General features: G+C 41.7%; 1 protein-coding gene across 1 annotated transcript; it reads left to right on the top strand.

The window, feature by feature from the left end:
- The first annotated feature begins 5,497 nt into the window (after positions 1-5,497).
- On the top strand, positions 5,498-56,151 carry LOC140128249 (venom factor-like). Its single transcript, XM_072149808.1, has 41 exons — positions 5,498-5,648; positions 11,168-11,354; positions 14,347-14,509; positions 16,383-16,453; positions 16,867-16,961; positions 17,064-17,146; positions 17,957-18,044; positions 18,184-18,286; positions 18,804-18,924; positions 20,028-20,143; positions 23,557-23,703; positions 24,398-24,604; positions 25,757-25,960; positions 27,124-27,285; positions 27,376-27,505; positions 27,670-27,744; positions 30,451-30,651; positions 33,468-33,579; positions 34,096-34,181; positions 36,338-36,477; positions 36,807-37,013; positions 37,391-37,451; positions 37,579-37,665; positions 37,789-37,992; positions 38,234-38,309; positions 41,086-41,245; positions 41,413-41,514; positions 43,566-43,716; positions 43,931-44,094; positions 44,961-45,119; positions 45,602-45,661; positions 46,036-46,126; positions 46,521-46,572; positions 47,428-47,515; positions 48,468-48,557; positions 48,749-48,854; positions 50,197-50,286; positions 50,389-50,472; positions 52,342-52,425; positions 53,950-54,085; positions 55,927-56,151. Exons 1-41 carry the CDS (start codon positions 5,584-5,586, stop codon positions 56,066-56,068), a joined length of 4,950 nt encoding a protein of 1,649 aa, XP_072005909.1. The 5' UTR covers positions 5,498-5,583; the 3' UTR covers positions 56,069-56,151.
- Positions 56,152-63,501: the final 7,350 nt, after the last annotated feature.

The raw sequence follows: 63,501 nt of genomic DNA on the forward strand, positions 1-63,501 counted from the left end.
CACACACTATGACACCCTAAATATAAATTAATATATACTACGCCCACTAAATACAACAATATAAATAATATTTAATGAACCCCCTCTAGAAATATATTAAACATCACGTCCCTCCTAAATGTTATAATTTAATGGGCTTAATTAGGTAATTACTTGGAAATTATAATAAATTATTTTCTTCATACACATATATTGGTTTATTTATTATTTCCTCATTTACAAGGAACCCAAGACCAGTTATGGGGAGTGCAAGGTCGCAACCAAGGTCCTTTACTATGGAAGAGGGGTGGCAGGGCTATGTGTGTTGGTAACAAAATCGCCTTGGCTCCACTGTAAGCCAATGACCCTGCATTTTTTTTTTTTTTTTCGAAAGCTCATTCCCATTGAGTTTTACTGTGTATCCTGTGCACACTCAACCTCTGGACATGTTCTGTGTTGTCTTTGAAACAAAGCAGGTTTTTCCTCCACATTAGCATCTTAAAGGGTGATAATGCAATTTATCCCCAATCCACAGCTGGGATGTGTGCTCCTGAGTGTTCTCCCTTCTCGCCGGAAGCCTCACTTACATAGCCGCGTTACAGTGACGGTCTCCTCGCTTCAGCCAACTGCAATTTAAAGAGCCAGCGGCACTGCTGATTGGCACTGGCCATCTGACAACCTATAAATGCTCAACCTCTTCCTGTGACCCCTGCCGGATCTTTGTGTTTCTATGCCTAAGAGAAAGCTGTATTCCAAGCCCTGTGCGATTATCTTGATTTCCCATTGTGACCTCGATTCCGTTCCTGACTCTGATCCCGTGCTGCCTATCCTGACTTATTGCTACATCCCCAACTCTGATCCTGTGCTGCCCGTCTTGACCTCCTGCCTGTCCCTGACCACGAGTTTGCCTGCCAATTCTGTACTATGCCTTGGCTGCCACCTCGGACAAAGTCGTGCCTGTGGATCGAGTTGGTGTTACCACACAGCAACAAGTCCAACCTGCTTTGGGGTGGGCTCTGGTGAAAACCGGGTATTACTTAGACTACGATCCCAGGTGTTGGCTTATGTAATCGTCCATGGTGGTACAGAGGATCCACTACCTCTGATCCTGACACTGGGACACCCAATCGCCAGTTTTTCATTTTGCATTTTTTCCCTCTTTTTTTCCCATTCCCTGTGGATACCAGAATCTCAATCCAAATCAATCTGAACCTTATTCCATCTCCTTCGTAAATGTCTCCTTTGGGATATGTTATCGTAGTACAATCCAATGTAAAATTGTAAACTTTTAAACAAAATTCATAATAAAGTTGGATTGAGAAAAGAAAACTTGTTTGCTGGTTTGGGATGCTTTGGAGTGTTTAACCCTTTAACAAGCCCTTGTCTTGGAACAGGCGCAGGCTATGGCTAGTGTGTAGGCCTACTCCATCACTGAGTATGCCAATCTTCATGTCCCACCATGCCCACTTGGCATGGAGATGACATAAGGGGGGAAATAAATGGAGAATGTAGCAAGAATCCTGTTTAGACTTTAACTCCACAATGTAGCCCCAAATCCTCACTGCAGGAGAGACACCGGACCGATGAAGACAAGGAAGATTCCAGCAGACCGTCAGTCTTCTAAAAGTTCAACTTTTCAAACTTTTAGAAGACTGCGGCTCTGCTGGAATCTTAACTGTCTTCTAAGGCTGGGAAATTCCAAACATTCCTGGAATACCTGGCACTATTTCAGGGGTTGTATGCAATTTTCTACCATACAAGCCTAGATAAATCATTCCAGAAGTACATGCACACTCGGCATCTGTAGCTGAACCTGTGACGGGGTTGATCTACAATATATTTCACTGCTTTTTCTCAAAAAGTTCATAAAATGAGATTATGTGGGAGCTTGCTTTTATGTGGAAGGATCTTTATTTTTTAACTGTTATCTAGAAAATGTGCAACGTAAATTTACAAATGTGCAACTAAAAATTCCTTTTTTTTAAAGACAAGGGGGGATATTTATCATAGGCTGGCGCTCGTGCGCCAGCGTATGATAGCCCCGCCGCTGCAAATTCGCAGCCCGATTCATGATGAGGCTTCTGCCTCTTCAAGTATCGGGCTGCCAGCTGCGCAGCATCTTTCTTAGAAAAAAACGCAACCGACGACTTTTCACGTATGAAAAGTCGCCGGCAGCAGCGAGTGCGCAGGCGCGGGGACAGTAATGCCCCGCGCCGGCCCACTCCAGTCCGGCCGCGCCCCCCGCTCGGCCGGCCGTGCCCCCCCTTCACGCCCCTTCACGCCCCACTGGCGTGAAGGTGGCGGATAGTGAAAAATAATCGCAAAAGCTAGCAATAAGCTAGCATTTGCAGTTATTTCAGGGCCTCTGCGCCACTGGGGGTGCGCAGAGGTCCTGATAAATATGCCCCAAGGTGACCAAAATACAACAGATTGCGGTATTGATCCTTTTTGTTTGGGTGTTCACCATGGGGAATAAGTAATAAGGTTTAAAGGAAACCTACCACTTGTAGTGGCAGGTTTCCGATGGAAATACCGGGCACCAGCTCAGGGTGAGCTGGTGCCGGAGCTTATTTTAGTTAGTGTTTTAAACCGCGGTATTGCGGTTTAAAACACTTTTTAAACGTTATAGCCGGCGCAGGCAGGTACGCGCTCGGCGCTTACCGTGCGTGCGGCTCTCATTCACTTCCTATGTAGCCGCGTACACGGTAAGCGCCGAGCGCGTACCTGCCTGCGCCGGCTATAAAGTTTAAAAAGTGTTTTAAACCGCGATACCGCGGTTTAAAACACTAACTAAAATAAGCTCCGGCACCAGCTCACCCTGAGCTGGTGCTCGGTATTGCCATCGGAAACCTGCCACTACAAGTGGTAGGTTTCCTTTAAGTTTGAATTGTTCCACACACAGCGATGCTGTACAGTACATGTAGCTGTGATTGCCAGAGGGTATGGCGCCACCTTCCTGTGCAGTGGGTAAGGGTAGGTACGTTCAGTGAACTCGTAGAAGAGGTAAATGGCCTGATGAAAAAAACAGCATGAAGGAAATAATAAGCTCCAGTGAATTTCATTGGAATAAAAACTTTCTATTTCCGTAAATATCTTATCAGGTGTATATAAGCGTGGCCGCTGTGTGTTTACCTCTGCTCTCCCTTATCTCTACGAGTAAACATTAGGCAACACATGCCTGATAGATTATGGCCTCTAATCCTCCCCTGGAACTGTTCCCGAAAGTAAAGACTATTTACCATATAAACAGGTCACTGACCTTATACACTGTGTATGGAATAGCTGACCATAGACGAGACAAGACCACAGGACTAGAGATAAGCGGACCCAATGATCAAGGGTGTCCATTGGTAGCATTTACAGTATAGGCATCAAGCATGTGCGTGTGGCCATTATTTTGAGGATCGCTGCTCCCTGTGACGTCATCAGGCAGCAACGATCCGTGGACAAATGGTGGTGGCATTTAAAGAGGTCACCCATATAACAGTTATAGTTACTTAAAGGAAACCTACCACTTGTAGTGGCAGGTATAAGGGGGAACTACCGAGCACCAGCTCAGGGTGAGCTGGTGCCGGAGCTTAGTTTTGTTAGTGTTTTAAACCGCAGTATCTCGGTTTAAAACACTTTTTAAACTTTATAGGCGGCGCAGGGAGGTACGCGCTCGGCGCACCATGTGCGCGACCGTGCCCGCGGCTACATAGGAAGTGAAGGAGAGCCGCGGGCACAGTCGCGCGCATGGTGCGCCGAGCGCGTACCTCCCTGCGCCGCCTATAAAGTTTAAAAAGTGTTTTAAACCGCGATACTGCGGTTTAAAACACTAACAAAACTAAGCTCCGGCACCAGCTCACCCTTCAAGTGGTAGGTTTCCTTTAAGTAGTAAAATAGTATACTTACCTACTTACCTCTGTCTTCTTCTCTCCAGTTCTGTGGTTCTGTCTGCTCCTCTTTCTGTCTGGCCGCATGACCCGTCATAGTGTTGGCCAGAAGAGGAGAAGACAGAGCCTCAGGGAGGGCCAGGAGGAAGAAGCCGTAGGTGAGTAGACAGTTTTTATTTTCAAGGGGGCTCATATTTCACTAATGGAGGAGTGGGAAATCGCTGCTGTAGACATAACATTTATGGGGGGGGGGGGTGGCATTATCCCTGCTGTGGACATTTCTGTAAAGGTGGCCTCTGATGTGGACATTTTATTAATTGGGGGGCTCTGCTGTGGACTTTGTATTGATGAGATGCAGCTGCATTTCCCCCCTAGGACTTAGACTCTAGTCAACAGATTTTACAATTTATGTGAGTATTTACTGTATGAAAATTCTTCTTTTTAACAGTGTCAAGGGTGCGAGAGTTCAGTTGCAGAGCACAGAGGCCGGGCCAGGGGCAGGATCCACATCTCCTGCACTGTCTGGGAGATCTGATCTGGACGGTAGTCGGGGTGGAGGGTTTCATGCAGTTAGGGAATGTGATTGGCTTTCCAAAATAGATGGGTTATAAGAGCACAGTGGAAGTTCACTATTAAATTACTTTTATGAACGGCACAATATTGAGGATATAGTGGGTATAGAGTGGTAGTTAAGGTCCTAACATTAGGGTTGGTTTGGATGCTGGGGGGCCCTAGTCATGTGAACAGCCCGGAGCCCATGGGACACTTAATCAACCTCTGGTAGTATTGCTGGTGGCATCACATCCTCCCTCACAAAGTTTAGTTACCCAGCGATTTCAAGATTCGGTTTCGGATTCAGTTAAAAACCTGGTCTCCAAACCAAATTTTTTTCCAAATTTCAATTGGTTTGCTCATCAATGCTAATAGTTGTTCACTTCTCTAGCCATCGGCTTTTCACTCCTCACTTGTGTAACTTGCTTCTAGTCACCATGTCTTTCCTCCAGCTCTAGAAACTGTCTTTCTGATCAGATTTTTGAGTTCAGCTGTGCGATATTGCTACCAACTGGTGTTTCTTAGACTCTATCAGTTGATAACTTAGAAGGAAGACAGCTGGTGGTAGTGTCCATGTCAAATCATGCAACAGAACAGCCCAGAAGATGGAGATTGAGACACAAGCGGTGACAAGGAGGTGGGCTGGAGTTATGTTGACCCTAGTCATGATGGCAGCTAGTCTTCAGCTACTTCAGGGGAACAGGACAACTGTTGTAAATAAGGGGACATTGATGATGAAGCCAACTCCTTAGGCAAGATTGGTTGTCCACAAAGCTATAAATTTCTATAATTCCAATGTGCACATTGTCACCCACTTCTGTTCTGGGTTATAGGGGTAGCTATGGATATTCAAGCAGCTTTGGAGCAGTAAGAAAGCCTCCACCCCGGCTGTGTAGCTTACTGTCAATGGGAGCCATGGTTGTATTTACACTTATATGAAATAACTCGGTGAGGTGCTTTTGTTTTCTTATATCTTATATGATCTCCCCTTTCACGCTGAATTATGCAATCACCTTTTCATTGGGACTGTGTATTTTGGAGCCAGTTTCGATCTTTGCAATAGAGATTAGTAACCACCAGCCAGTTGTCTGTATACTTCAACCATGACAATCATTCTGTTACTGGCTTTATATTACTCTTCGCTGTCTACAAGGAAGCACATTCTCAGGGCACAACCATGGCGTCCGGAGCCCTGGGTCTCATTCTTCTATATGGACTCATTGGATCATACGCACAGCCACCGTGAGTAATACCCGCAGCGTTTAGATATACATATATAACTATGGGCCAGATGTATCACTTTTTTGCGCCTAAGTAGTAGATGCGCCTAAATTCTGGCGCACTGTTGCGCCAGAATTATCACAAGCTACAACCATCTGTGATAAGGTCATTTCCTGCCTCCTATTAATCACTTTACATTAACACAGTTTAGGCGCAATGTTAGATTCGGGCAGTTACATGTGATCCTGCTACAAGCTCCTCTCTGCTTCTCCCCCACATCCCGGCATGAAGATAACACTCACAGCAGCACCCAGGTGTGTGACAACCTGCGCCCAGAGATCTCCTAAGCAGATGCTGCCCAGTATCCTCCTCAGACACCAGTGTGGTCATCCTGGTACACGGGGACACTTTTCTGTTGTATCTGCAAAATTCTGCAAACTTCTCTTCCATCCTGCTCTGAGCTGTGGATTCAGCAGAATGTTCAGTAAATAGAAGCTTGTGATCTGTATATAGAGGCTGCAGGTCCCGTCTGTATTATCTGTACTAGTGTCTGCAGTGTATGTAATGTCTGTACTAGTGTCTGTAGTGTCTGTATTATCTTTCCAAGTGTCTGTATTATCTGTATTAATGTCTGTAGTGTCTGTATTATCTGCAGTATCTGTACAAGTGTCTTCTGAGCTCTGCTGCTGGGGATGAGCTGCTCTGCACGGGGGCTCAGTTTTGCTTCTCAGTTGACACCAACTTCTGGGCTGGAGTGTTTTTGTGTCTGTTTTTGTGCCTAAATGAATAAGTTGCAAGTGATGAATATCATGGTGCAGCAAAACATCTGGATTGCTAGGATAAATGAGGGAAACATGGTTATTTTTGCTGCGAGGCTAGTTTGGCGTTTAGTCACAAAAATGGCGCAAAAACGGTGCACCAGTGTGAAAAGGCGCAAAAACAACAGAAAAACTAGTGATACATCTATCCCTATATGTTCCAGACAATCTATCTATCTATCTATCTATCTATCTATCTATCTATCTATCTATCTCATATCCATTTCATATCTATCTATCGCATATCTATCTATCTCCTATCTATCTAGAAAACGTGTAGAATAAAACAATATACATAAAGCCTGCTCTCACATTTACCTGAATATTACCAGGAGCTCCATGAATTAATTATTTACAGTGTCTCTAGAATTCATTATAATATATGTATCACTCGTTTTTTTCTGTTGTTTTTGCGCCTTTTCATACTGGCACACTGCTTTTGCGCCATTTTTGCGATTAAACGCCAAACTAGCCGCTCAGCAAAAATAACCAGGTTTCCCTCATCTATCTTTCCAATCCAGATGTTTTGTTGGGGGTGCAAGAACACTCCAGCCCGAAGGTGGCGCAAACTGAGAAGTAACACTGAGCCCCTTTGCAGAGCAGCTCATCCCCAGCAGAAGAGCTCAGCAAGACACTACAGACACTAGTACAGATAATACAGACATTACATACACTGCAGACACTAGTACAGACACTAGTACAGATAATACAGACATTATGTACACTGCAGACACTAGTACAGATAATACAGACATTACATACACTGCAGACACTAGTACAGACACTAGTACAGATAATACAGACATTACATACACTGCAGACACTAGTACACATAATACAGACATTACATACACTGCAGACACTAGTACAGATAATACAGACATTACATACACTGCAGACACTAGTACAGATAATACAGACATTATGTACACTGCAGACACTAGTACAGATAATACAGACATTACATACACTGCAGACACTAGTACAGATAATACAGACATTATGTACACTGCAGACACTAGTACAGATAATACAGACATAACATACACTGCAGACACTAGTACAGACACTAGTACAGATAATACAGACATTACATACACTGCAGACACTAGTACAGACATTACAGACACTAGTACAGATAATACAGACATTACATACACTGCAGACACTAGTACAGATAATACAGACATTACATACTCTGCAGACACTAGTACAGACATTACATACACTGCAGACACTAGTACAGATAATACAGACATTACATACTCTGCAGACACTAGTACAGACATTACATACACTGCAGACACTAGTACAGATAATACACACACTACATACACTACAGACACTAGTACAGATGCTACATACACTGCAGACGCTAGTACAGATAATACAGACATTACATACACTGCAGACACTAGTACAGATAATACAGACACTACATACACTGCAGACACTAGTACAGATAATACAGACATTACATACACTGCAGACACTAGTACAGATAATACAGACACTACATACTCTGCAGACACTAGAACAGATAATACAGACATTACAAACATTGCAGACACTAGTACAGATAATACAGACATTAGATACACTACAGACACTAGTACAGATAATACAGGCATTAGATACACTACAGACAGTAGTACAGATAATACAGACATAACATACACTGCAGACACTAGTACAGATAATACAGACATTAGATACACTACAGACACTAGTACAGACACTACAGACACTAGTACAGATAATACAGACATTACATACTCTGCAGACACTAGTACAGATAATACAGACATAACATACACTGCAGACACTAATACAGATAATACAGACATTAGATACACTACAGACACTAGTACAGATAATACAAACACTACATACATACAGAGCTGAGTATTTCTGGTAACTAAGAAGTGTTATCTGCCACTTACACTGTGACACAGACTTAATGCACTGATATATAGAGAGGGATCTTCTCAGAGGTTATTATTGTAATTATTGAGACTATTATTATTATTATTATTATAATTTTTAATATTTTTATTATTATGGAGATGATTATTAATAATAGTAAAAATAATAATAATCATCTCAATAATAATAATAATAATAATAATAATAATAATAATAATAATAATAATAATCATCTCCATAATAATAATAATAGTCTCAATAATTACAATAATCTCTGAGAAGATCCCTCCCTATATACCGAGGCATTAAATCTGTGTCACAGTGTAACAGTAGTCATAGTTCTTAGTTACCAAAATTCTACACCTAGATAATCACAGAGGTTATAGCTCAGTTGGTTGGGGCACTGTGTCATTATTATACATGGACACTGCAGGTTCTGGGTTCTAATCCCAATGAGGATAATATATATATATATATATATATTTTTTTAATTGAGATCATTTTTATTATTATAATATGGCTAAAATTTGGGGCGTGGCCAGGGAGTGATTGGGGGTGTGGCTTAGGGGGATCGATTTTGTCCCTCTTTCCCTTTCACAAATGTTGGGAGGTATGGTACAGATAATACAGACACTACATACACTAGTACAGATACTATAGACATTAGATACACTACAGACACTAGTACAGATAATACAGACACTACATAAACTGCAGACACTAGTACAGATAATACAGACACTACATACACTGCGGACACTAGTACAGATAATACAGACATTACATATACTGCAGACACTAGTACAGATAATACAGACATGAGATACTCTGCAGACAGGAGCTGCAGACTCTATTTACTGTTCATCACCTTCTATTTACAAAACAATCTGCAGAATCCTCAGCTCAGAGCAAGAGAGGAGAGAACTTTGCAGAATGTTGCAGTACGTACAGATAAGTGTCCCATGTGTAGCAGGATGATCACACTGGTGTCTGAGAAGGATACTGATTGAATTACAGGGGTGCAGCAGGAGACCAGCACTGGGGGATCCCCTCCAGGAGAAGCCCCTGCTGAGGAGGTCACTGGGTGCAGGGTGTCACACACCTGGGTGCTGTGAGTGTTATCTTCATTCTGGGCTGTGGGAGAAGCAGAGAGGAGCTTGTAGCAGGATCACATGTAACTGCCTGAATCTAACATTGCGCCGAAACTGCGCCAAAATTGTGCCTAAACTGTGTTAAAGTAAAGTGAGGCAGGAAATTAACTCATCACAGATGGTTGTAGCTTGTGATAATTCAGGCACAACAGTGCGCCAGAATTTAGGCGCAACTACTACACTTAGGCGCACAAAAGTGATAAATGTGGCCCAATGTATGGAACTGATTATAATCAGGGTTGTAAGGTGAGGCAGGATACGAAGCGCTCTGCAAGATGCCCGGATTCATAAACTATTCTCAGTATTCGGAGCTGTTCTCCAGGATAGTGAAGGTGTTCGGCTCTTTGTCCGTGTTGTTGAGCTGCAGCTTCTCTGAATTTCCAAAGTCTTTTTGGATAGATGACTTTTCCAAACAGAATAGAGAAGAAACTGGTGGAGAAATAGACGCGCTGCTCGTGAGGCATTTGGTTGAGATCACAATTAGACGTTTATTGGGTAAAAAGATTGGACGACCTTTCCCTTCATCAAGAAAATATACAACATAATTCCAGAGATGATAAAGATCTCTATTTCTTTAAATACATAACCCAATGGAAGATTGATGACCCCCCCCCCACCCCCTAAGTGTATATTGTGTATAGGAGGGTCTGAAATTGTAGTAACTGGGTGCAATGCTAGTAAAATGCCACTGGCTGCTAATAGTGTATTGGGTAAGTGAACTTTTTGAAGTTAGAAATGGTAAAGTTGTAAGTGTCTATATAAAAGTAGTTAGAACTGACCCAGGAACAATGACATAAGGTACATTCCTGTGATCATAGGGGATAATGTACAGGCAGTCTCTGGGTTACGTACCAGATAAATTCTGCAGGTTTGTTCATAAGTTGAATTTGTATGTAAGTCGGAACTGTATAATTTTTTGGTCTTTTTTGGATTTTTAAACTTTTGGATTGTTATAAGAACCAGGATTAACAATAAATTTTAATTGCAGACACCTTTAATAACTGTTACAGCTGATCATTGTAGCCTGGGACTAAAAGACAGTAAATTACCAACATCCAGAGGTCTGTTTGTAACTAGGGGTCATCTGTAAGTCGGGTGTTCTTAAATAGGGGATCACCGGTATGAGGTAACGTATCAACTAAGATAACTACCGTATATACTCGAGTATAAGCGGACCCAAGTATAAGCCGAGACCTCTAATTTTACCACAAAACCCTGGGAAAACCTATTGACTCGAGTATAAGCCGAGGGTGGGAAATGCATTAGTCACAGCCTCCCCAGTATGTAGCCTGCCGTACCCTGCACCATAGTATATAGCCAGCACCTGCCCCTCAGTATATAGCCTGCCAGCCCATATCCCCCAGTATATAGCCAGCCCCCTGTCCCAGGATATAGCCAGCCCCCTGCCCCAGTATATAGCCAGCATCGGGGGAAGCCAGAAAGGTGAGTTTTGATATATCTTTTTTAACTCAAGTATAAGCCGTTTTGGTGCTGAAAAACTAGGCTTATACTCGAGTATGTATGGTAAATCTTAGATGCTATATCAGACATAACCTATGTAGGCACCTATATAATTGGGCTAATATTCTGGAAAAATAAAAACACTTTCTTCTTCTTCTTCTTGTACAATTTTTTCTCCCCCCAGATGCCTCCTGATAACACCCAACGTGCTCCGTGTAGACAGTGAAGAGACCATTATAGTAGATGGACAGGGAGCGGCGTTTGATGCGGACATCACAGTCCAGGACTATCCCCGGAGGACTTACATTTTAGCTACCAGCAAAGTCTCTGTGAATCACAATAACAAGTTCTTGGGAAATGTTACGTTGACGGTAAGATCCCAATCTCTTGTAGATTGTTTACCTCTCCGTATCCTGGGACAATGGGCACCTGTGGGTCCTTATGATGGGCACCAGTCATGATTATCTCTACCATGTAATGATGTATTATTGATTGTCTGAGCTGGATACTTCACCATTGATCCCTCTGGTTACTGCTTTGTATTCCTTATAGATGTGTGACAACGTAAATTATCTTAACCCTTTAAGGACCTGGCCCTTTTTTGTTTTTTTATTTTTTCAATCCCCGCAATCAAAAATCTATAACTTTTATAATTTTTCCATGTACAGAGCTGTGTGAGGGCTTGTTTTCTGCCTAACAAACTGCACTTCATAGGGATGGTTTTTATTCTTCCATCCCGTGTACTGGGAAGCAGGAAAAAAATTGGAGTGAAATTGGTGAAAAAATGCATTTGCAACTTTTTCTTGTGGGCTTGGATATTACGGCTTTCACTGTGCGCCCCAAATGACATGTCTACTTTATTCTTTGGGTTGTAGCGATTACGGGGACACAAAATTTGTATAGGTTTTATAATGTTTTCATACATTTACAAAAACTAAAACCTCCTGTACAAATTTTTTTTTTCTTCAGATTTTGCCAGTTTCTGGCGCTTATAACTTTTTCATACTTTGGTGTACAGAGCTGTGGGTGGTGTCATTTTTTGTGACTTCTGATGAAGTTTTCAATGCTATCATTTTTAGGGCTGTACGACCTTCTGATCACTTTTTATAGAATTTTTTTATATTTTTTAAAACAGTGAAAAACCGTTTTTATATTTTGATAGATCAAGCCCCGTGATACCTAATGTGTTTATGATTTTTACTGCTTATTTATATTTATATCAGTTCTAGGGTGAATAGAATTTTTTGTTTTTTATATGATAATTTTTTTTTAAATCTTTTTTTATTTTTACTTTTACTATTTTTCAGGCTCCCTATGGTACTTTAACCCTTGGTTGTCTGATTGATCCTATCATATACTGCCATACTACAGTTTGGTAGTATATGGGGATTTTTCCTCCTCATTCATTACAATGTGCAATAGTAATGAATGGGTTAAATCCAGGCAACCGATCGCCGCTCCCCAATGACGTCACGGGGAGCGTCAATCTCCAATAAGATAACCTTTGCCGGCGGCGATGTGCAAGCACTGATCGCGCGTGTTACCGGTAAGTCTTTGCTACGCTATGACTTACCGGATATGGAGAGGGCTCAGCCCGTGAGCCCTCTCCATGCACCCGCAGCCGACCCTTGAAGTGCTATTACGTCACGGGTCCTGAAACCTGTCATCTAAAACTGACTCAATAAACCCTCCAGAATACCTTACACAAGACTGCAAATATATCTTGGGCCTTGCACCATTTAAAAAATGGCTTTTATTACCCCACTTCTCTGCCCAGTCAATGAGGCGGGAGAGCTGTTGGATACAGTCAGGTTCCCCTGCCTCCTCATCATAAACCCACCCCTTCACACTGCCCCCAGCTCCGAGGCACAGTAGTAACTTTTTGATATTCAGTGTGGGGTCAGCCTGCGAGTCCCCTACACAGCGCCTTAGAGCTGGGAGAAGTGTCCAAGATCTCTCCCGCCTCCTTGACTTTTTTGAAGAATGGTGCAACGTCCAGGACTTGCAGTAGACGCATCAAGATATATTTGCAGTCCTAGGAACTCTGGGGGGTTTATTGAGATTTTTAGATGACAGGTTCCCTATAGTCTCTGAGTCCTTATGTGCAAAATCTTCAAAGACCTCCACATTCTAACTCAATCAATTAACGGTAATGCAGCAACGGAACCACCCCGAGAAATATTGAGAAATCACACCAAATCTTCAAAGCACGACTAAACCATTGAAGCTGTATCTTTCCCAGAATTGTAACACTAAAATTTGCAACATATTCTGTTCTGAAAAGAAAATATGTCCAATGTTTTGCCACTTACTTTTCCTGCAGTGAGCAGTGTATCTGACCATCTTCTCAAGTCTGTAAATAGCAGATAAAGAGAGAAGGCTAAAGAAGGCTCATTCCATACCCAGGGAATATTTTACCTGATTCAGTTCTGTAGGGAGATTAACTGTCTGTAAGGAGATAAGGCATAAGAAACTTCACCAGCCTCTCCTTATCTATAGTCAGTGTGAGTATAGGAGCGGAATTTGACTTATAAAAACATTTTTCTTTAATAAAGCATATCACAAAGTTATAATATCATATACCTCAAAGAAATATAGATGGTAACTGCTGCTGATATAGTGGATATTGAGGGTTCAGAACCTTTCTCGAGCTTACTACATGTAATGAACATACGCCATAAAACCACCAACGGTTGGTACTCTATTCACAGAGTTCAGTTTTGTAGGGATGTCCAGGGAGAATAGGGAGACATGGAATGGCACTCACCCTTCCTGGTATCTCATTAGATCTTTATTCCATCGTGTTGGCTTAGGGATAGGGAGTGATGCAGAGGGGCTATACTGGCAAGCAACAGCATTTCACATACCACGCTTCTTCTGGCTTGTGGTACATGCGAAATAGCCGTCACTTGCCTGTATAGCCCCTCTGCATCACTCCCTATATGTATTTTTTTATTTTAAGGATTTTTAAGAATCATAATGAAGGATTATTTTATCTCATTTTATTTAAGTGTATCCATGTTCCTAATTTTTGTGACGATGCAGTGCTCTGTGATTGGTCCTCATTATGCTTAGCTTGTACATGTTAGTTCATACCATGAAGATCCACATAGTGGGAAACACGTAGGTCCGGCCATGTAAGACCGATACGTCTGTACAAGCTGTTTTAATAGATGTTTAAATAAAGCTTGGGATGATTTTATTGGAAGTGCCGCAGCGCCCTCTACTGTATCCTTCATGCAGCAGCGACTTATCATGGACTCTCCAGGTAGATAAGGAACAGTCCCATTTTCTATTACAACAAAGTAAAGAGAATTTTTTCCTAAGTTTGTCTTTTCATAATAATGTTTTTGTGTCTTTCAGATTCCCTCAACTAATTTGGAAATTCACCGAACACAGAAGCAGTTTGTGTATGTCTCTATGAAGTCACCAGTTTGCTCCCTGGAGAAAGTTGTCCTGGTGTCTTATCAAAGTGGACACATCTTCATACAGACCGACAAACCCGTCTACACCCCGGGATCTTTAGGTACATTGAGAAGGAATGACAGGGGATGCTGGGAATCCACCTAAAACTATAGTTTACAATATAAATGTCATATTTTCCACATCTGTGGTTGTTGGAGGCCACAAAACAGAACCAAGAAGATGAACAAAGAGACACTATATATTACACTCTCAGCTACCTCCACATTCTCATTCATACCGCCGTTATGGGGGCCGTGATCTGCTCCCATTAGTAACGACCAGATCAAGACCCTCATAGACTTCTATGGCTCTTGGGGACTATGTGGTGAGCCCACAGTATGCCTCTGCACAGTCATCGAGTCAGGCAGCCGTGCCGCAAAATATAGCACTTGTCCAATATTTGGGCAGATTTGCGGATTTGTCACTCGTTTGCCTATGGATGGAGGAGGGGTGAAGAACACTCACCCCTCCCACCTCCTCCTCCCGACTCTGTGCTTGTGGGGATCTGCTTGGATCACGATCACACACCTAGAATCGTTATGAGTTATTGTCGTGGAGTAACCACCCCACCCACTATGTTGGCACTGTAAATTATTATGAGCTGCCACCTCCAATTCCCATGCAAATAGCCATAATTCCATAAGTTCCATAATGTTTGTCCCTGAATTACCTCCCAATGGGTGTAGCTTGAGGCACAGTTGTCCTTTTCCTATCAAAAAAAGCAAAGTGACCTTTAGATTTATATCTACATTTCCAATACTTTTTAAGGCACAGTGAATGGAAGGGTAGAGAAGACTTGTCACCACAATTTTACCCCTCAAACCAACAGTGCCTGCAGGTAAAGGGTTACAAGTCCTCCCCATATCACCTAAAATGATCTGCCAGTGAGGCCCTGTACCTTAATTACAGCCAATTTTTTGCAAATTAGCATACTTGACTCTTGGTTTTTCCCAGGCTACCAGTGTACCACGCCTTCTTATTTTGACTGACAGCTTTGTGTCTTTCCAGTTGTCTGGCACTGACCTGCCTCTTTGATTTGGACAGGTCTCACTCTATTTCCATGCTGCTGTATGCAATTAGTGATTAGGTATTGTCTCCCAATATTCAGCTACAGACATATAAAGCTCTGTTTAGTTATAAGAAATATGGTGTGAAATTTTTTACACAGTGCCTTGTGTTACATTTATGTCATGTGAGGGTGATGTAATCTAAAGTCCTTTGTCCTATACATTTGAAAAATATACCCCATGTATATATCTGATCACAGCAGCCCCCATGGAGGATGGGGAGGAGTAGAAGTCCATGGAGGCTGCTATGATTTCATGTGATCAGATGCATACATGTCGTAGATGTTAATGTTACTTTGTAAAGCACCTTAGTGAGGAGGCTTTAGGCATGGGGAGGAGTGAATGGAAGGAGTCGGTTGAGCAGAAAACCCACCTTTGATGCCAGGTAATAGAACAAAGTTGATTTTATGGGTTTGTGAGGCAAACAATTTGGTTGCTAAAACAAGGGTGGCATTTAGTTAATATGGCTGTGTGGGAACCTGTCACGAGCTGTGTCTCTGAAAACTTGGTGGCAGTAAAGTTTGTCATACCAACCCCACAGAACTGCAAAGCGATTCCAATGGTGCTCCCAACATGAGGGAAGAGGAGATGTAATGCCAAAAGTCGCTCTCACAAGAGGCTATTACAGTCTTGCAGGCACTAATAGGTGGGGCTCCATATAATCCTTTGATCTTGTGAGAGGACGTTACTATTGTGAATGAAATACTGGAAGCAAGGGAATATGAGCTCAAGTTACTAATCCTACAGTGTATGAGCTAAGGTATTCTACAACTGCAAAGAAAAGAATATAACATACTGCTGATCTCTATATAACTAAGCTCATGATGATTTCACTGATATGGATATTTCTATTTCTTTGTTATGAAGTTTTATACAGGCTTTTTACCATGACCCCTAATCTGAAGCCACTGAGCAGGCCGGTAATCATCGAATTCCTGGTAAGACTAAAATATTCTTCAGTATATGTCATGTTCAAGAGATGTACAGGACATTGCTGGGTACTTTGTAGGGCACAATGTTAGATTGGTCAATCTTAGCACCAGGGTAAACCATGACGTATCTAGAATCTGGGTTGGCCTTGTACAGACAAGGTGCTTTGCGTGGTAATTCTTGTTGGAACCTCAAACCACAAATGAAAATAATATAAACATATATAATCCACCGGACGTCCTCAGGACATAGAAGTCCTGCTGCCAATGGGTGGTCCTCTTGGACCCCAGGGTAAGTACAATATGGTTGGTCCTATAAGGGTATTGCACTTACCTTTAAAGTGTAAAGTAGTTTAACCACCATGTTTGGTCACCATCGTAGACAATTTCTTACTGATTTGGTTCCTCTGAATTCTTCACAGACTCCCGGGAATGTCATGGTCAAAAGAGATCTCGTTCATCAACCTTCCAAAACTGGGATCATTTCCTTGTCTCATACACTGACTGACCTTGTAAGGTGAGAGACAATCCATGGGCATAGAGGATCAAATATTTTGCATGTGGTTGTTGATACTGTTGATTAAGATGATTGTTAATAGTTTTGTCCTCTGTTTTAAAGCTTGGGCTTGTGGACCATATCAGCAAAGTTTGAGGACACCTCCATTCAGAATTACACCACACAATTCGAAGTGAAGGAATACGGTAAGAGTGGAACTGAAGCCATCCGGTGGAGCAAAGGATTTGTATAGAACCTGTCTGACTTCTTCTTCCAGTTCTAGTAAAAATTAAATTATCCAAACCTTGATATCCAGCAGCCTCGTGCAGTAGATGAAGGCTTAGTCACACAAGAGCAGAAAGACGATGGATATCACCCATCCTCCTGATCCCACTGCCAAATTCCCTGTTTCCCAGCACTTATCTATATCTCCTAAATCGGGGGTAGGTGCTCCTAAACTTATTAGGATATACACGGCCTTCCAAAATATTGTAGAAAGGGCCAACCTTACAAAAAACACTGAAAGTTAACTCTTAAATGTATCACAGACTAAGGTCTTTGCTTTCATTGCACATCACGGGGTCCTTTAGGAAATTTGTGTTGTTCATCTAAGAGATGATAGATATTTGAATTCAGATAAGGGAAATCCATGTTGGCATCTTACTTCTTCCAACAGTTACCAGCCGTTATTTTAAAAACTGGCTCGAAAATTTCAATTAGCACAGAATAAATCCTGCTCGTAGATAGAAGATCTCAACAAAATTTTGCCATGATAGAATAGAATTTAGTAAAAAATTATTTGGAATTTTCCATCCTGAACATTACATTTAAAGAAAATTCAGAGCAATAACATCAATGAGCGTTTGTCCCATTGGCAGAAGTCCTTCTTTCTTGTGTGTTTTATAGATGTATCAGCCCCAAACAGCACTCCATGTGGTGAGAAGAAGTATTGCAAGTTTTAACAGCCATTAAGAATGTTTGTAATTTTATTTCACAATTATTTTAATTCATTTCAGTTCTACCAAGCTTTGAAATAAAAATTACTACATCTAAGAATTTTTTCTACATTAAAGACAAAGAACTTAGGGTGGACATAGAGGCAACGTAAGTGGAAAGATTTGGCTATGTTAAGTTTTCATGAAGATGTTTGTGGGAAGTTACTTGGTGATGCAGCTATCAATAACATCTATAGAGATATTACTTATTGTGACTGGTGGTAAAACATTATTATATTTCTCTCTAGTTATCTCTATGGGAAGCCTGTGAATGGCAAGGCCTTTGTGTTGTTTGGAGTCAAGAGAGACAACGAGAAGAGAAGTCTACCAGATACCTTAAGGAGAATAGAGGTAACGATTATAATTTTTATATCTTAAAAGTTTATTTTAAAGACTTGAAATTACAGTTACCATTACCCTCCATGTTATGGAGGGGTTAATAATATTAATATGTTTAAATTGCTTTACATGAAATGGTTCATGGAAAACATGGCCCAATTAGAAAAGCAAACCCATGTTTTCTAAAACCATGGTGGACTTTCTTTGGTCCTTAAATGAGTGGTATGATCTAGTTCCTCAGAAAATGAGGCCAAGCCCATCAGAATCTGTAGACTCCATCCACAATTTAACCATAGTTACATTGTTTATACGGTTGAAAAAAAGACACATGTCCATCAAGTTCAACCAAGGAAGGGGAAGGATTGGATGAGGTTAATGAGGGGTCTTCAGCAGGACACCCCCCACGTACAAAGCAGCATTCAACTGAGTAGGGTCAACATATGTCCTTACAGGACACATTGTCAACGTATTGACCAGTAGATTTCCATGTGTACACACTCTTATTTTCTCAATTCAACCTTAAAACCAGATTTCCGATGGTGAAGGTTTTACTGTATTGGAAAGAAAAGACTTGGTGAAGTATTTTCAAGAAGAATTGGACATGTTACAATGGACCTTATATGTGTCCGTCACTGTCATTACTGATTCAGGTAGGTGATAGTAATCATCATAATCTTCATACAGACTATATCCAGTATATCTAGTAAGATTCCTATTAGGCAGCATCAGCGGTACTTTAAAATATCAGCAATTCCTAGGAAAACTCAGTCTCCATTACATTGCATTTCAACTAGGATAACAATGCCTTGTATACTCTGTAACTTGCCACCATATATTGCCAAATAGCAAATATACACACTGCCATGCAACACACAAATGAAAGGGAGCTGGCTTTCTTTTTTGGGTTCTTACTGTCCGTCAGTTCTAAAAAACAACTCCGCTCAAGCAGATAATGAAATGGAGGTTATAAGACCTCAATTCTTAGGATAGGTGCACATTAGTAATTTGTGGACCCAAACCCGAAATGCACTTCAACCAGAAGTTGGGGTTCGAAGTTCAGCTCACAAAACCACACCTCACGATTAAAGAAAATCTACCATTCAGTTAAAGTAAAAATACCTTCAGATGCTCCCCTGTCCTTCTCTTCATCCTGGTGCTTGTCTCCTCTAATCATGACCATAATCATCGCCTGAATCACCTAGAAAAAAGACTTATAAAAAGCAAGCCAGAGTGTGGGAATGCGATGTCTGGTGCTCGGGCTGCTAATTATTCACGCCCCCATGGTAGAGGGTTGTGCAGGGGCGTGCATAATTAGTAGCTCGGAACACCGGATATCGCGTCCCCACACTCTGGCTTGCTTTTTATAAGTCTCAATTCTAGGTGATCCAGGCAGGTCAAGACAAGCACCGGAATTGGGATGAAGAGGAGGTCAGCTGAGTATCTGTAGTTTATTTATTTTTACTTTTTGTGATTGGTAGATTTCCTTTAACTCTTAAAATGCTGCCAGCAAAGTCATGGCAGTGCATATTACTGGTGGCATTTAAAGGGTAACACCTGTGATCGGTGCTAGCACTGATCTCGGGCCTTACCAGTGGGGGTGATTGAACTTTTAGTCTAATCAGGGACCTTAAAGTGTTGGCTCATCCCTAGTGCAGATTCCAGAGGTTCAGAGATTTTTGCAACATTCTGTGCAGAAAGCTATTAGTATATTACTGAAGCTTTATCTCCAATCATGTAATGGTTTCTCTTCCAGGCAGTGACTTGGTGGAATCTGAGCTGGAGAATATTTTTATTGTGACGTCTCCATACAAAATCCTTTACACAAAAACATCAAAGTATTTTAAGCCTGGCATGCCATTTGATCTTATGGTAAGTGGCATGGATTTTCTGCCCTGTCTCTTAATATTACTGTATTGTATTCCTATATTAATATGTTATAGACTTGCAAAACCACCATCTTTATCTTAAACAACATACATATAAAGAAAAAATAAATAAAAAAATAATTGAAAATAACAACTATCCAACTGCCCACAAACCCTATAAACAGTTTAACTGGACATAAAACCGAATGGGCTAGAATTATCTTCATTTAGTTTAGGATTTTGCTATCCTTTTAGTAATTTTAGGGTCATTTAATAAACCTTATAAAAGTTTAAGATTAAAAAGACACTCACAGTAAACTAATTATGTTAAATCAATATTCTATACAATACAATGAGAAGATGCGGCCACGTCGAGAGGTTTTTTGACCACTACAAGTTTGAAAGGGGCAAACGGGGCAGAATAGTTGTTGTGCATAAAAATTCTAAACAGCTAAACACCTTCTGGTCCAGGTTGTTTTCATAGAGCAGGGAAAGGCTTCATCTGTCCTTAATCTGCCTCTTAATTATGATGCTCTTTCTGGCAGGGAATTACGCAGATTCCTATCTGCTTTACATTGAGGATGAGCTGATTGAGGACAGTGGACAGACCACCATCTAGGCCTGTGTGACCAGGCAATGAGACACAGTGCCGGCAGACTGAGCAGTAAAAGTGGCAACCAGACATTTTTACATTGTCATGATGTTGTCCATTACACAAGGGCAAAATGTGGCCTCACACCTCCACCCCGACTTATACACAAGTGTATAAAAAAAAAAAATTACAAACTTACCTTCCGGTGCTCTCCAATGCTCCCCACGGCTCCTCTTCTTCTTCTTGTCCCTTGTAACAGAGGGGGCAGAGACGCCTCCATGCCCTGTGCCCTCCGTTGCACACTATGACGTCAGGAGCTAGTGGGTTGGCTCTCACCCGATAAAATCTCGTTACATGAAATGAGAGCGAGTGTCAGGTCAGGTTTGTTGTCTGGACAACACTCACTCACTTCCTGCACCTCCCAGGGTGCATGTGTTCAGGGATTGTCTATAAAAACGATGATTGCCTTGTGTATCCCTCAGGGGTCCGGAAAACATTGCATTTTGTCACAACACATAATTAATAATTTGTCAGACTACTGGATTGCCACTAGGATTGCCACCAGACCCTCACTACCGCAGTAAAATGGGGGCCTTTTTTCCACCTCTAGATAAGGAGAAATATTTTTTTTTACCAATACATTCTCTGCAGGGAGTTGGTGGCTGTCTATGTTCTTCATAGCCCATCCATATGCAGGTCCCGTTCAGTTAGTCCGAAATACACTGTAAAGTCTGTTTCCTGCAGTTGTTGAGACAGATGCTACAAGCTGGCTCTTTTTATATCACTATGAATGTCATATACACAAATCTGGTTTATTCATTCTCACTTATTTTTATTCAGACTTTTGACATCATTTTGCACTTTCATGTTTTTTATATGGATTTTTGCAGCTTGTGTGATTGGTTGTTTAGTAATCGATGCACTCCTGTGTGATCGTGGTGGAGGGAGAGGATGCCTGGCACTTTCCAATATTTTTTTTTAGTTTAGGAAAATTCTTAGATTTTTAAAGAATTCTTATACATTTTAAGTCTTGTATTTGATGGGGGAAACATGATTAATGGCTACTGGTGGCAATGTGACTTGTCTACCTGGAGCTCTGTGACCATTTCATAATCAATAAGGACTATGATCTGCATGGTGCAGCAATGTACATTGATTAGAATGCCAAACTTACTCCCAGTGCTTCAGAATAATGTTTGTTACACTCAATTAGTAACAAATAAAATATTTCCAAAATAAAAAAATCAAATTTTGGGGAAAATTTGGTAAATCATTGTCAGGATTCATGGGAAGTGGACCCACTGTACCACAGTGGACGATAACATAAGCTGACACCTGGGAGTGGAGGCAAAGTGGTACCCAGTTTCCACCAGAGCCTGCCACAAAGCAGGTTGGACTTGCAGCGCCGTGGTACCAATAGGTTGCTCCACAGGCGTGACTTTGTCCTTGGTGGCGGAGAACAAAGTTGTAGAGCAGAATCATAGTCAGGGACAGGCAGAAGGTCAGGACAGGCAGCATAGGATCATAGTCAGTAGCGTATCAGAAGGTCAGGCATGGCAGCAGAGGAGTGTAGTCAATAGCGGAGCAGAAGGTCAGGACAGGCAGCAGAGGAGTGTAGTCAGTAGCGTAGCAGAAGGTCAGGCATTGCAGCAGAGGAGTGTAGTCAATAGCGGAGCAGAAGGTCATGGCAGGCAGCAGAGGAGTGTAGTCAGTAGCGTAGCAGAAGGTCAGGCATGGCAGCAGAGGAGTATAGTCAATAGCGGAGCAGAAGGTCATGGCAGGCAGCAGAGGAGTGTAGTCAGGATCAGAACCAGGGTCATTAGCCATAAGGAACAAGCTTTCTCTCAAGCACAAGGTACAAAGATCCGGGGGGGGGGGGGCATAAGGGAAGAGGCTGCCTATTTATTGGATTTCCAGGTGGCTAGCGCGCGCAATTAGAAGCGCGCTGGCCCTTTAAATCTCGAGAAGCCGTCAAGCGCGTGCCTTTGGTGGTGGGTACGCGTACGCAGGATCGTGGGAGACAGGGCTGGAATGTGGACAGGTGAGTGAGCCTGCCGCACAGCTGAGGGAGCACAGGGAGACACACGGGTGCACCCGCAACCCGAGAGGAGGTTATTCTCATCTCCCTCCATCATGACCCCCAGATTATTTCTCATCTCCCTCCACAATGACCCCCAGCTTATTTTTCATATCCCTCCACTATGACCCCCAGGTTCTTTCTCATCCCACTCAATCATGATCCCCTTATTATTCCTCATCTCCCTCTAACAAGACCCCAGGTTATTTATCATCTCCCTCCACAATGAACCCCAGGATATTCCTTATCCCTCTCCACTTTCAGTTTTTAGTATTATACTATAGTACTATACTATATTTTTTTTCAGTCTCTATTTTTACTGCCTTTTTATGTTTTTGAAAAGTTTATTTTTCCCTTTATGATCTTGTAACGCCACATCAACACTACCTTATTGTTTTAGTAGCTTACATGTTTTATCTTTTGCATTTATTGCTCATTGTTTTATTAGTTGACCACATTGTTTTTTTTAGTTTTTATTGTGCTTTTTCCCTTTTCTTTCACTGGACCTTTTTCGGAATAAAATTTTAGTGTTTATTTTTATTATTATGTATAATATTCCCTCTAAGAAATGGCCCAAATGAGTGACACGTGGTACAAGCAAAGCTGTGTTGAATGTAGAGGTAACAAATGTAATTAGACCTTGAGGAAGACAGAAGGTCCCTCTGCCATGAGAACACACGTGTTTTGTTAATAGTCTATGGTATGTAAAAAGGACATCATCTAAAAATTTTATTTTAATGCATTTTAGGTATTTGTCACTAATCCTGATGGGTCTCCAGCTCAACGTGTCCCTGTTGTAGCAGAGCCAGGAAAAGTGAGAGGAGCTACCCAGAAAGACGGAACTGTTCGGCTGAGCATAAATACTGCCTCAGATATAAATGTGCTACAGATCACGGTAATTTGTCAGTTTAAAATAGACTAATAAAGCTGCTGATGTTTAGGTGGACATCATTGTTTTTTCTTATTAGAGGAATTAGTGGAGTTGATGGGAAACCCTTCCCGACCTTTATTTTATAGGGGTTGTCCAGTCAATACTTTCCTGATTGGTGGTGGTTCCAGTGTCGGTTTCCCCATGGATTACAAACAGAGCAGCCAGTCGCACATCTGGTCGTCCAGCTGCTCTATTCATTTATATAGGGCAGAGAGAGATAGCCATGTGGTAAACTCGGCTATCTCAATCAGTTCCATAGACAGAGAATGGAGAGGCAGTGCTCTGCTCATTTGGGGTTTGAAAGGGTACAATAGCTCCCCATTCTCATGAGACCCCAAAGATCAGCAATGGATAGGGGCTAACTTGTTGTGACTGGGCAATCCTTTAAAGGCAAAAGTAGAATTTGCAACAAAGCATCATCAGCTGCCGAGTCAAGGGGACATCCTCCTGGTCCTCCGGTTTCCTCCCACACTCCAAAACATACTGGTAGGGTGATTAGATTGTGAGCCCCATTGGGGACAGGAACCGATTTGACAAGCTCTGTGCAGCCCTTTGTAATCTGTGCGCCCTATATAATTAAAGGAATTATTAATTATTATTTATTATTATTGCTTCACTCTTATCTTGTTACAAATGTGTATTTTATTTTTGCTTCTAGGTGTCTACAACAGATGACCAATTAACCAAGGACCAACAAGCTTCTGCCACCATGGTGGCCTCTGCCTACAAACCCACTGGTGGCAACTACCTTCATCTCAGTGTCACCGGAGGGGAACTGGAAATAGGAGCAAATGCAGCTGTCCACTTTAATATCAGGAACACCGACCCCAATGTCCAAGATCAGATCAACCGCTTCAACTATGTGGTATGCAGTTTTTATTATTTTAGTCTAAACTTTTTCATTGTGTAAATTTGCGTCACGTTTCACTTTAAAGTCCACATGATTGATGGACACGCAGACACTTTTGATGAGCGGCGCTAAACCACAATATTCGGGTCCAAAAAACAAGAACTCAGCCAGAAGTTTGGCATTTTAGCTAACCCCCACTAGTAAAGCCTATAATCGGTCTTGACACTGATCACTGGTGTTAAATATTTAACTCTTTAAATGGCGTCACGTGAGCACTTCCATTTACTCTGGTAGGATCTGTGTTTTCCGATGATGAGAGTGCCGATACTTGGGAAAATGCTGGTGGCACATAATTGATAACACCTGTGATCAGTGCCAAAACCGTTACCGGTGTCACCAGTGGGGGTGAGCATTGGGGTGCGGTATGGTAACCTGAACACTAAATGAATGGGTCCATTCATCCATCACAGCCACCTATCATTTTGGATTGGTGTGTTCCAAAGTGAATTTTCATAGTCTGTTCTCAGAGAGTCGCTGATTATCTCAAATTAATTCATCCCCTAAAAGGACAACAAAGAAGTCTCATATTTTATCATCTGATAAACTGTATAATACTGAAGAAATACAGAACAGTTAACTGATCAAGTTTCTTTCGGTTATTAGACACATGGGGGCTCATTTACTAAGGGTCCGAACGCCGCACTTTCGCCGGCTTGCACACGTCAGAAATCAGGGGGCGGGCCGTCGGACAACCCAATGGATTCAGACAAGGAAATGTGTCGCAAGATCAAGCACTCACATGCACCAGGAAGAAGAAGGTGAACTTCGGTGGATCTCGGCGCAGCAGCGACACATGCAGGAACTCGGGCACACGACCTTAGTCAATCGCGCTGGACCCTAATCTTCGTCGGACAAAGCAACGCGGGATCGCGACGGGAGCGAGTAAGTAAATCTACCCCATTCTGTAAGATTGCTGTGGTTCATGTATTACATAGACCACAATTTTTTAGGTGCTTTAAGACGTGCCCCAAACCTTGTGGAGTCTCTGTACAACATAACATGTAGTAGACTTTTATGGTTTCTGTTTTATATCAGATGGGTCTCAATGTATATATGGTTTTGTTTTCTTATATAATATCATGTATATATATTTTTTTTTACATAAAGATAATGAACAAAGGTCGAATAATGAAGGTGGGGTCACAGAAGAGGGACAAAGGCCAGAATTTTGTGACTATGTTATTGCCTATAACAGAAGAATTTATCCCGTCATTCCGCATTTTGGCATACTATACTGTGACAACCGGATCGGGCCGGGCGATTGTAGCCGACTCGATATGGATTGATGTGGCAGATACCTGTATGGGAACGGTGAGAACATTTTGCATTAGAGATGATGCCAGTCTGATGATCCTTCTGCCCTAATAATTCTAGTAGATAACCAGATCTGTGAAATGTTGGTACCACGCAATGCTCTTTAGTAGCTTATGGGAATTGTAAAATCTACCTGAATTCACATTTTCTGTGAACACTTTCTAAAAATCTTCTACATTTATAGCGTCATCTATGGTAAAATAAGCCATTTATATTAAAAAAAACCTGTTCTACTAAGGTATTATATACATTGAGGCGTTTCCTGACCCATTTTATGGCTTCAACCATCAAAAAAATCGCCTTTAATTCCAGTTGACCCTTTATTTGGTCTTAATTTCTATATATTTTCTTTTTCTTCCGTCGTCTTTAGTTTTATTCCTTTTTTCCCAATCTCTGCTATTTCTAAATCACACTCCTCACTCGATGGAGTTGTTGAGGCCACTGGTACGTTGAGCTGCCCACTGCACTGGAACCATGAGCAAAGAGCATAAAAGATCTGTCTTCCTGATGCCATGTAATACAAGTGCAACAGTAAATGACTGTCCTCATCAGTTTTAAATGTCAAGCAGGTGGCATGACCGCCTGTCTCAGTGACCATAGAATTTGTACACCGCAACGGTCGCAGTGGTCACAGATATAATCAAATCCACAAGCCCCTGTAAAATACTTTAATCCTTGTTTGACATCTATAATTTAATCATCGTAAATCCTTCAGCCTTACCCTGTGCACTGTGATTTATGACACATGCCGCTAGATGTTTTCCCATTTCCCTTCAAGAGATTATTAGGTCATCAGTAAGTCTATATATAGACTATGTATAGTAATGGAGGTCTCCTTCTACTTCATTCTCACAATAATTACAAATTCTAACCATAGAAATTAACTCGGCTGCAATTTCTTTTTCAATGTGAGCTGCTAAAAGTTTAGGAAAAGTTGTGTGTAAGAAAAAATTCGGTCCTGGGGCCGGTGAGTCTTTACTATCACCCTGGGTCACAACTCATAACTGTTGTTGTCACAAGCAGTAATAATTCGAGGTTAGCGTGTCCTCCACACAAAAAGAAGATGACTCCAAGTCTTGGTTGGGTTTGGTGAATGGATTCTAAGTGTAGAAATTAATTTTTTCTTATGTTCTTTTTTAATGATTGAATGTTTTATACAGCTAAAGATAACAGGAGAAAGAGACAGAGACAATGCAATTCAGAGGCCTTCAAACTCCATGAAGCTGAAGCTACAAGCAGATCATAAGGCTACTGTGGGACTGGTGGCTGTGGATAGAGGTGTCTACGTGATCAACAGTAAACTAAAGATCACCCAGAAAAAGGTCGAAAATAGGAATCATATGCAATGTATCTCTAAAGTTATTATGTGACTAGAATGCAATTTTCACTGAGTATTATCTCCTTCTGTAAAGGTCTGGGAATCGGTGGAAAGATACGACATTGGCTGCACACCGGGAAGTGGTGCCGATACACCAGGGGTGTTTTATGATGCCGGCCTTGCACTACAGACAAACTTCCAGATAACAACTCCTCAGAGATCAGGTGATCAATTCTAAATGTTTTAGTCTTCCCATTAGTGGTTCATGGACTGTTCGAGGATTGTTCAACTAGTACCATTATTAATCATGATGGAGACCCTGAAAAATTCCACAATATCCACAAATTTACCTATTATGAGGGATTTTACATTTTACCTTTCTTCTCAGAGCCTTTATGTCCCCAAAAGCTAAAGCGTAGACGACGTTCCTCAGCCATACTGATTCAAGAAAGGGACAAGAAAGGTAAAGATAGGACAATAAGTGGTCACCTGCTAAAATCACCTGATGTATATATTATTGTATGTATTATGTATTTCTTTCTTTCATAGTAGATTAGATTGAATAAGACACGGGTTTATCAGGTCTACTCACCTAGAGTGTTGATTCAGAGGTAGACAAAATACCCCATGAGGCCAATACCATGTAGCCCATAGTGGGAGAAAATTCCCTCCTTACTCCAAAAAATGCCATCAGAAAAAGTTTCTGAATCAACATTTGATGTAATTTTTGCCCCTGCTGGACCCGTCCAGTGTCTCACTATCACAAGATCATGTGGCAGAGATTCGACATGCTTTTACAGTAAAGAACCCTGAAGATGGGAAAACAGTCTGGGTATAGATAATACACCTTTACTATATTTGGCAACAATAAATATAGCAAACGGCAGCACTCCAAATCCCACGTAGGTACGTCGTTTCAATGGCAAAAAATCCTTTATTCAGTAGAACATGTGCACATATGGAATGACACACAAGCGCCTAAGATCGACGCGTTTCGATGCTATCGCGTCTTAGATCATGACTAAGATGCGATAGCGTCGAAACGCGTCGATCTAAGACGCTTGTGTGTCATTCCATATGTGCGCATGTTTTACTGAATAAAGAATTTTTTGCCATTGAAACAACATACCTACGTGGGATTTGGAGTGCTGCCATTTGCTATATTTGTTGTTGCCAAATTCAGAGTTTTTTCAGTCAAGGATTCGGTGGCGGGCACCACCACAAGGACGGATTGGAGGAGGATACAATTCGGGTGATTGGGTGAGCGAATCTGATTTTCTATTTTTTCTACCCCTTTACTATAAGTACAAACCTATATCATAGAATATCATTAAGATTCTGTACCTGTACATTGTTATTGCATAGTCTCGTGAACATTTTTTTTTCTAAACTCAATGTATGTACTTTTTATGAGCATACATGCCTATCTCATGTTACATCTCATGTTACATCTCATAATTTAATTTTAGTTCACTGCCCAACAATCTCCCCAAGTTTTTTCTACTTTGGTTTTGCCAACTAATTTATGCCTAAAACATAATTGAGTCATCTGTTTCCGTGGCTCAAATGCTTACATCCTTACATTTACCTACATTAGTAGTGATGAGCGGAACCATAGTCTAATATTCAGGTCCATGTCAAACATTGTGGATTCGGGTCCCTGGAACCGGACTTGTACCAGAAACTGGGAAGCTGATCTGCCAATAAACTAGCATTTGGCCCCCAACCAACCAGTGTCTTTAACTGTAGGGAGAGGAAGGGCTTGTGGTATTATCATTGCTCTGTATCTAGATACCCAGAGCTTCTAAAAGCACAGTCTAGGTACCCACAGCATCTTATTGGATAGTGACAACAGTATTTTGTTTGTTTTAATTAATTTTTTTAAATTATTTATTTTGTAATCTTATTTTATTATTGTAAGTACTTTACCTAGCTAATAGTTAGCAAGGTAATTGCCCTTTATTACCCCATAATTTTCAGCTGTCAAAACCCGAACTTTGATGAATGTGCCCATCACTATTCTGTAACAATTTCTCTCTTCATACTACCAGCAATCATAAATCTATAATATGATATTATCCTTCTATCATATTATCCTATCCTGCTCTGTAATACTCTACTATCCTTTTCTGTATTGTTATACTATCTTTCTCTGTAATGTTTACTATCTCCTTATGTGAAGTATACTATTCTCCTCTGTGATATTACACTATCCTGTCTAATATTATACTATTCTCCTCTGTAATATTATGCCATCCTCTACTATGATTTTATACTATCCTCCTCTGTAATATTATACTATCCTATCCTGTAAAACGATATTATCCCCCCCCCAGTAATATTATACAATCCTCTCCAGTAATATGACACTATCCTCCTCTGTAATGTAATACCATATAATACCAATGTTATATTATTCTCTTCTCATATATTATACTATCCTCCTCTGTAATATTATACTATCCGTAATACTATACTATTCTCCTCCCCCCCAGTAATATTATACAATCCTCTCCTGTAATATGACACTATCCTCCTCTGTTATGTAATACCATATAATTCCAATGTTATATTATTCTCCTCTCATATATTATACTGTCCTCTTCTGTAATATTTTACTATCCTCCTCTGTAATATTTTACTATCCTCCTCTGTCATATTGTACTATTCTCCTCTGCAATGTTATACTATCCTCCTTTGTGTTAATTACAGAGCTTAGTATCATTTGTTAATATCAAAATTATACTCTGTAAACACTCTTAGGTCATTAATAAAAAATATTCAAAAGAAAGAGGGCCCAATACTGATCTCAGTCAAACATAACTTGTAAATGCATCCCAATCTGAAAATGTGGAATTATTGGCGACCATCTCTTCGCTATCACTAACCAAATGAAAACGATTTATCCCCAGTCCCAGCAGTCACATTGTATGTACAATATCAAATGCCTCGTAAAATTCTACATACACAACAACCACAGCTTCCCCATGGTCCATTTTACTTATTATTTGCAGTGAGATATTCTAGGATAACATTTCTAACAAGCCCTTCGTAGAGTACAAAGGCTACTGCCAGGTCTGGAGTATCTGGACCCACATCTTGAATTTGTGCGCCACATTTGCTATTTTTCTGTGTTCTATGTTGACAATGATCTTCTTCATCCTTCCAGCATCAGAATACACAGGGCCAGAGAAGAAATGCTGTGAGGACGGTATGCTGGACAACCCAATGGGTCATGACTGTGAGCGTCGGGCACGCCATATTATGGATGGAGCAAAATGTGTGGGCGCTTTTCTGGATTGCTGCAAACACATCACAAAGCAAAGGGAAACTGAAAAGAGTCTGCACAGAACGGATGATACTGCAAGAAGTAAGGAGATGGGATACGCGATCATCAGGGCCCGATTCTAACTAGGAAGGAGACACAAGGCAATTGGTCTCTCTATTGTCGCATGAAGTTGCAATCTATAGAATAATAGATAGTATGAATATGTCAATTCCCTGGCGCGATCCCTGATCTGGAATGTCCGATGATAATGCACTCTGCCACGATTCACTTAGATTGTGCGCCCAATATCCTGCATGTGTCGCTTCCCCGCTCAGGTCCCCCAGAGTTCACCTTCTTCTTCCTGGTGCATGTAAGTGCATTGTCTTGCGACACAATTTTAAAGTTAAATCCCGCGCTCAGTCCAAATCTGTTGGATCATCCGACGGGCCGCCCCCCAATTTCTGTCGCATGAAAGCCGGCAGAATTGCGTGCGACACAATCCCCTTTTAAATACCTGTCCTAGCCGTGCAAAACCCAAATATGTCGGAATATCCAACGAAAGTGCGGTCCGTGGACCCTTAATAAATAAGCCCCTATATCTCTATGCTAGGCTGGTCAACCAAAGGTTGTTAAAGGTGTCACTTCGCTTTCCTTCATCTGGAGAAAAACCAAGCTTGGTGCCTCTTACCATCAAAATGTAGCTGAATGCTAAGCGTAAATCTAAAACTTTTTTTTTCACTCTAAAACCTTGCAGGTTGTGTTACCTCTATGAACCACCTGTGCCTCCCTTTTCACCCCTCCATGCCCCCTTGATGTGAAGATGGTTTGCTAGCAATTGCGATTATTTCAGGGCTTATACACCAGTTTTCTGGCATATAATCCCTGATAATTGTCCCCCAATCAGTGAGATTGTCATTTCTCAATACATTATCTTATTATGGTACATCCCCTTTTCTGCTTCATACAGCTTTTGCTTTAATTAACCTAAATGTTAGAAAAAATTTGGGTACAATTGATGGCCTATGGTATTTCAGCTGGGGCAAAGATAACACTATGTGAGCCTATCATTTCTTTATATACACTCAAAATGACAGAACACACAATGGGGCTCATTTACTTACCCGGTCCTGTCACGATCCAGCGGTGCGTTCTCCGACGAGGATTCGGAGCTTGCTGGGATTCACTAAGGTCCGTGCGCCCGATATCCACTAGGTGTCGCTGCTGCGCCGAGGTCCCCCGGAGTCCACCATCCTCTTTCTGGTACATGTAAGGGCGTGTTAAGCGACACTGTTTTTTTCTTAAATAGCATGATTTTTCCGAATCCGTTGGGTTTTTTGATGGCCACGCTCCCTTTTTTCATCGCGTGCAAGCCGGCGCCAATGTGGCACAATCCGATCACGTGCGCCAAAAAAAAGGGGCAATTTGGCGCAAAATGGTAAAATTCAGAAAACCCGGTGGAAAAAACGCGATTCGGACCCTTAGTAAATGTGCCCCAATGTCCTATATGCCTTTGTGTGTCCCATATGATTGTATCCTAATATAAGTATTATATCAGTATTTTATGCTTATTTCATAAATTTTATATATTCTAAAGTCAAGAATAAAAATTTAAAGGAAAAAGAACAGGGATCACAATTAGAGAAGAAGTTTTTGGCGTTAATCTGGAAGCTGGTGCTAATTTCTTTATTTGTCTGACAAAACCTATGTGATTTCACTGAATTTGCTAAAATTGTTGTGCCATTCCAAAGTGACTGAAACCCTCCGGCAGCAGGTTGTCCAGATGAAAGCCAAAGGGGTGACACTATCCACCATAGAAAGAGAAGTTCCAAGTCAGTGATTTCTAGAACATTGCATCTTTACCACTTCATAAACTCATTCAAGTCCCCTAAGAAGGCTGGTGCCCCAAAGAAACAAGACAAGAGAGGACAGTATAATGCAAAGAATCTCCATGGGGAATCATTTCAACACTGGAATTTCCACTGGAGCTGGAATCGCTCATCAGTTCAGCACTGAAGATGGGAAAGATCTGTCTCGTCATACATTGTCTCGAAGTTTAAAAGCAGTTGGACTGACATCCTACTCTGCAGTGACCAAACCTTTTATTAGTTGAAAGAATCAAAAGGCTACAATAACCTTTACTGAGGAGCATGCTGTGTGGTCAAAGGAGAAGTGGTCCAAAGTTCATTTTCGTGATGAAGTTTAATTTTTTCAATCTGATGGTAAACCTTATGTTCTTCAACGAACTTGGGAAAGACTGAACCCAAAGTGTGTAAGGAAGTAATTGAAAGGTGGTGGAGGAAGTGTCATGGTTTGGGGAATGTTTTCTGTAGCAGGAGTTGGACCTCTCATGCAGCTACAGGGCAGAATCAAAGCAAGTATCGGAACCGTCTTCAACAACACGGGGTTCGTTACACAGCAAAACGGGTAAAGCAATTCCTGGAAACAGAAGACATCGAAAGAATGAAATGGCCACAGCCCAGAGCCCTGATTTAAACCCAATAGAAAACCTCTGGAAAATTCTTGGTGACAAAGTTAAGGCCAAGAAACCCACAACAGTCACAGAACTGTGGAAGATCCTGGAAGAGCGGAGCAGATCCTAGCAGGGCTGAGTGAGAGACCAGTGGGTCCTGTGGCTGGGGCTGAGGTCCTGTGACCGGTGCTGACTTTCTGTGGCTGGTGCTGGGGTCCTGTGTGCTCCGTACTGATTGGGGACTTCAATATAATACTTCTCTGTGCTCCAGTTATTGCTGTTCTCTAATTATCATCCTCACATTTTTGCAATATAATATAATTTTGTTGATCAATGGAGATTGCATTATTTCAGAAAAAAAATCATTATTTCTGAAAATACAAATACATAGAAATATATATATATATATATAATTTTCTTTTTAATACCAACATTTTTTTTCCGTCAGGTGATGAGGACAGTAATTATATTGATGATGCTGATATTGTATGCAGATCAGAATTTCCAGAGAGCTGGTTATGGAGAATAGAGATCATGAATGAAAGACCAGATCCTAAAGGGTAAGAAAGAAATATGTGAGCACGATGTATTCATTAAAGGGGTTTGCTTGGATGCAGAAAACCTATTATTAGAATGGGTCATTAGTATAAAACTGCGGGTCAAGTATATGACCCCCCCCCCCCACACTGATCAGATGCTTCTATTTAAGAATGAAAATGAGCTGCAATACCAGTGACAGCCACTGTATACTGTATGGCGCTGTGCTTGATGTGCTATGAGGAGACCAAAAATTTGTGTGAACATTATGTGGCTTCTAATAACCAATCGATGGGGTAGAGGCTATCAGACCTATGCTGATATATTGATGACATAACTTAAAGACACTACATCTAGAATTCATTCTCCAACAAAATTCTCTCTTTCAAGTAAAAAGGACTGATATTTTGAACAGAATGCTGCTGCTTTGGGGGAAAAAAAATCTGAATTCTTCCTGTATCTGTTTCAATGATCACTTTCTATAGTTTTATGAAATATCTTGGGATTTTTACATTTTTCCTCTATTTCCTTTTTAACAGAATTTCCACAAAGTCTCTTAATGTTTTCTTAAAAGAGTCGATCACCACTTGGGAGGTTCTGGCTGTAAGTCTGTCTGAGAATAAAGGTAAGTTACTTCTTATATTTTTATGAAAAGTCCATGTATTAGATGAACGGCAAACTGAGATGTAATAGCAACTTCCTTATTTATTTATTTTTTTATAATTGTAATTTTATTAAAATATTTTCAATAACAGATCAAAAGTTAGCACGTGCAGGTCATGCATCAAAATTTTTCCAGGATAAACCATTAATAAAAGAAGTGAGCTAATAGTCACTTGCGATGTCAGTTCAGTCTGTAGATAAATGCCCCTTGGGGTGGTTAAGTGCCATAAGCCCCAATCCAAATACCTTATGCTAGATAAAAAATACCAAATTTTCATCATACCTCAGAATAAACCAGTAAAAAGTAAATAAGAAGATGCTAGTATCAACAGAGGAAATCACACAGAGAGACATCCCAACACATAACATTAGGACAAGACAAAAGGAAGGAGAGAAAAGGGGAAGGGAATCAATCTCCACCCTGTCCTAGCTCCTCTGCCCAATAGCGATCCCAAAGCTCCCAAGTTTTGTTGAATTTTAGGACGACATTGTTCAGAGAGGCAGTCATGGACTCCATGCTTCGGGTTTCCCTTACCCTAGAGCAGTGGTGGTGAACCTATGGCACGGGTGCCAGAGGCGGCACTCAGAGCCCTTTCTGTGGGCACCCGGGTCATCGCCCCATCACACCAGACAGGACTCGAAGAATCTTCCTGACGTTTCAAGCAATTTAAAAGATGCGGCTTTCAGTCATATATTAAAGTGATATTTACTTTGTTACTTGTGACTGTAGGAAGAGGGAGAATGAGTAGACTGGGCCGAATTATCTTTGGTGGACCTCCTGCTGGCCCCACGTATCTCTGTGTTCAGAGGAACACTGGAAAGAAGCTAAAATGTTGCAAATTTTCCATCTTGTCCTCTGGAGGCCAATATGATTGAAGGTTGTTGAAGAAGAGGGAGCAATAAGTTACTGCTTTTGGTTGGGGTTTTGGGTTGCAGTTTGGGCACTGGGCCACTAAAAGGTTCACCATCACTGCCCTAGAGAGAAGGTCCAGTCGGGAGGGCGGGACTTGCATCTTCCAAAACTGTGAGATTAAACACCTCGCGGCTGTTAGAATGTGTAGACTCATCTTGGTGGTTGTCTTGGCCAGGGGCTGGGGGGAGACATTCAGCAAGTAGAATAAGGGAGAGAGTGGTATGTCTACCGTTATAACAGCTTGAGGAGAGCCCTGACCTCTTGCCAAAAAGGTTGCAGGCGAGGACAGGTCCAAAAGATATGTTGGAGGATGCCCCCTGCTGATAGCAACTACCTTATAATAATCCAATGCATCTAAAATGAGAGAGAGACAAAGGCTGAGCAATGACTACCAGCGTATGATTGAAGCCCAACCCCACAAGCATCATTGGATACCTCAAGAGGAGCCACGCCCCCTTCACACCCCTTCAAATACACATGTGAAGGGGAAAATAATAGCAATTACTGGTATTTCGTAGACAATTACATTATTTCAAGGCTTATTCACCCGTATTCTTGCGTAGAAGTCCTGATAAATGTCACCCAAACAGCGAGAAACATCTCCTTAGCTCCCTTAGGCAAGCTTTATATGTGATTAGTGTCTCAGGGTCAGTACAGGATAAGTAATGTCATGTATGTATACAGTGACTGCACCAGCAGCAGAATAGTGAGTGCAGCTCTGGAGTATAATACAGGATGTAACTCAGGATCAGTACAGGATAAGTAATGTCATGTATGTACACAGTGACTGCACCAGCAGAATAGTGAGTGCAGCTCTGGGGTATAATACAGGATGTAACTCAGGATCAGTACAGGATAAGTAATGTTATGTATGTACACAGTGACTGTACCAGCAGAAGAATAGTGAGTGCAGCTATGCAGTATAATACAGGATGTAACTCAGGATCAGTACAGGATAAGTAATGTCATGTATGTACACAGTGACTGCACCAGCAGCAGAATAGTGAGTGCAGCTCTGGGGTATAATACAGGATGTAACTCAGGATCAGTGCAGGATAAGTAATGTCATGTATGTACACAGTGACTGCATCAGCAGCAGAATAGTGAGTGAGTAATGTTGTGTATATACACAGTTGTTCAGAATTTTACGCATATAGTTCTGAAGTCACTCATTTAGGATCTGCCATTTTCTCTTTTCCTGACAGGTATCTGTGTGTCTGAACCTCATAATATTCAGGTGATGATGGACTTCTTCATTGATCTGAGGCTTCCATATTCTGTGGTGAGAAATGAACAAGTCGAGATCCGGGCCATTCTCTACAACTACGGCAACAGTCAATTTAAGGCAAGTTATCCAGATTATAATTATAGCCCTGGAAAATATGCATCGATTAAGCTTAAAAAAACATATTCCAAAAAAGCAAAGCACAATCAGAGAACAATCACGATATGTTGTGATAGAAGCCTCCGTTAATTCAAGCCTATCATAAATAATAACTCCTATCCCATGCATTCCATTATCTTGCCAGTCATGTACACTACCATCAACTGAGCCACGGGACTGTGTGGCCCCACAACTCCTTCAGCTGTGCTGCATAAAAGAAGTTTTCTTGTATTGTAAACTCTTTTACTTCTCACACATCAGTAATGGCCGCCTTGCTGTCGTTGGTCCAGGTTCGTGTAGACTGGACCTACAATGAAGACTTATGCAGTCTCTCCACGGCCAAGAAGAAGCATCGCCAAGAAGTAACCATAAAACCGTCATCATCAGTGTCGGTCCCATTTGTCATTGTACCCTTAAAATTGGGAGAACATGACATTGAGGTGAAGGCAGCTGGACAATATGTATCTGATGGTGTGAAGAAAAAACTGAAGGTTGTGGTACGTAACAAAGCAGGATGGGACTATAGGTCTCAAGCCTAGATTTAATAAGGGTCATCTATCAGTCTTAGTACCTCCGTAATCACGCAGGAGGCCACATGATGATTCCACGCCTTATGGACAATCTATTATGTTACATTTTGACCTTGTTATCCTCTACTGCCGCTTCGACATATGACTCAGCATGTTAAAATGTAACCATATGAGACTCCATGTGCCATTGTCTACCAAGAAGGCATTTGGTTGTTTACAAAGGTTGATATGGAGTTTCGGAGGTTCAACAGAATCCATTGGAAAGATTTCACAATCTCATTCTGATCATTTCAGCTCAATCATCCTTCATCGATCCTTTTCTGAACAACCTCTTTTCTCTCCAGCCAGAAGGAAGGAAAATGATACAGACACTCACGTCAGTTGTTTTGGACCCAGAAGTGAAAGGTCTGTATATTGTTTTGGACTCATGAACAACTCCATCCACCAGTTAGGTAGATAAAAACCCAACTTTCAGGCTTTCTTTTTTATTCATGGTATTGAATCTTTGAATTTTTTACCATGTGACATGCAGGAGGTGTGCAAGAAGAACGGGTAACGGCAGTAGATGCCAAAAATATGGTCCCTAATACAGCAATGAACACTATAGTTACTGTCCAAGGTGAGTCCTGGTTAGAAAACCCTCTTGTTTTATACAAACTGTAAAATACATGAAGAATAATCTTTATGAATAATTTAGGTTGTTCCTCTCCTGATTTTATGACTCATTTCCCATAATTCCCAGGAACTCCGGTAAGTGAAATGGTGGAGAAATCTCTAGATGGTGTTCTTCTCAGCCACTTGATCGATGCCCCTCATGGATGTGGAGAGCAGATCATGATGAGCATGACGGCCCCTCTCATAGCCACACATTTCTTGGATAACACCAACCAGTGGGAAAGAGTAGGAGTCCATCGTAGGGACCAGGCCATCCAGTACATCAAAGATGGTAAGACGGTCTCCAATACATTTTGTTTCGATGAGCTGTTCATTAGACATCATCATTTTTTCAAACAAAAAAAGGTTCTGCATCTTTAAACTGTGATCTTCTATCTCTCTACATCGGTAAATCTATATCATCTGTTATGATCATATCAAACTTGTAATTTTTTTTTATTTTTGTCCTTTTATGTTTTTTAGGGGATTTTTGCAACTGTAAATTGAGATAATTTTCATATTTTTTATTACAGGTGTAATTCTGCAATTAGCATTTGCAAAGGCGGATGCCTCGTTCGGAGCCTGGATTGAGACGCCTTCCAGCACGTGGTATGGTAGACGAAGAAATTTTACCAGTAATATCTTGCCATTATTGACATTATGATAGTAACATATTCATTAGCAAGGACTTTGTTGCTTTTTATTATAACTGCATTAACATATGACCCCTTTAACCTCTTAGCGCTCCATGATACCATGATACTATTACTGCATAGAGAGTTGTAACTTAGCGCTCCATGCAGTTATAGTATATCATGGAGCCGGTCCGGATAAAGGGGTTCTCCTCACTAACACAATTTAGATCCTATCCACAGGATAGGGCCTAACTTGCTGATCAGTGGGGGTCTCAGTGATGAGGCACCCACAGATTATGAAAACAAGGGGTCAGATAGGGTCCCACTTACCTCCGTTGGACCCCTCATTGCTCCATCATCGTAATGGAGCAGACAGACGAGCATGACTGTTCTGCTCCATTAATCTCTGCGGAGCTGACAGAAATCGCCACTTGGAAAATGGTGATGAAAAAAATTATAAATTTTTTTCCCCACATAGGGTTTAATTCTCCAAAATTAGTAAAACGCAAACATATAGAAATTTGGTATCACTGTAATCATATTGACCTGTTGAATGAAGGTAACATGTTACTAAGGCAAATACCAAATATAAACAAGCTAAACACCCTATTAAAAAACAACAAAGTAAAAAATAAATTACAGAATTGATGGTTTTTCTACAATACTCCCTCAAAAAATGTTAATAAATTGTCATTAATATGGTATAGCCACCCCAAAATAGTATAACCGAAAAACGTATCTAATATCGCAAAAAAGAAGCCCTCACATGGCAACATTAAAGGAAAAACAAATATTTTATAGCTTACATTAGTGCTCCCATGAACCAACTAAAAAAACACAAAATTCTACAGGACAAAACTTGGTAATGCAGGGCACTCCTTCCCTTCTGCACCTCGTGGTGCGCCCATACAACACCCACAGGTGTCTCCATGCACGGGAGAAATTGTGTTATTAATTTTACGATGTTTTTTTAATCTTTCAATGAATGTGTAAATTTTAGGGCTAAATAAATGTATTAAGGACAACATTTAACCATTCTAAATCTTTCCTCCATTTTGTTTCTAATAACAATCTTCCTAAAAGCTGTTTCTAATAGTTTGTGTAGTGCAGATTTGAAAATAGGGTGATAATGGGGGTTCTAATATTATATATTTCAGAGTTCATTAAACAAGATGACCCCCAAAGGTCAATTCTAAAATCTCCTGGGAAACACAGAACACCAATGTTTGATTTTTAAGTAGCTTGACATAAAAATCATGACATGACATAGAAAAATAAAATATCCAGACATTTCAAATATTGTAAAAACATTAAGCAGACATAAGGAAATGTTAGTTAGTAACTTGTTTGGGTTATAAAACTATCTGTCCCAAAACAAGATAATTTACAACTTTGAAAATGGCAAATTTTTTCAGAAACTTTGGTAATTTTTTTTTTTAATGAATAAACCCAAAACGCATCAAACAAAATTTACCACAAATGTGAAGTACAACATGTAACAAAATAACCATCTCGAAATTTTTTTGGAGGGTTAAAGTGTTCAAAAGTTATTACCATATAAAGTGACGCATGTCAGATTACAAAAAATGGGGCTGAGCCTTAAGTTACAAAATAACTGCATCCTAAAGGTGTCAAGGATGCCCCGACAGTTCTATGTTTAAAGGGGAAGGCACACTCGGCTTCAACAACTTCCACCCACCTGGGACGCCCACCCGTCCCCTGTTTTGGTGCCTGATACAGCATTAGTTTCAATGTGTATCAGACAGAGGACAGTTGGGCGTGCCAGGTGGATGGAAGTTTTCAGAGTCGAGCTGCTTGCTCCTGTAAGCTAACAGGGACACAGCACCAATTGATGGAGGAGAAGGTAAGTTCAAGTTTATTTACTTTTACTGCCACCCCCAGGCCACCTCTCGATTTTTTTTTTTATTGGACAACCCCTTTAAATAGGCATGAATGGGGCCTGACAGCTTCTATTAGCTATAACTAAAGAAGTCCAAAAGTTTCAAAAAATTAGGAGCCGGACTGGGACGGGCTTTTTAAAAAATAAATATGCACTCACCTCCTCCGTCACTCCTGATGACCCGCACCATGGTCCGTATGATCCGTACCCCTGTTTGTTTACAGGGGTGTGGAAGCAGTGCTCAGGGAGCTTCGGGTCAGATGAGGTGGCCAGCCACGCCCCCCCCCCCATAACCCTAACTCAGCGCATGATACAGTGCTTTTCAGTGTAATGCGTGTAACATATTGGGGCACATCTACTAAGGGTCTGAACGCCACACTTTCATCGGGTTTTGCGATTATTTCCGTTTTGCGCCGAATTGCCCTGGTTTTTCGTCGCACGTGATCGGATTGTGGAGCATCGTCACCGGGTTGCATGCATCAGAAATGGAGGGGGGGGGGGGCATGGCCGTCAGACAACCCGACGGATTCGGACAAACAACGGAATTTAAAAACAGAATTGTGTCACAAGATCAACACTCACATGCACCAGGAAGAAGATCTTAGTGAATCGCAACAGACCCGAATCCTCATCAGCCAACGCACCGCGGGATCGCGACAGGACTAACCAAAGTTTATAAAATTGTTTTCTATTTCTGCCTTATTTTGGATTCTTGCTCTTCACTCTGACTCCTCTGTTAGTTTAATCTCCTCCCACTCTATGTTACGCTCCTCCCCTGCTTACTATTACTCAGATTTTACTCCTGGTCATTCTATTTCTCTCTATACTTACCACCCTTCTTTCTTTTCAGGCTCACTGCTTACGTGGTCAAAATATTTTCCTTGGCCTCAAGTCTGATAAATGTTGATAAAAATTTGATATGCAATTCGGTGAAGTGGCTGATTCTAAATAAGCAAAATCCAGATGGAGAGTTCAGAGAGGATGCACCCGTCTATCACCAGGAGATGGTGGTACGTACCGTACGAGAACCTCACAAGCAAAGTAAATGGCAATATACCAACAGATAAACCACATAATTCACTTGGTTCTCCAAGCCAATAAACCATGAACATTTCTAAACCCCACGGGATGGCACTGGGTCAATATTATTTATAACAGTCCTCTCTCTTGTACGTAGGGTGGTGTTACTACAGGTTCTGCAGAGCTGGATTCCAGTCTCACCGCCTTCGTCCTCATTGCCCTGCTGGAAAGTGAACCTCACTGTAAGGACCGACTCAATGTAAGTTTTCATTGGACATTAGTAGTCCCCTCTTCTACCCTTTAGACGAGTCTCACCCTGTGCCAGGGTCCGGCCAGTGGAGGGAGAAATTCTGACTGGCGCTAATATATCTACCACCAGTCTTTTGTGCTTATGTGAGGCAACAGAAGCAAAATTAAAGGGCACCTGACATCATGAAGGTCATTTTACCATGATGACAGGTTCCCATAGCCTGCGGCATGTTGATGTCAAAAATGCCTTTGTGATGCACCTGATAATTTATCTGATCTTTAATTATGTCTTTAACCTTACCTGGCTCCCTGCCAACACTATGTAGTGAGTTCCAGGGGAGAGCAGTTCAAATGGCACACGTCGTCTTCTCCTCACTCATTTCCCCCCCCCTCCCACGGCTGCCCCCCCCCCCGCTTTATCCCCCTTTACGTCAGTCCAGCGCATTCTCCGTGTATAATGCCCTGTGCTGCGATTCATTAAGATCGTGCGCCCAATATCCTGCAGGTGTCGCTTCCCCGCTCAGGTCCCCGGAGTTCACCTTCTTCTTCCTGCTGCATGTAAGTGCTTGATCTTGCACCACAATTTGAATGCTAATTCCCCCGCTCAGTCCAAATCAGTCGGACGGCCACGCTCCCCCCCCCGATAATCAGTGCAGCTGCACCAAAATACGATCGGTGCGACACAATCCCCTGTTAAATACCTGTAACAGCCGCGCAATCCTCGTCGGAAAATCCGACAAAAGTGCCTCCGTGGACCCTTAGTAAATAAGCCCCATCATTGTATGACAACCAATTCGGAAATACCAAAAGACGGTAAATATCTGTTATATAAAATATGAAAAGCCAAAATAGCAGATGGTATATAATTTATAAGCAGCCGGATAAACATATGTAAATAAACAGCCAGATACCAACTAAAACATGAACAAGATAAGAACAAATCACTAAATATTGATAAGAAATAAAAATAAATATGAACACTTTTCTATCTTATAACCAAAGACTGAGAGCTCCTGGAAATGACACCTAAGGGAAATGTGATGTGCCACTTGCATAGTCCAACTCTACATACGTTCCACCAGGTGCATCTATAGGATTATAAGGACTGGGGTAAGACACCAGATATTTCTACTTACTCTATTGAACCTGGACTTCTGCCACAAGTTCAGCTTTGTCATTTCTGATCACCCAGATACACCCATCAACCAGCATTTGACACCCACCATGGGTGCTGCCACCGATCGCAAAGGCATGGGGAGCAACAATCAAAAGGAAAATGGTCTTGCTGGAGCATTGAAAGGGTTAACAGCTGAAATCGGTGTGTTCAGCATTAGCAGTGTGTTTGGGTTTGTGTACCCAGACTGGACTTTTGTTCCAGGTTCAGCTGAACTTGCTGAACCCAACTCGATCAGCTCATCCCTAACAATTCTATAAGTCTTGGGGTGTCGTGCTAGAGGTCAACGACTCCTCACTTGGCTGATGTGTGTTTCTTCCAAGTCTTTTCAGAACATTCTATCCCCCCAAGTCTGTTTCTGCCTATCCAATATACCAAAGCTAAAGTCATACCTTGAATTCTAGGATGTCTGTGGTCTCTGCAGATGGTTTTCATAGAATATGGGGTTAAAGTGACCATACAGTATCCAATCTCCCTTCTCCCAATGTAGCTTATGGCTTAAGCAGCGTCTGTTATACTGTATTATACTTATTATACATATGTATTACTATATGTAACTTTGGGAAAATATGCAAAGTTTTCCAGGATGGGATAAGGAAAACCACACCTCTTTTGGTTACCTTGTAAGACAGCTCCCTTGACATCAAGCATGACCTTCAGGAAGCCTAATGACATGATGCGGGATTAAACCAAACCAGGATATCTATTCCAGAAGGAACAGACACCCAACTGTAGACAGAGCTGTTTTGACCTGATTGGGTCTCTTCAGTACAGTCTAGGCAACTGGTTTGGGCTTCAATTGGCTCCATAAGGAGAACTTTTACTTCTTGACCCTATATGTAACTCCCACATCTTAAAATATTTTTTTTATATTTTTGTGCATCCAGATTCTACCTACAGGAATACAAAAAGCCACACGCTACTTGAATGACAACTACAGATCCTTGAAAAAACCCTACTCCATAGCCATCACTTCCTACGCATTGGCTAAGGCCGGCAAGCTGCAGGACTCCGAGATCCTGATGTCTGCATCTACAGGTGGCGACCAGAAATAGCACAACTTATTAAGACTTATGTGATTTCTTTTTACTTTATAATACATTTGTTTTCCATTAATTTACAGACGATTAATTATGTTTAACTTACAAAATCACCATTGAATCAATATCACATTGAAATCTTTTGATAATTTACGTATAGTTTATTTATTGTAGAGGATGTTATGGATTTTCCATGTCAAATATTTCTCCAGGTAACACCCACTGGAATGAGCCAGGATCCCACTTATTGTCCCTCGAGGCCACTTCCTACGCTCTTCTTACTCTGTTGAAGTTGAAAAACTTTCAGAAAGCTGGACCCTTGGTGAAATGGATCACTGAGCAGAGATACTACGGGGAGGTTTGGGGATCAACACAGGTTTGTCAATCAACTAAATGGAGCTTTAGTTTAAAGGGAACCTGTCATCACAAATTTGCAATTTTCAGTGATCCCTTTATATAAAAAATTCCATTTTGCAGAAGAAAGGCCCTGTCCAAAGAAACATTCTACCACACTCATTTGGAAGGAAGAAGACATAGGCCCACATGTACTAAGAGCAGTGCAGTCTGTAGTACACGCAGTGTTTTGTGTAAAGTGCAGGGAGTGCTAGATTCTGAATTTCTGGTGCACGTTCTTCATGAATCTGGTGTCCCTTGCACACAGTGCACCACTTTTTTTTGGTACACCTTTACCATGGGGCGTGTGACACACTTCTGTCAGACTTTGCTTGATAAATGCAGCGTGCGGTTCGACTGAGCACCGGAACGACCCCTTTAGTGCAGAAGTTTGAGTTGCTTGGAGTATAGTGCACTGAAAAGAACGTACAAAGTTTGACAGACAACTGGTGACGACCCTTTAAAATGTGCCCCATAGTTTGGTAGAGCTCAGTCTCTAATTCTAAGAGCTCATGCTCTTAGCCCCCAACCATAGGAGCTTACACTTTACAGGAGGGAGGTCCCTGCAATAAGAGTTTACGCTCTACAGGAGAGAAGTCCTTGTCATGAGACCTTTTCCTTTTTCAGACAAGAGGTCACAGTTAATAAAACTTGTACATAGAAGAAGAAGCTAACCCAGGGGTCCTTGTCGATAAGATTTTACAATACGATAGGAGACCTTGATAGTACCAGCATGTACTGTGCAGGAGAATGAGCTCTAACCATAAGAGCTTACAAATATATTTGTAAGCATGGACTTAGCATGTCATGGTTGGAGTGTTGACCACATCCATAACTCTTGTATTCTAGTCTACCATGATCCAGTTCGAAGCCCTTGCTCAGTATCAGATAGATGTTCCAACTTTCAAAGACTTAGCTTTGGATGTTTCTTTCACGCTTCCTGGAAGATCCCAGGCTGTAACTCATCGTCTCGATATAGAGAATGCTTTGCTGGCCCGATCAGAACAGGTAAGGATCCAGGGATGTAACTGGTTCAGTAGAAGGGTTGAGCGCACCGAAAATGCGATGTTCTGGTCCATATTAAACATTGGAGGTTTGGGTACCCGGACCTAAACTTCAGTCAAAATTCAGCATTTGGGCTCACCCCCACTGGTGATCAGTGCTGGCATTGAAATGTACCGGATACCCGCTTTTTTCCCTTGGTTTGTGGCTTCTTAGGACGTTATCAGGAGCGACAATCCTAGGGAAGATGCACCTCTGACATTTATATCCTGGTGGCTTTAAAAGGGCTCAGGTGATTGGTACCAATACGCATCACAGGTGTAACCAGTGGGTGTTCCTGCTCAGGGACCCAGCACAAAATTTTTGTTCAAGTTTTGGTCAAATTCAGTGAACCTGAACCTCAACAGGTGCGCTCACCCCTATTCAGTAGTGACACCAGAAAATAATATTCAATTATCTTGTTACTGAATTCATCTTTATCTCTCAAGACATCTGGGATTGGAGACTTTATAGTCACTGCAAAAGGAAAGGGCCAAGGAACATTAACGGTAAGTGAAAAAAAAATTAATCTTTGGATTAAAGTGGTCGTCCTTTTTCATATCTCTTATAGATGTAATAGAGAAAGTTACCCCCATAAGGATCCCTCTCTGTTAGGATTGATTGTAACAGAAATGAATACCCCATGCGGCAAGTGTGAACTGCAATACCAAACACTACACATTATACACTATAAATGATAGACTGTACATTATATACTATACATTATACACTATACATTATAAACTATATGTTATACACTATACACTTTACATTATACAAGGCACAGTCCAGTTTCCCAAGGCACCAGTCAATGGGAATTATTGCGAACCGGCAAAAAATCATGGACAATCTCTTAACATCTTGACTTTTATCTGGCCACTAGGTGCTGTCCATTTATCATGCCCTGGAGACAGAGAAGGAGAATAAGTGCAATAATTTTGATTTGTCTGTCACGATAAAGGATGAACCTGACGGTAAGATATTTGCATCTTGGAAATATGTTCTTTGATTATGAAGAAAAAGAAAATTTAATGAGGATTGTGGCCCATGTTCAATACAGAGATCCCATATGACATCACAGGGAGACCCCACGCTATTTAGAGTCTACAGAGGGTGTATCACTGCAGATGCCCCTATCTTTGCTTCTATAGCTCCTAGAAACATGATTTCATATTAATGATAAGAATCTCATCTTTCAGATGACATCAGGGTTTTGGCTCTGGGAGCTACAGAACCAGAGATAGAAGCAGTTAATGGATTAGGTGATCTGTGATTAGACAACTTTGGTTGATAAATAGCATATCCCTCACATCCAGATTGGTATGCAAATCATATAAATTTTATATATATTTATCATTTCCCAAACAGTGAAGAGACCAGAGGGAGCAAAGTCCACTGTTTCCATGACTGTATGTGCTAGGTAAGTGCCATCATTTGCTGAAATTGTTATTAGATGATTTAATCTAGTTTATTCCAATGCGTATTGGATGGATTAAATGAGCAAATTTCATGAGAGGCAATCACTGACAATATGCCTGTTATTAAAGCGGTACAAGCCCACGACCCCTGCCTGACCCTACTTAATTGTAACTGTGCTAGCCACATAGGACAACTGGTCAACAGTCCCTTTTCTGAGTAAGTGCTTAAAAAGGACAAAAAGACAGACATAGACACAAGGGAAGTCAGGAAAACTGTGTCAAACCAAGATGATAGTGAGGTACAGAATTGTAAAGCAAATGAGTAGTCAAAAAATGTAGCAAAGGTCAGAATACAAAGCGATTGGCAAAGCAGAATTAAAACAATAAATGTCAGGAGACTATAGATCCAGCAACTAAGATGCTGCCCCTGCAGCTGGCTCAGCTGTCCATCACTCATCTCAGACCTGACACACACAAGCTCCAAGAAGACACCACCAGCTTTCCACAGAACATACACCCAAGTTGATCTACAATCTGAAAGGAAAGCTGTCACAGCTCCCAGAAGAGTAGCCCTGGGTGTGGTTCACAAGCTCAAAACTCTGCAGCAAGGACCCATCAACGAGTTCTGGCACTGCCTTTGAGCCTTGATAATTGATATTTTCCAAGGAACTGGTTAAGTGAATGTGTGGTGAAGGGGCGTTATGATCCAGCATTGAAGACTTGAGCATCTATATAGTAACCTAGCACCTACAGTACATACTATATTAGTAAGAGTAAGATGATGCCTAATGATACATCTCACTGATAGTTTCGCCTGTTTATATGATAACTAAGAATCTGCTATGATATTTTTACAGATTTCTTAAGAACCATGATGCCACCATGTCCATCCTGGATATTTCTATGATGACTGGTTTTGCACCAGATTTAATTGACCTCAATCGGGTGAGTTCTATGAGATTTTAAAAACAGTCAAAGATCACACTTAGCAGTGAAAAGATATTTCTATGGATGATGGGGATGGAAAACCTTAAGAAATTCTGCCTGTATCTACCTCTTTTGTAGCATGTTTTGTCTCTCACCGATCCCTTTAATAAAGTTTATTGAATTGTTTATTGAGTTGATTGAAAAAAAATACAGATGGAAACAGATGTGAAAATGTTGATAAGTATAGATTGTACACAAGAGGAGTTTTTATTGATGTTGCCATAAGTAAACATTTAAGATAAAACTTAAAATTTAGCAAAACTCATCCAACACCAATCACTCATAATGGCAGCTGCTATTATAAAGATTGGGATAAGACAGAGAAAAAGGGTCATGTGGCCTTGGGTGGTGGCCATTTCTTCTTCAGGTGCCCTTAATGGCACCCCCCACAAAAATAGGGATAATTTTTGGATAATTTGTTAGAAAATCATTGCTGATTGGCACTATATAGACATAGGAACTCAAAGCTAGAAGCAGTTAGCTTCTTGTCCCTGTAGTGAGTAGTATGTTCAGCCACTACCCCTGTCAAAAATGAATGGGAGCCGTAGTTGTAGTTCAGACAAAGTGTAAAATATTTCCCATTCCATGACCTGGTGTGACCTACTAATGGCGGCTCGTACCGAGGATTTCACTAACAGTTACTACATTTATCACTTTATTTTCAACAGTACGGGTTTATCAGGAATAGTTGGTCCATGCTTATTTTTAGTTTTCTCCCATAAAGGAATCACCATGTAGATTTTTTTCTATATTCTGTATTAGGAAAGACAGATCTCCAGCCTTACTATCCATATACTACAGGGAGGAGTCCTACAGTAAAACCCCAGTGCACACAGATGGGTAAAACTTTTATGTGATGTAATGTTAACATTCTTAAAAAAGTGAAAAAATCCCTTTCCTCTTTTTACAGCTCAAGAAAGGAGTGGACCGATACATCTCCAACTTTGAGATCAACAAAGGAGCATTTGATAAGGGGACATTGATTCTGTACATTGACCGGGTAAGAATAAGAACTGGTGTGCTGGTGCCGAATGTGAATCGCTGGAGCCTGCGTGGTAATAGTACAGTGCAGAGCGCCAAAGGGTTAAGTTTAGGGCATCTCCAGACACTATTTTATAAACCTATGATAGATGAAAGTCATATAATTAAGATTCATACTAATGTATGCACATTTTTTGAATACCACATTAGATTTCCCATGCGGAGGAGGACTGCCTGAAATTCAACCTTCACCAGTTCTTTGAAGTAGGACTTATCCAGCCTGGATCGGTCACAGTGTATGACTACTACTCTCCCGGTATGACAATAACTAATACTTGTACTAAAACTGTGAAAAGGATTCCTCGGTCACACCTTTAGTAGACTACTTTGTTAATATCCTACAAAGATGAAATGTGGAAATATTTTTGAAACTTTTTGTTTACATTTCTTTGAATTCCTTTACAATGTGAGATAATTTGCCCTAATACTTAGCTGCTGGATGAAGCTTTTCACTTCTCATCTTAGTGGGTGATCAAAGTCCCAGTTCTGCTAAGGAGTCATATCGTGAAACATGAAAAAGAGATCTTGACTTACCCAATTATCAGCAAAAAATTATAGATTCCTCATTGTCAGAGAGACAAGTAACGAAGAAAGACCCATTTTTGCTTTACTGGACTCAGACCCAACATTAATGTCCTGGTTGATTATATCTTTGTGTCTCTGTCAACATCTTCAACCACAGGTGCTCATTTTAATGGTGGGATCACCCAATAAAGAAAGCAGGCCGTTACAGTAACCCCTTTAACATAGGAGAATATTTTTAGCTACTGTATATACTCGAGAATAAGCCGAGTTTTTCAGCACAAGAAATGTGCTGAAAAACCTCACATTGGCTTATACTGAAGTCCTTATACTAGGGGGGGAGGGGCTGTGACCAATGCATTTTCCACCCTCGACTTATACTCGAGTAAATGGGTTTTTCCATTTTTAGGTGCCTCGGCTTATACTCAGGTGGGCTTATTCTTGAGTATATAAAAGTACCATTTTCGAAATAATTTTTATTTATTACCGTATATGCCGGCGTATAAGACGACTGGGCGTATAAGACGACCCCCAACTTCTGCCCTAAAAATATAGAATTTGGTATATACTCACTGTATAAGACTACCCCTCTCCCAAATGAAAAAAAGTCTGCTTAAAACTTTGCAAAACAAACAAGAGACCAAGTGCCTGGTGATCATAACTGTAAGCTGCGATTTTAATGAAGATCCGACATGCTTCTGTAAGTGCCGCCTGTGACCCCCAGCTCTGTGACGCCGACCGCTGTGACAGGGCGGCTGCATTAGCATACAGCGCGCCGCCCCGTCAGCGCGTACTAAGCCTCTTCTAATGACTGTGAGAGGCGGACAGCCGCGCATGCGCGGCGGTCCCAGGAGGCGGCTCTCTGCGCGCTGGCGGGGAAAAAAAAACCTCACACAGTGCGGCCCCCGTATATCCGGCGTATAAGACGACCCCCCACTGTAGCCATTATTTTAAGGGGTTAAAAAGTAGTCTTATACGCCAGTATATACAGTATTTATAATTTCATTTATAATGTTTGTATTTATTTATATATTAACTTTTATTATTTTATATTATTTTTATCTGCTACCAAACAGAAAACCGTTGTACCAAGTTCTACCATGTGTCGGAAGACAGCAAACTTCTGGGAAAGATCTGCGTGGACAAAGTCTGTCGCTGTGCAGAAGGTGATAGGATGTAATAATACAGAATTATTTTCAGGAATTGATGCTTTTGCTTCATTTTATGAGAGTTTATTCCCTTTTACCTCTGGATTTTTAATTTTTCAGCGAATTGCTTTATGCAGCAACAGCTTGAGGAGGTGGATACTTCTGTTCGGCTGAATAAAGCTTGTGAAGCCGGTGTAGATTACGGTAAAATCGTTGTAATGTTGTATATTCTAAGGACTATAGCAGCTTAGAAATGAGTGCACCATCATATTGTTAACAATCGGTAGCCACTAGAGATGAGCGAGCACTAAAATGCTTGAGTGCTCGTTACTCAGGTTGAACTTTTCCCGATGCTCGAGTGCTTGTATTGAATAACGAGCCCCATTGAAGTCAAAGGGAGACTCGAGCATTTTTCACTGAACACATTGAAAGAACACTAAAGAAGAACACATTGCAGATGTTTCGTACCTCTGCTAACTTATCTGAAGACACGCGTGCTGAGCATCAAGCTCAGACTAGTATACTCGCTCATCTCTAGTAGCCACGTGATGTTGTTGGGTGGAGCTAAAAGACCTTGCAAAATCCCATACACTTGGTACCTCTGAGATTGTGCTGATCTAGAAAAATAGAGGAAGAGTCATTTTGACCACACAGTGAAATCCAGAAAACAAAGGTGCAATTTGACTTTACATTGAATGTTTTTTAAATGTTGAAACTAAGAAGAACAATATGTACAATTATAATACTCCATAAACAAAAAAGAGTAATAAAAGCTATGGCTCTTTAGAATGTGGGAAATGCAAAAACTAAAAAGGACCTGCTCCTGAAGGGCTTTACTCAATGTTTTAGGCCCTCATGCAAAGTCTGTTATGCCAATTCCAACCTATTATGGTAGGGGGCAGTAAGCCACTTCAGGCCTAGGATCACGTTTCCACTTCTCCCTACGTACCTTGTGTTCTGGTGACACTGGGATCAGATAACTACACATCAGATATGCACTTTACAACTAAATGCATAGTGGAAGTTGGGCCAAAATATTTTTATTATTATTTATTTGGGCTTTAAAACATAATGGGGCACATTTACTTACCCTGACCAGCCGCGATCCCGCGGCTCGTTGTTCAACGAGGATTCTAGTCTGCCGGGATTCACTTAGGTCGTGCGCCCAATATCCAGCAGGTGTCGCTGCTGAGCCGAGGACCGCCGGAGTTCACTTTCCTCTTCCTGGTGCATGTAAGTGCTGATCTTGCGACACAAATAGTTTTTTAAATTCTGCGGGTTTCCCGAATCCGTCAGGTTCTCTGATAGCCACGCCTCCCGATTTCTGTTGCGTGAAAAACGGCGCCGATGCGCCACAATCTGATCACGTGCTCCAAAATCCCGGGGGAATTTCATCGCAAAACGGAAATATTCGGGAAACCTGACAAAAGTGCGGCGTTCAGACCCTTAGTAAATGAGCCCCAATGGGTTTGGTTTGGGGTTATGTTTAAGCTTATCATAATCAAATGAACACATACAAGTTGACTGCATCATCATTCATTGTGTTGAACGGACCCGAACCGCAAAGTTTGGGTTTGTATCGCACTTTGCAGGTTCAAGTCCCCAGACCTGACCCTGACCTTCTTTAGAAGTTTCGACTTTGGCTCAGCTCATCCTACTTATCCTCATATTGTTAACGTCCACACTGACATTAACTCTTTAAATGCAACTAGCAAAGCGACACTTAAATCACTGCAGCCACGTGGTGCAGACCATCGCCATTTTGGGGAGTATCATTGCTCCCCCATGACCTAATGTTAGTGCTGGTGTGTGCAGCCACAGCACTTTAAATGCCATTGGTACAATTAACACCTACATTCTGTGCCAGCACCGATTATGGGTGTTACTGGTTGGAGTCCGGGTCCGTTCATCACTGATCATATTCAATCATAAATGCGGCTTAAAACCCTGAGGGCCCCAACAAAAGATTTTAAACCAAAACAACAAAGTTAATAGATGTATTTTAGATGCACCTCCAGTATGTCATGAGCAGGCCAGGAAACTCTAGTAATTGATGAAACATTTTATTTCCAGTCTATAAAACAACAGTGACCGGCATTGAAAAGGGGGATAACTACGATGTCTATGTCATGAAAATTATCACAGTCATTAAAATGGGTAAGTGACACCTTGTACAGTTATACTAACATTTTTTGACATGTAATATAGATAATGCAGATATAGAAAAACATTTTAATAAAGTTGTTTTTTTAAAGGGAACCTGTCACCACGTTTTCCTCAAATACAGCTAGTGGTAGGTTCCTATGGAGCCCTAGTAACTATCTGACACCCTGCTTTTAGATTAAAAAATAGATCCCCATAAAATTAGAGTTATAAACTCTGGTATCTATGCATCTTTGGAGGGCATCTATGCATCTAGAGGGCGTGGCCTAATATCATGTGACCAGGGTGACATCACAGTTCCTTAAGCTACTTAACATTAGCAAACTGTATCCCATGTACATATCTGACCACATAAAACAATCACAGCAGCCTCCATGGACTTCTGCCCCTCTCTATGCAGTCTGCTGTGATTTCATGAGGACCTGCGATGATGTCACCCTGGTCACATGACATTACAGCTGCATACAGAGATATGATGGGGAGGAGCTGCTGGATTCAGCCTGAGGAGGCCACGCCCACCTCGACTCGCTGTAGCCATGCTTAGATACCAGGTAAAACTATAAAGTTGAATATATGGGAATCTCAGGGGAACAATTTTTAGCTAAAAGAAAGGTGTCAGTTAGTTTCTAAGGCTCTATGGGAACCTGTCACTACCTGTATTTGTGAAAAATGTGGTGACGGGTTCCCTTTAAGAGCCATAATGTGGAGCTTAACAACTCCTAGACTCTTTCATTATATCTAGAGAAGAGCAAATCCAAATTTCTTAATAATTTGTGGAACACATGACTGACCTCTTGGAGTCCTTTTCTGCATGGTCTGTCTCTTTGTTCCACTCACAGCAGAATTTGTTATGAAAGGAAGCCTCTCAAAGGTAGCCACCGAACTGGAGCCTTTCCTTGGCCTTGGGGGACTGGTTCCTCCTTTCTGTTGCATGAAAGCCTGGAAAGCTGTGGCAAAATCTGATTGCGTGTGACACAATCCCCAGTTAAATACCTGTCCCAGTGTCGCTAATCCTCGAAAATTTTGAAAATATGACGAAAGTGCAATCCACGGACCCGTAGTATATGAGCCCCAAGGGGCCTCTTAACCCAGGTTTTTGGTGTACAAGGCCCGAAATTCTTGCAATTTCTTGTGAACTGGTAGGAAATGCAATTCTTTCTCCTTTACGCCACCTCCAAATTAAGTGGGGATGGGGCCCTGCGCACTTGTTATAGTGCAGCTAATATTGTAATTCTACACCAAGCATGCAAGGATATATCTGGTTCCCCGAGCCTTTGGATGCTTTCTGCATGGTGGATGGGGGGGGGGGCTTATTTCATACACTGGCGAATGATGCGCCAACATATCTTAATTGTCTCACAATATTCCTAATTGTATTACAAAGGAAAATACATAATAAAGTACAAGATATACTTTATATTTGTAGATACGTTTCTCCCATCTGTGATGTTAGGGGTTAATGACTTGTATGTTTATATTACTTTTAGATTGCTATAATTTTCCTTCCCTCATTCCCAGGTACGGATTTAAATGTTCTCGATCAGGAACGTCATTTTATCAGTCACGCCAAATGCAATAAAGCCTTAAATCTGGAGATAGGCCGAGACTATGTGATCTGGGGTGTAGTCAAGGATCTGTGGCTCACTGGGTCTGGGTAAGTGGCCCTACAATTGTTGGTAATACAGATAAATGTTGAAATAAGTAACCGTAGGGAACTAAAATAAGTTTTAACAATGTAAAACACATATTTATGTCTGCAAATTGTTGATTTAAATTAAAATATAATAGTCTGCTTTTTATTTGCTGGAAATACCGCTGCTTCCATTTTGGATGTGCACTCCTTGCACTGTCCAATAGCTGTCCACCAATATAGGATTAAACCTAAGAGTGCCATGTCTCGTTAGACCTTGGCCTTTTTGTGGGATTCTATCTTTATTAAGGTGTCTTGTTGTGTCAGGACGGCTTTCACGAATTGAAAAGTTTTATTGAAATTTAATTGCATAAGCAATCATCAAACAATAGGTGAAGATACCACCAATCATCAACTATTCCAAGCTAAAAAGGACAAACTAGAGGCATTATGGAAAAACAAAGCTCTGCCCACATTGAGAGGCTTTATATGTCTAAAGGCATATTTAAATGCAGTGCTCGGGTTATTGGTGGCCCCATCGCTATGCATGGTCCACTTGTCCCCATGTGTTGCAACTCTCTAGATGGGATGGTAAGGCATGGTGCCTTCCAATGGGAAATAAATTCAGTGGGTTAGGGTGTGCATTGGACAGTTTCCTTCTTTCCAAAAAAAAAAATCAGGTACAAAACAATACAAGCAAAGCATAGGGCTGACTTTTCCAATCTCCTCCCTGGCAAAAGAAGGGTTAATGCTGAGGAAAGGCCTGCGATAGATGTGCCTCTCTTTCACAGAAGGCGGCTGGTACCTTGGTCACAGACTAGGAGCCCAGCATCAATGGCAGAGTATCCCAGTCTCATTTTCTTCTTGTGGGTGTTCTGGCAGTCTTCTTCTCCAAGCTCTGTTCCCCAACTGCAAGACACTGGGAACTGGGACAGTTCTCTTTATATAACTTTAATTAGGGGAGGAGTAGATACATTGCAGCACAAACAATGACAAAGCATTGATCCAAAGACTTACATTGAGTCCCCATAATGTTCTATTGCAGCAAGTTTCTAAAGAGGTAAACAACTTTCCAGAGAGCAGTCAGGCTTTTTCTCCTCCAAAACAATTTATACTATCGCTGTGGAAAATTAGCTTCTATCTTCTGTTTAGTTAGAGATATACAGTCAGAAATGTCTCTCCGTGCTCATTAACCCTTCCTACAGGTCTATACCAATACAATACTAATAAACAGAATCTACGTTTCAAAACACTATGGGTTATTGCAAGTAAACTCTTAATGTAAAATAAAGTAAGAAGTGCTGACTTTGTTTAGGGGATATATTTAATTGTCAACCAATTTCCAAAGTTCAATTGTAAGAACATTCGGTATATAAAAGTCAAAGGGGGAAAGGACAGGTGGAGATTTGGGTAAAAAGATATCAAGGTGTCCCTATAAATGAAAGGGTTGAGAAGGCTTTAGTTTATGTCAGGTTGCAAAATCCCTCTAGTCCCTCCCAGGCTTTTGTGAACTTTTGGGAAAGCCACAACATCAGAGCTCATAGAACTGCCCCGAGAAGACTTCCTAATGCTAAATAACCTCCAATCTGTTTATGATATTGTTTATTTATTGACAATTTTTTGTATTTTATAACTTTTTTAACTTGTGTAAAATGCATACAAAGTCAGACTGTTAACAGGCAAAGTTAAACTTTTCTTAATTTCTTCAAGGTGAACTGAAAGGACATTTTTATCACAATCTTCTCTCGTGCTCATTGCACTGGAATAACTCAACATGTTTATAGTAAAATATAAGAATACAAGAGTACTGTCTATGCTTAGATATTATGCAATCTTGATCATTTAACCTGTTTATTCCTCCACAGATATTCCTACATCATCTCCCGGGACACTTGGATTGAGATGTGGCCAACAGAACGGGAATGCCAGGATGATGAACATTTCCAGCTCTGTGAAGATTTCTCCATGTTTGCAGTAGAGTTGGAGATTCGTGGTTGTGTCAGCTAAATTATTGCAGGTTTCCATCTTTACTTTCATGTTCTCTTTGAATGTACTTGCTATTACTAAATAAAGAAAACTGTCTCATGTTATGTATCATTCCTCATTTCTTCGTACCTGGTAGATATCTTAATGGCTTCAAATAGGATTACTGGGGATATTCCTATTGGATCTGCTTTAAACCAATTAGTTAACAGGATAAAATTACAAATGAAAAAATTATTCAAAAAAACATCAATGGACGAGATGACGAGAGGGGTGAAGGCCCTGAACTCACAGACAAAACCAATTCCCTACCCTATAACTTTGCAGAACCCTAGTGGTAACGGACTACTGATCGACAATCCCTACTCTGAGACCAGAAGTAAAATGAACAGTGTGAAAGACCGATAAATATACAGACACCATAGAAAAGGGGAAAAGGATCAGGAATGGGGTTTAGGCTATATTCAGGCCCAGCTTTAAAGGAGTATTCCCATCTGGGTGATCACATTTAATTTAATTCATCTGCCATATGTAAACATTTCTTCAATTGGATATTATTAAAAATAACATTCCTGTGTGAAGATAATTTCTCATAAATGTTGCCATGTTGTCTCTTATATCCAAGATAGCTTCCTTGCTCTTGCTATCTTGTTTGGTATTCTGTGTTTTATATCCAATTCTGTACCTTTACAGCCATCTTGATCTTGATCTCCACTTGTCTCCCTGTATCTGGACCTGACCTGTATATACCCGCCTGATCTTGATCTGACCTGTGTATAACCCACCTGTTAGAATACTAACACAGGTCTGAGACAGGGAAAGCAGAATAACACAATGAGGTAAACGATACTGAGGGACAAACAACAGACACAGTGGTGGCGAACTCACCCTGCGGGCTAAGGCCCTGCCTTAAGCAGATAAACCGCCCTGATAAGGGTAACCCCACTATCAGGAACCTAACTGACGCTCCCCAAGCGACCCTACAAGGAAAACCTACTACGTCTGGCAGCTGCTGGATGGTGGAGTGGACAGGTAACAGGAATACTGAGATAGACCAGTGTTTACACTGGTGCACAGAATACTAACACAGGTCTGAGACAGGGAAAGCAGAATAACACAATGAGGTAAACGATACTGAGGGACAAACCACCTGTGTTAGTATTCTGTGCACTAGTGTAAACACTGGTCTATCTCAGTATTCCTGTTACCTGTCCGCTCCACCATCCAGCAGCTGCCAGACGTAGTAGGTTTTCCTTGTAGGGTCGCTTGGGGAGCGTCAGTTAGGTTCCTGATAGTGGGGTTACCCTTATCAGGGCGATTTATCTGCTTAAGGCAGGGCCTTAGCCCGCAAGGTGAGTTCGCCACCACTTACCTAGTCTGACAGCTAGCGCCAAGCCTGGTTGTGGTTGCGCGGTTTGCTGGACAGGTACTGACAACATGTATGGAAAAACACATACAGAGGACAACTGATACATATTATAGATAAATGTATTTATATTCTGAAATTATACTGGACTAAACAATGGTGGACTAAGTATGTATTATCACAGTTCTGTGCAATATATGTTCAGTTATAGCCAATGTATGAAAGCTGCATATATATCCATTTTCTATTACCAACACATAATGTCCCAAAAACTTTCAGCAAATGCAGTGCTTTCGTCTGGTACAAGATACAGTCTCAGCTGCAGGCTTCTGGATCAAGCAGAAGTTCTGGGTTCCAGTTCAGGCACACATAACATAGTCACACAGTCTTGGTTCGTGGACTCAAACCGGAATCTGAACACATGTGATTGGTGCTTGCACCAACTCTGGATGTAAACTCTTTAAATCGGTCTGTTCACCCACAGATAACAAGCGTGATTGGTGTTGCCAACGATTGCGGGTGTTATCCTTTACATGCTGTGGGTGGCTTTTGTCGCACCCCGTGACATGACCGGAAGCAACAATAACAACAACCAGCACTTCTGATGGAAGTCAAGGTTTATGTTCTGTGGACCCAAACCTGCAATTTTCGGTACAAACCAAAACACTGCGGTACAGGTCCGCTCACTAGTGTTGTTATACATTGGTGCAAATAATCTGCCATACTTGACATGTTTTGAAGACGGAAGTGGGAGATCCCGGAAACTTTGTGGGTGATGTGAGAGAAAAAAGTAATATTATTACTAATCCAAGGCAAAAAGAGAAGTGAAACGGGTCACTCACCGAAAAATGCAGACTTTTATTGTAGCCGACAAAGACAGGCAGAGACGGTCACGCCACGAACGACGGACCGTTTCATGCTACAAGGGCTTTCTCAGGTTTGTGACATCATGCAGTAGGCTGGAACCACGCTTTAAGCGTGTTCCGGCTCAGCAACCATGGATACTATAAACAAACCTTCAACACATGTATAAAAACAATGTAACACTGCAAGTCGTTATTTTTACAATTCTTTCTGGAAGAGACATTAGAGTTGTAACATTACTTTGAAACAATTTTACAAAAACACATTTAATTCATTGCAGTCATTCAGTCATTCAGTCCTACTGGATCCATTGCCTTAGTGCTCATGATCCATCTAGCCTCACAACTGAGTAGCTCTTTATTTCTATCTCCGCCTGATGGGTTAACATTAGAGATGAGCGAGTATACTCGTCCGAGCTTGATGCTCGTTCGAGTATTAAGGTACTCGAAACTGCTCGTTGCTCGGACGAGTATTTCCCCTGCTCGAGATCGAGCATTTAATTAAAAAAACACAGTGAAGAACAATGAAGAATAGAATAAAAACAGTGAACACAGTGAACACAGGATCATTTAAGTGAAAAACACAGTGAAAAACACAGTGAAGAATAGATTACAGATGTTCGGCACATCTGCTTACTTGTCGGAAGATACGCGCGGAACGGTGCGAACAAAATAGTATGTGAAGAACAATATATATGTGTGAAGAATACATTGCAGAACACGGTGAGCAGGACAGAGACAACGAGGACCAGCACAGAGACACCGGGGAGCAGCACAGAGACACCGGGGAGCAGCACGAAGACATGGGGCAGCGGCAGCACGGAGACATGGGGCAGCGGCAGCATGGAGACATCAGGCAGCGGCACGGAGCGGCACGGAGACATCGGGGCACGGAGACATCGGGGCACGGAGACATCGGGGAGCGGCGGGGAGCCGCACGGAGACATCGTTGCACGGAGACATCGGGGAGCGGCACGGAGCGGCACGGAGACATCAGGGCACGGAGACAGTGGGGCATGGAGACATCAGGGCACAGAGACAGCGGGGCACGGAGACAGCGGGGCACGGAGACAGCGGGGCACGGAGACAGCGGGGCACGGAGACATCGGGGAGCGGCACGGAGCGGCACGGAGACATCGGGGCACGGAGACATCGGGGCACGGAGACATCGGGGCACGGAGACAGCGGGGCACAGAGACAGCGGGGCACGGAGACAGCGGGGCACGGAGACAGCGGGGCACGGAGACAGCGGGGCATGGAGACAGCGTGGCACGGAGACAGCGGGGCATGGAGACAGCGTGGCACGGAGACAGCGTATCTCCCGACAAGTAAGCAGATGTGCCGAACATCTGCAATCTATTCTTCACTGTTCTTCACATCTGCTAACTTGTAGGGAGATAATATACGCGCGGAACAGTGAAGAATAGATTGCAGATGTTTGCATACATCTGCTAACTTATCAGAAGACATTCTTTTTCAATAAATTAACACATTTTATTCCCGAACCATGGTCCCTTTGAAAAATGCTCGAGTCTCCCATTGACTTCAATGGGGCTCGTTATTCGAGACGAGCACTCGAGCATCTGGAAAAGTTCGTCTCGAATAACGAGCACTCGAGCATTTTAGTGCTCGCTCATCTCTAGTTAACATCAACCCTTTCAATGCCTGCAAACCGCAAGGCATCCATACGGCCGGAATGTGCCATTCTAACATGTTCAATGAGACGTAGAGAGCCGTAGCCAGTTCTAATGGAATTGAGATGTTCCTGAAAGCGGGTATGAAGATGGCAGATCGCTTTCCCTATATAAAATCTAGGACACGGACATTGAACATATTGGGGGTCATTTACTAAGGGCCCGATTCGCGTTTTCCCGACGTGTTACCCGAATATTTCCGATTTGCGCCGCTTGTACATGAATTGCCCCGGGTTTTTGGCGCACGCGATCTGATTATGGCGCATCGGGGCCGGCATGCGCGCGACAGAAATCGGGGGGGGGCGTGGCCGAACGAAAACCCGACGTATTCGGAAAAACCGCCGCATTTAAAAACCGAAAATGTGTCGCTTGGGGAGCGCTCACCTTCACCTTCTATGGGATGGTGCATTCCGGGGCGTTAAGATTATTTTCGGCGTTGCAGCGCCACCTGGTGGACGGCGGAGGAACTACCATCTTAAATCCCAGCCGGACCCGAATCCTGTGCAGAGAATGCGCCGCTGGATCGCGAATGGGCCGGGTAAGTAAATGTGCCCCATTGTGACTTGCAATTAATAAACTGCTTAACCGTGTGGCCCACTTTACCCATAGTAATTATCTTACCAAGTACCAAGATTGAAGCTGAAATTATTACTCTGTACGCATTTAAAATTACCATAGGGAATGTAACAATCCAGCCATGTACTTTGCCCCAAACCTGCTATGTACTAATTTTTTGCTACGTTTTCCTACGTCTAAATGAAATTAATGGTCTGGTATCCACTACATTCTACAACTCAGGATCCATAGTTAGTAGATGCCAATTATTTAATATTACAGAGCGAATAGCGTTTTCTTGAGGACTATACCTACCTTATATACTTGAGTATAAGCCTAGTTTTTCAGCACAAAAAATGTGCTGAAAAACCCAAACTCGGCTTATACTCGAGTCAAAAAAATAAATATATCTAGACTCACCTTTCCGGCGACCCCTGTATATCTTTTGTGCGATCTGTCCGGCAGCGGCGGCAGGCTATATACACTGGGGGGGCTGCTGGCTATATACACTGGGGCAGGGGCTGGCAGGCTATATACACTGGGGCAGGGGCTGCTGGCTATATACACTGGGGCAGGGGCTGGCAGGCTATATACACTGGGGCAGGGGCTGGCTGGCTATATACACTGGGGCAGGGGCTGGCTATATACACTGGGGCAGGGGCTGGCAGGCTATATACACAGGGGCAGGGGCTGGCAGGCTATATACACTGGGGCAGGGGCTGGCTGGCTATATACACTGGGGCAGGGGCTGGCTATATACTGGGGAGGCTGTGACCAATGCATTTCCCACCCTCGGCTTATACTCGAGTCAATAGGTTTTCCCAGTATTTTGTGGTAAAATTAGGGGCCTTGGCTTATACTCAGGTCGGCTAATACTCGAGTATATACGGTAAATCTAAATGTAAACCTCCTTTTTTTTTTTTCATATCCACTCGAGATTAGTTGTTTTTTTTTGTCTGTGCAACAGGTCGGATCATTTTATTTTGATTACTTTTGAACAAGCTTTTTGTAAAACATGTGGGGGGGGAAGGGATAACCTTTAGCTCTCAACCGGACCTCCAAGTCATCAGCCTGAGAGTGAAAGGTCCCCTCTTCACTATTTATTCTTCGTAATCGCAACATCTGACCGTAGGGGATGCCCTCTTTCGTGTGGGAGGGATGGAAACTTTTGTACTGCAGAATCGAATTAGTAGCTGCCTGTTTCCTATAGCCCTCGGTTGACAACCCATCCTTCCCAATCACCACCATAACGTCTGACTAAATTTAGATGTAAATTTCATATTCATATTATATCTATTAAATTATGCGACAAAACTATCAAATTCTGGTTCAGAACTGGCCCATATTAAGAAGACATCATCCACATACCTAAAAAAAGATTTGATGGATCTGGTATATGGGTTGTCAACCATAAAGACGTATTTCTCCTCAAAAACAGCTGCTAGGGTGCAGGCAACGGGAGTCCCCATAGCCGTTCCTACTACCCTATAGGAACCACTTACCATTAAACTCAAACGCGTTATGGGATAACAAAAAATTGAGAGAGTCACAAACTAAATTTTGAAGTATGCTCATATCATCGTCACGGTCCCAATACCTGCCTGAGGTGTGTTGTGTGCACAGGGGACGCAGTTGCCTGCTTTTTTGTTCTGGTTGTCTTGGTCTGTGTTCACAATATTATTACTAATGCCTCACATTGAAAATTTAGTAAAACTGCAGAGTGTAGCGTTTTACCATTTTTCTTTTGGGAAAGACACATTTTTTTTTTTTGTGTGATGTTTATACATGTGTGTATTATATGAGATGTAGAAGATGGTAAAATCAGCCGACCTTGTCCTCATTACATCGGTGGAAATTATTTGCAATACGTAAAATGATGTTAGGAGACACATTGGGGGTCATTCGCGATTCACGTTTTCCTGACGTGTTACCCGAATATTTCCGATTTGCGTCGATTTCCCCTGAACTGCCCCGGGTTTTTGGATTGTGGCGTTTCGGCGCCGGCATGCACGCGACGGAAATCGGGGGGCGTGGCCGAACGAAAACCCGACGGATTCGGAAAAACCGGCGCATTTAAAACCAAAATTCTGTCGTGGAGCTCGCACTTACCTTCACTCAGCCCGGCCCGGTGAACTCCAGTGCGTTCCGATGCTTTTTAGCGCAGCAGCGCCACCTGGTGGACGGCGGAGGAACTACCTTAATGAATCCCGGCCGGACCCAAATCCAGCGCAGAGAACGCGCTGCTTGATCGCGAATGGACCGGGTAAGTAAATCTGCCCCAATAAACACAAATTTGTACAAGTTCCTCATCATAAAATCTCATCGTAAAATTTTACTGAAACCGTATTTCTTTGTTAAAGTGGAAGACCCCAGAAAGGTTACTAAGTTTACAAGGTCACCATTGGATTTGCTCGCTGCATTTGTTTGTTTGGGTTTATTTACATTTCTATTTCATTTCTACTTTCTGCCAGATCAGCTCAGGCCAATGGACTGTGTCCTCAAACCACCGTAACAGACCCTATATTTCTTCATCAGGAGAGAATATTGATTGGCCCCCGGTGCAGTGCTTTGTGGGAATAACGCTGTATGCCTGATAGCTGTATTCTGCTTTCATCGTGTGTGAGAATTGCTGAAGTTTCGCTTGTTTTGTATGATTTGGCGCCTGGTTTGTGTTATAACTGTCCTGTGACTTCTACTTTGGCTGAATTGGATCCGTAGTGTTACAGTCTCCTTAGATTGTTTTAGAAACACTTCACCACGGACCTAGAGGCAGATGATCATCCCGTAACCATTATTTAAAGTGACTGGTGGAAGAATCAGTTAAAATGTAGAGCATGCCCTAGTCCTGAGCAGACCCGAACTCCAATTTTCGGGTGTGTGGTGAGCATTGAGGGTTCAGGTCCTCGATCCCAAACTTTAGCCAAACTTTGGGTTTGGCATTTAGTATTAACCACAACAATGCTGGCATGTCACATGTAG

This window comes from Engystomops pustulosus, chromosome 4 (genome assembly GCF_040894005.1).
Source record: "Engystomops pustulosus chromosome 4, aEngPut4.maternal, whole genome shotgun sequence".
Classification (NCBI taxonomy): Eukaryota; Metazoa; Chordata; class Amphibia; order Anura; family Leptodactylidae; genus Engystomops; species Engystomops pustulosus.

Excerpts from the sequence above, each read along its gene's own strand:
- LOC140128249 (XM_072149808.1), top strand. The coding sequence starts at position 5,584 with ATGGCGTCCGGAGCCCTGGGTCTCATTCTTCTATATGGACTCATTGGA. Across the intron at positions 11,355-14,346 it reads TGGGAAATGTTACGTTGACG|ATTCCCTCAACTAATTTGGA; the intron begins GTAAGATCCCAA and ends TGTGTCTTTCAG. Across the intron at positions 33,580-34,095 it reads GAAAGACCAGATCCTAAAGG|AATTTCCACAAAGTCTCTTA; the intron begins GTAAGAAAGAAA and ends CCTTTTTAACAG.